Genomic DNA, 72,089 nt, shown 5'->3' on the forward strand with positions numbered 1-72,089 from the left:
ACACACACACACACACACACACACACACACACACACACACACACACACACACACACACACACACACACACACACACACACACACACACACACACACACACACACACACACACACACACACACACACACACACACACACACACACACACACACACACACACACACACACACACACACACACACACACACACACACACACACACACACACACACACACACACACACACACACACACACACACACACACACACACACACACTTTTAATATTTATGGTTTTCTTTTTCAGAGATATGGAGGTTTGTTTTAAAAGTTTTTTTTTGTTGAATTACTTTATTTCAGTTGTTTTAGTTTTGTTGATTAATTTTAAAGTGCACATAGGAATGGTTTCTCTGTCTGTGTCGCTCCTTATTTCATGATCTCATTTCAGCCAACAACCCGGAAGAGTCTCAGCGCTGATGTAGCACAGATCTGTCTGGATCCCGTCATGGACTGGGCGGAAACAATAGTTGACTGCATCTGTATGTCTCATATGTATATGTGAACTCTTATCACCATGCTTGACATGTTTCCTTCATTGTCCCTGAATGCAGTGGCATAGCCAAAATCTGGCAAGTGACATACAGTAAAGTGGAAGGTCCCCTTCCCCACTTCCGGCGCCTTTGCTTGCACCACACCCAACTTGGAACTATGCCTTCATTTTGATCTCAACTACACACCTGTAAAGTTTCATGACTGCATCTTACACAGTTGTGATGCCATCATGGTCACAAAATCGAAATACCAATATAAACACCTGGGAAACTACTCGAAACAGCTTCTGTGGTAGGTTGGTAAATATTCCAGAAGAAAATTTGAAGGACATCATATATAATTGTTAAAGACACTGATAGCATTTCAGGAAGTAAAAAAAAATGGCCAAATGCATACTGAATTGGCCAGAGATTTAGCAAATAATTTATTTAATTTAAATGCTGGTTAATGACATTAGTACTTCATAATTTAAGAGTCATGTGATCTGGGGCAGTTCAAAAAGTTGGTCAAAGACCAAAGTGCCAATATTAAGAAGCTCAGATTCAAGGAAAGGCTCTGTAGGACATCTGAACCTGAAATGTGTCTACCATTTTAGGTTGTCAGCCATCATAGTAAAAAGGCTCAAAGTGATATTAAGTTTTCTGAAAGTCAGGTTTTTTATGGAAAAAGCATGAACTAAAGCATTCCCACTTTTACTGGAAATATGTTAAAGGTCAAAATGTGTACACCAATTTAAGGTGTTGCCCATAGGAAGAAATTTCCCCAACTCCCAGTTATCCAAGAGAATGTCAAACATGGTGCTGTTTGTTTGCTCAGATAATCAAATGAAGAAGCACTTCCACCCCAACAGATATGTGTCTGAGGCTTTTGAGCTCTGAACAAACTGGAAAAGGAAAACACTACTTTGACATGACACTTTTTAAGTTGTTTTTAGTCAAAGCATGTTAAACTGAATCAAAACCTAGCATCTCTGCCAACTCCAACATCAAACAGAAGTGAGTGTCAGGAACAACCTTATATCCAGCTTTGCCAGATGCATACAAAGCATCCTATTGGATGATTGCAGCCTTCAGTAATCATGCTGACATCTGTGTCAGCTGTAGCTCCACCTGTCTTCACTTTGGAGGTAATCAGTTCCATCTTGTGATCCACCTCACTGTGGCTTTAACGCATTTTACACAGAATCCATGAGATTTGGTGAATACACATAAATCAATTTCATGTATTACACCAAAAAATAAATTAACTTACTTTTAAAGAAAACATCTGCGATGTAGAGTCCATGTGGCACTAATGTTTCACCACAATGCACCACAATTGTGGTTATACAGAGGAGACAACGAGGCCAGTGAAAATAAAATGTTTTGAACTCTGTCTAGAAACACGACTGTGTTCAATGATAACAAAATCCAATGATGAAATGTAACAACTTCCCTTCAACAGTTTTTGTTGTTAAAGTTTTGTGCAGGACATAGTGGAAATAAGTTGATAGCTTTTATTGTTTTCATCCTGTTTCATACTGTGTTCATGTTCTGCTTTTTCTCATTTTTACTTTGGTTCTGTGTTTTTTCCTCTGTGTATTGTGTGTATTTGTGTGTGGAAGTGTATATTTTAATGAAAGAATAAAACCACACCAAACTAACCATATTGTTGCTACTACGAGTTAGATAATAACTGAGTAAGTTAATATTCTTGCATTGAGCAATGTAGGGAATTTATATTCTTGGAGCTTTAAATGATTTATATATCCAAGAAGACCATATATGGAAGAAACAGGAAGTGTCTCAGGTGCCTCATCTGCTGATTGCTAATTGGGAAGCACACCTGTGGGAGGGGAAGTCAGGTTTATAAAGTGAAGTGCGTCAGTTGCGCTCTGTTTGCCCTGAGGGAGGTCAGTAGAGCTGACATGGCAGTCCCTTGACAAACAATTTTTCATGAACTGATGGAGGTAAACTGTCACTGGTTACCGCCATACTAATGCACAAAATAACAAAAACACCCCTCTGCACTGAAACATTGAGAGGAAATTTAGTTGGATGTAGATTAAGCTAAAAAATCATCACTGTTATTAATAACATAAAAATGATCAAAGAATAACTCGGGATCCATCAGTGACTGTCATTACGAACTGAATATTTTGACATTTTGAGGAATAATTTTCAAATGACTGACTGTATGAATGGATATTTTCATTCCTATTTACCTTTTTGTTCTACTGATTTTGACTTTGTCTTACCTTTTTCCACCACTTAATTTTAAATCATTATATAAAAAAAAAGAAAAGATTTTGACTCCTGTTTGTGCAGCTCTTTGCTCTCAACCACACAATTCAGTGTTGTTTTGTTTGAAAAGTGGGGAAAGAGATCTCTGGGGATTCACCTTGGAAGGAAAACAACAACCTGAGTTTGCTGTGGCGGTTTCATGCTCAGTTACGGTCCAGCTGAATACACACCCAACACAATAAAACCGCTTGTTACATCAACCTCCATCGCCATGCCTCCTTGTTTGACTATTGTTTTTTTTTGCTTCAGTCTCTGTAGTTTTGACAAGAGTTGGCACACCTCAACGCTACTCAGGGCTTTCACAGCTTGCACAGTTTGATTGGAGCAGAAAAATGACAGCAAGATCAGAAATGTTTGCTTAGAAAGTTCTGCATATGAGAATCATGGCGAATATGAACTTCTCAGGATAGAGAAACTCGGCCAGTATGAAAATCGACAGTCTCTTACACATACATTGCAGGATCGTAGCTTTCTTTAGAAACCGTGTCCTCTGAGCAGCCGGTCTGTTGATTGGCCTTAATTAAGTGGCAATAAAATTTGTTCAAACTGTCTCCCTGGTAGAAAAAATGTTAACTGACAGCTCAGAGGGTCATTTATAAGTTTCTTAACATGCAGACTCATCAGTATTTTTCATCCATGGCTTCATTTCTGCCTCCTCTGATCCATGAAAAACCAGAGAATCCACCAGAGCCGATGACACAGATCAGGCGCACATTATTTCATAATCACTTTCAGCAGGAATACCAGCCGTCTGACACCAAACCACTTTCTCTGGCCAGATGAAACAGTCATGTATTTAACACCAAGTTAGAATCTCCTCACGTCACACACAGCTAATTAAAGGGAATAAACTCATGCATGGCTGAAAGAAAACACCTGCAGTCATAATGACATCCATATTCATTAACATTATTTAAATTAAATTTATTCACATCTGCTGCAGTCAGAGATGGTGGCTCTTTTCATCACACGTCCTTCCATTACCTGTACATTAGATCTGGGCCGGCCTGCTTAACTGTGACACAAACTCTCTTGCTGACAGCAGACAGTGAATAGTTCCAACATTTAAGGAGTTAGCTGCTCCCTGGTTGAGGACTCATCACAATCTGCACAAGTTGAATACACGCGTGTATTTGCTTCTTCCCCTCAGCTGTCACCAGTAGCAATAATACGGCATTATTGCGCGTGCATGTGAAATGCGCTTGCACTCAAAGGAGTTTCTGTTTCAGCTGTTGTATCTTCTGTGTTGATGCAGTTGAAGATGTTTGAAGAGAAACTCTGCCGACACTGTCTTAGTTGTATAACAAATTTATTACAATAAGTTCAGTATCGTAAACAAGTAACACGTTACTTGGAGAGCCTCCAGCCGAATAATGAGAAAAACTCTCTCGAACGTATACAGACAGCTCCTTAAATACCGAGCTTGTTCTGGTCAAACACTTAGTTTCCTCATATGGTTTTAGGAGAGGGACAAATAAAAATAGAAACACCTCTTTTTTGCCACCATATGTCTCTTCAACTCTGACCCAGGCCTCCCAGGACCCTGCTGACTTAGCATTTGGTATATCTTTACCTTGACCAGATGTCTCTTCAACTCTGACCCAGCTCTAAATCAGGAAGGCCCAAACAACAACTAACATTCCAATATACTCTCCTAATACAAACCATCTATATAAATATGCTGCATCTAACAGCAGACACCTCATATTCCCCCCTTCGGGACTAGTTAAAGTCCCGATAAACCGAATATGAACAAACATGTGTACAATGGTGTCAAAAATGATAATTCCTCCAACATAATCTTAACAATACAGCAATATTTAATAGAGTGTGAAAGCGAAAAACCTGTCTGGCAGCTATCTTTCCTGAAGTGTCCCTCAAACAATCTAGACAGGAAAATTCTTTCACGGCCCCTCTGCCTAGGCGGCCACATATGGTACTCCAACCCAATTAAAAGAGGAATTTTACTCAGTCTTCATAATAATATAATGTTAAGCAAATACATATGGAAACCTCAGCAAATAAATTCAAAACAATGTCCACTTTTAGGCTGGTCGACCCATCGTACCTTCCAATGGACCTGTCCCTGCCTATCCCCAATGTCCCTAAGGACCGAAAAAGCAAGAAAAAAAAACTGAGGTCCCAACATATTAGCCCCATAATGCATTGAATCAAACATGATAAATTGCACAAATTATCATGCAAAAATAACATTTCGTACATACAATACATATATGTTATTTCATTTTTCCATCATCATTTTTCATTTTTTATTCATTTTATGTTTTCTAAACACCGGAACTTATCAGCTTGTAGTTCCTCTACAGCGTCGATTCCCAATGTAGTAGTGATGACATGTTTACTCTGAACATTTTCACAATGTCCTTGTTCAGAGTCTTTCATCCATTTTGATTGTCTTTATTATACTTTCTGAATCCCTTTAACAGCTTGGGATCCTTGAATCATCAACCGCCCTCATAGCGGTCCTCCCCCAATGTTGTTCTTAAGGGAAAAAGAAAACACCAACCAGTATCTTTTGTAGAAATAACATACAATTCAAATCATTGAATACACTTCTAAAATAAATGTTAAAACTATAAGTATGTTAAATGTGGTTAATATGGATATTTCTCCACCAGTTCACCTTTCATCATTACTTTCTCATCCTCGTCCGACTCAGTCCTTTCTAATAATGGCATCTGAACCTGATCTCCTGGCATCACTACACCAACCCATCTCAATATCATAGCCTTCGCAAAAGTCAACAGCAACGTGCAAAAACAAAACATCACACATAACGATAAATAACGACTGCTACCATAATTTGAACTGGCACTGCTCCTAGTGGCCCTAATTTCTCCTGCAACCAACTATTTGCAGACCAACCAGCTCCTTTCGATGGACCAAATGAATCTCTTATGTGCTTCAGTGCATCTATGACATTAGTTATATTATCTGAATTATCAGGAATCAAAGTGTAGCAGGCATCTCCCGTTAAATTTAAAGCAACACATAAGCCCCCTTGTTTGGCCAAAATATAATCAAGAGCCATGTCGTGTTTTAACAATGTCAATCTATGGCTCCTTTGGGTGTTTAACAACATTTCGAAACCTCTTATAGTTTCGTTTGCAAAGCCCTGTAAGGTGTATGTAATGTTATCAATATGATCTGCCAAAAATGTCACTCCATACCATGGAAACAATCCTATTCCCCACTTTTCTCCTATGCTTATTCTCCAATGGTAGGACTCCAGATTATGAAATTGCGCTAATTCTCTTTTATTCCTACTTCCAGAAGCAACATTAGATTGAGCCTCATCAGATGCTCCTCCCTTCTGTACAGAAAAAACTTCATATGGGAGTTTCAGTGTTGCCATATAGCAACATCCTGTCCACCCGTATGGTAGAAATAAATAAGCATTTTCACCACAAATCCACCAAATATCCCTGAAATTTCCTATAGTCACATTACCAGGCAAAACTTGATGTTCTACCATCAAAGTTCGACTCAGCTTACGCTTTGACACTTGAAAAATCACTTCATACAACTTATTCACATCCTCATCCTCACGCTTTCCTAAATCCATCATATAACCATCACACTCTGATATTCCCATAAACATTCCAGACCCCTTATTAGTTTCATTTGAGCAAAAACAGTACTTTGCCCTCACAGGTTTCACTTCCATCGGATCAGGTACCGCTGTCGTCACATTTTCATGTTGTTCAAGTAAATTCACATATGGTAATCCTGCCAACCAAGAACAATTCAATCTAGGCTTAAAAAGGTTCACTGATAAAGCCATCACTTTATCCACTGATGATTGCTGTTGATACAAGAGCCATGACAGTACAGAAGATTGACATGTAGTAGTTAATGGTTCCGGTATCGCCTCCAAAATTGAAGGCCATGTACCTGGTGTTGGTACTTTCAACATACATGGACCCTTCAATTTCTTGATTGATCTCACTGAGTGTGTTAACTGCTGAAACCATAAATTTCTACCTGCCCATGGGTCTACAATTCCCAACGCTGAAGCATCAAATCCATATGCTTTCCACTTAGCTTCTCTCTTCTGCAATACATGGTTCTGTTCAATCATCTCCTGTGATATCTGATCCAAGTCAACAAACTCCTTTCCCACATCTACAATATTCTTCTGAACAGTCTCAGATGAATTTACAACCTTCTCTTCCTCAATCTCCTTCCTACTATTCACACTAATCCCCATCTCTAACATAAACTTCCGGCTCTTATTTACCATCTCTTTCACTTTCAAGGATACTTTATCAAGTGTCTGTGTCACATTCTCCAATTTCCTAGGCGTTAATGTTGCCGCCAAGGTAGTGTTCTGATCGAAAGCATTATCATTATTTATTGATTTCAAATTTAAAATAGCAGCCTCTATCCGTGTGTTATTTACCTTTGCAGTAGTTGCTTCAACAGGTCTTAGGTTTGTTATCATAAGTCTCACCTTACGACTTATGTAACCTTCAATCCAAGAGTGACTAGATGGAACAAATTTAAACTCTGGCTCTCGATATGTACACATATATTCCCCTTCATCTTCCCATGCAAGGTTGCGCACAGCAAGTGAACAATCATCCACAACTTTCTTATACCTTATATCATTGTACAATAAGTACTTCCTTTGATTATAAGGCAGACCGTAGTTTCCAGGAGGCATCAACTCCACGACTATTTTTCCACTTGGGAAAATAGTTAATACGGCTATTCCCTATTCCACATTTACAAGGAAGAATAACCATTTTTCCAAGCTTGGATCTGACCACTATCTCCTCAGGTTTTGGCGTCGTAAAAATCTTATTAGGTACCTCTGTTGTTAGCTGTGACACATTCTCTACCATCCTAAGTTTCATATCGGAGAGGTTTGACCCTCTTCCGGACTGGCCTGGGACTCTTTTTTCCAACTGAACCTCCGAGTTCTCTTGCAACGGAGTCAGATCTCTTTGCATCCTCTGGTGTTTCACTCTCCACTGAAACATGCTCTGTTGTTTCTGGGACATATTGGAATTTGATGTCCCCAAATGCTTTTCCTTGTCCATCATCAACATTATCATTACTGACATCATCAAAAATATGCTCAGCATCATCAACATTTTCCACAATCTGGACAATCCCCCCTTCTTGATTTTGACTTTGGAGATCCTCATGCATCTGCCCTTCGGCTGCATGTTCTCCCCTATTTTGTTCCACAGAGTCATCTCGGCTCTGTGAGGGTTGTACCTCTTCTCTGGGTGCTTTAACACAGTGCGATAAATGATACCAAGTTGGAGATCCCTTAACCTGAACTGCAGTTCCCGTACTGCGAACAACCTCAAATGGTCCTTCCCGTCGTTCGTTATACCACTTTCTCCTGAAGACCTTCACAAATACCTTGTCTCCAGGCTGCACTGTACTCCTCTTTTGCTCATCAAGCCTCTCCTGCACCTCCTCTTTCCTTTGCCTGTCAGAAACATATGTAGATATTCTTTTGTGCAAACTAGCCATGTATGCAACATATGTTCTCATTTCATCTTCCAAAAGGGCCAAACTTGGTCCCTTTCCACTAGTGCGCAAACAAGGTGTTGGCATCCGTCTTCCTGTGGCCAACTCATGCGGTGTCATGTGCAAATCACGCAACTCACTTGAACGACATATCATCAAAGCCAATGGAAGTGCTGCTACCCAATTTAAGCCTGTGTGCTGGCAAATTTTAAGAATCCGATTTTTCAAAACTCCATTCATTTTTTCACATATTCCTTGACTTTGCGGATGATAGACTGCACCAAGGCGCTGTTTAATTCCTAATTTTTGCAAAATCAATTTCACTGTCTTGTCAACGAACTCTTTCCCATTGTCTGAGGATATCCGATCTGGAAGCCCCCACCTGCTTATGACCTCTCTACACAAAAACTTGGCAACTGACTGAGCGTCCTTCCGCTTGGTTGGACAAGCTTCAGGCCATCTTGAAAATCGATCTACCACAACCAACATGTACCTTTTCCCTTCAACTGGTTTGATCATATCAACATAGTCCACAACTAGCTCACGCATAGGACCCCTTGGAGTCGGAATGTGACCAGGTGGAACTATCACACCCCTCCGAACATTATTTTTCAGGCAGATTATACACCTGCCAATAACATAATCAATCTGCTCAAGCAGACACGGTGCCCAAAAACCATATTCCTTTGTAATCTTTCTCTTAACTTCCCCCCTTGCAACATGAGCTAACCCATGTGCCTCCTGAATCATTAGACCTAACAGGTCTGGAGGAGCTATTATCAGCCCCTCATGATTTCTCCAAAGACCTGTAGAGTCCTGGGTGGCACCTCTGTCTTTCCACAACTGTTTATCAATCTCAGATGCAGCATCATGCATTAAAATCACATCCCTAAGTGTGATTCTATCTTCCAAATCCACTTCATGAGTAACCAACAAAACTTTACCCACTCTATCTGCTACTGTAACTGCTTTTGCTGCTTCGTCAGCTGCTTTATTACCTTGTGTGACTCTTGACAAATCCGCTCTATGTGCTGCACACTTAGTTATCGCTATCTTCTTAGGCTTCATCATAGCATGTAGCAACTTCATTATTTGAGCATGATGTTGTATTGGAGAACCATCGGTTTTCTTAAACCCTCGGCCCTTCCACACTGATCCAAACAGATGACACACATTGTGAGCATAAGCAGAATCTGTATAAATTGTCACTCGCTTACCTTCTGCTAACAAACATGCTTCAGTTAGCCCCACAAGTTCTGCAAGCTGTGCAGATGCAGGCTGCGGTATTACTTCAGCCTTCTCTACAACAAAACCCTTTGCTTGAGCTTTTACAATAGCATATCCCGCACTCAACTTATCTCCCACACGATAACAAGATCCATCCGTCCAATACTCCAAATCTGCCTCACGCAATGGGAAGGCTTGCAAGTCTGATCTAAGCCTTGAATATTTTTCTGCTTCTTGAACACAATCATGCGGTTCACCATCCTCTGGAGTTGGCAAATTTTCAGCTGGATTCACTGTGGCACATCTTGCTAAGGTAACATCTTCTTGCTCTAGAAGCCTATGATAGTCTCTAAGCCTTGGCATGGTCAATGTATATTTACCATAGTTCAAAAGATTTCTGAGACTATGATGAGTAAGGATTGTCACCGGATACCCCATTGTGACAGATGATGCCTTATCATACATCAAAGAAACTCCTACCATTGCTCTATAGCACAGTGGCAACCCCATTTCTACTTCTGAATATGCAGTGGAATAATAAGAAACAGGCTGAGGACTTGTCCCCGTACCTGTTGGCTGACAAAGCACTGCACATGCATATTTACCTCCCATTGAAGTGGACACATACAACAGAAAGTTCTTCGAATAGTCTGGAGCTTCCTGTAACCTTTGCTTGACTGTTTCAAAAGCCAAAAGGCCTTCCTGTGTCCAAGAAAGATTACAATGAAGTTTAGCATTCCCCGTATCTTTAATCATAGCCCTCAAAGGCCCTGTTAAACTAGCATAATCCTCTATCCATGCTGAGGAATAGCCAGCAATGCCAAGAAATGTCATCATCTCCCTAACTGTTCTGGGCTTTGGAGCCTTACGAATAGCATCAATCTGATTATCTGAAATGCTCCTGTGTCCTTGTGTTATTGTTTGACCCAAATAAACTACTTTCTCCCGACAATACTGCAACTTCTTCTGAGAAGCCTTGTGTCCCTTCTCAGCCAATATCTGTAACAGTTTAATTGAGTCCTTATGACATGTTTCTTCATCTGGTGAACAAATGATAATGTCATCCACATATTGAATAACAGTGCTCATTAATATTTGATCCATTCCCGCCAAATCATCTTTCAACACTTTATTAAAAATGTGCGGGCTATGTTTGAACCCTTGTGGCAATCTCTCATACTCATAGGATTCTCCATTATACGTGAACCCAAACAAACTCTGACTTTCCGCGCTGAGCGGAACACTGAAAAATGCACCACATAAATCTAGCACCGTAAAAAATGTCGCATCAGTTGGAATTTGGGCTAACAAAGTGTGCGGATCTGGCACTTCTGCTGGATAATCCGCTACTACTTCATTCACTGCCCTCAAATCATGTACCAGGCGATAAGAGTCATCTGTCTTCTTCAGAGGTAATAGCGGTGTGTTACTCTGAGGATTTTGCGTTATCTTCAACACACCTGCTTTCAAAAGTCCTTCAATTTGTGGTTTGATCCCTCGAATTGCTTCTTCCTTTAGTGGATACTGATTCTTCCAAGGAGGTTTGACTCCTGGTGGTCTGAGATCAACTTTCACTGGCTGGGCTGCCTTCACCAGTCCAATATCAGCACTATGTTGAGACCACAAACATTCTGGAATCTGTCGCATCATCTCTTCTTTCTTAGAGTCTGAATCCATCTTAGCATTGCAAATTGACTCATGTGTCATCCTCACAGTTTGTGGCTGTCCTTCTCCTTGAGCAGAAATCATAATTTTAATGAACCGTTGGTCTTCACTTCTCCAGATGGCAAGATTCTTTTTTATTGGAGCAAAAATAGCTCCCTCCGCTTCTGCCATCATGTCTCCTATATGCTTCTGTTCATACTCCTCAGAAATCAACAGAGTTACATGTGGTACACTCTTCTCAATTTCAAATTCTTTATCCAAATATTCATTTCTGTTTATCTTCATAGCTGCTCCTTGCGGTCCCAAAGTTATGCAGCAAGAGCTAAGTTGAACTTGCTTTGGTTGACAACTCAACCATTTATGTGAGTTTGATTGGGCAGCATCTTTGAAGTATTTGAGTGTGCAATGATATGGATACTCCGGTGTTCTTGCATCAGGCATGTTTGCAACAATGAACTTCTCCCACAACTTAGCTGGCTCCAAAAGATCTGCACTGAGATTTCCAATCCAAAATACTGAAGAAACTTCAGTCTCCACTGCCACCAATGCTTGGTAACCCATATCACTTGGTACTTCCACCAGACAGCCGTCTGGCGTGCATTTTATCACACAATTTAATCTACACAAAGCATCTCTTCCCAAAAGCGCAATAGGTGTATGTTCTGATACCAATATGGGTATTGTAGTCTTTGAATTTTTATAGCAGAGCTCAATTGGTTTTGTGAGAGGAATCAGCTGTTTAATTCCCTCAAACCCGATTGTCCGAATCAATTGACCAGACATGGGGAGATGTATAGCATCTTCAGGCCGAATACAGGTGAAAGCAGCTCCACAATCCGCCATTACTTCCAATGGTCGGTCATTTACTTTCACCACTATTATTGGATCTCTCTCCGGCCCTGATACTACCAGCTGACACCCCCCTTTCGAGTTCTCCGGGCACCTCTAAAATCCTGGTTCCGGGCCCCTGTACGGGTTCACCGGTCCCCTGGGTGGTCTTGATTGGCCCCGAAATCCTCCTCTGACATTTCCTCTGAAATTTCCTCTGAAATTTCCTCCTGTTTTGTTGCATTCACGGGCAAAATGGCCAGGCTGTCCACAATTATAACATACTTCATAAGACTGTTGAAAGTATGGATCAAATCTTCCCCCTCTTCCTCTTCCAAAATTTCCTCGACCTCTTTCTCTCCAGATCTGCGGCTGACCAAAAACTGGTTGTGGGTATGAAGCTACAGGAACCACCGAAAGTGGCTGAGGCAATTGTGGCGGATCCTGGTTTGGTGGCAATGGTTGTTCTAACTGAGGCTGACTCTGTATAACTACAGCCTGTTTCTTGTCCTTCTTCTTATTGTCCACCAGTTGTATTTGATTGAGTTTTCTGAGGATTTCTTGGTCCTGTTCCTTCTGATCATGTTCCTTTTTCCTGTATAGCTCCACTTGATGGGCTATATGATCTGTATAAACACCTTTAGCCATACTTCCTAGACCAACTATTTCTGCCAACTTACTCCTCACTGGCAGAGGCAGTCCCTTCTGTATTTTGGCTCTTAGGATTGACTGCTCCATTTGGTTCAAGTCCGGGTCATTTCCTGTAACATTTCTCCATGTTTGATGAGCTCTTGACACATAAGCTCTCGGGTTCTCCTCCTGTCCTAGTGACTCAATAAAGATATTATCCGGATGTACATTCGTCGGAAATGTTTCTCTCAATGCTCTCCACATTTGACCTCTATGTGCGGCAAACAGTTCTGAATCATTCACTGCAGTCCCCGCATATCGATCGAGTCCTGCTTTCTGTAGAATTTCATCCATACCTGTGACCCCAAGAAGGCTAGCCAACAGTCTCTTGACGTCTCCCATGGCCAGATGTGTTCCTACTGTGATTTCTTCCAGCTTTGAAATCCAAGGATATGCTCCATCCTGCAGAGTAGGTAACTTCTCGAGTATATCAGACATATCTGTGCTCTGCCAGGGTTTATACTCCAAATTCTGTCCTCGAATAATGACTGGACAGATTTTTCCAGTCTCCTTCTTTTTTCTTGAGCGCAATGTATATCTCATAGCTGGTTTCGGGGAGCTCTTCTTCTGTAACTCTTTTTTCTGTATGTACAGTTCCTCCAATTGTTCTTCCAACGATCCTTGGCGATCAGGGCTGGGACTTCTATCCAAACATGAAAGGCATTCATCTATGCTTCTTTCGATTTCTCTCATAGTTCTCTGTCTGTCTTCACTCATGGTACTGGATGTCACCAGATGAGATCCTCTTGAAGCCGAAGCACCTCTACTCTCCCAGTCTTCATCACGGTCTCCATCCTCACTTTCATTGGAGCTATCGTTTCCTAAGTCCTTTTTCCTCAATGTCTTATCCCCTTTCTTTTCCGCTCTAGCCAGTATCCGCCTGACTGCAGGGTCATAGCCGCCCAAGTTTTCCTCCGAGTCACTCTGATCAACGTTGTCTCCAAAACTCTTCTTCCTGATCCTCAATCCTCCTTTTGTTTCCAGTCGTTTTGTTTTCTTCTTACTTTTTGAACTTGGATTCATCTTTATTGTAGTTTCAGCTTGTCCAAATTCAATTATCCGATCCTCCTCATCCATAATCTGATAGTTACCCTCTTGACTAATCACTGGGAGCTGAGGATAAAGTTCCTGGAATTCCACATTCTTCTCATAAGGTGGAGGTTTCCTCACTGGGTTTGTATGTGAGAAAGATGAATTAACTTCAGCCATTAGTTTCTGTTTCTTTGGCCATTTTTCCCATTCTTTCCATGCTTTCTTCTTTTTTCTCCTTCGCAGCCTTTGTCCACTTCTGTCCCTCATTTTCAAACAACTGGAGTATCGCAAGTTCTGTTTGTCTCTTTTCTTTACGTTTCTCTCCCTTTTTCCCTCTTTTTTGTTCCGCTTTATATGTAGATACAAGTACCTGCAGTTTTTTAATTACATCAGGATTAAAGGTCCCTTCCACTGGCCAGGGTTGATCTATCTCTGGCCAACGGCGGTACCATTTTGCTGAGATCCGTGGGATCTCTTTTTATTAATGGATTATTGTTTTGAACGACATCAAGAGGCGTGATTACTCTTGAAGTTTTATCGTCCTTTTTTGACATTTTAGCTACTTTATATTGCTTTTTATACATTCAACTAATTAATCAATCAATCAATCAAGTAATCAGTCAATATAAGTGAGGTTAATCACTTAAACCAAAATCACTTAAGATTATTAATTTATTTTATTTATTTATTCAACTTATTTGTGAATCACTATTTTTGCCACAGTCAACCGACCAAAGAAATTAATTTGCCAACTTTAAAGGACCCCAGAGGATCTATTAATATGATAAGAAATCACAATACCAAACCACACAATGTCAATCTAACCCCCAAAGGTCAATCAGATTACGATTACAATGTCCCAGAATGTCAGAAAATCCAACCAAATATGAATTCCCTAAAATCAAACACTTTCCCCAAGGACCAACTATCACTGGCTGCTATTATTTGCAACAAAACAAGCATCCAAACTCACAACTATTCACCTCAAATTCTCAAAACAATCTCAAATTGAATCCACAACATAGTTCAGCTCAAACTAAACCAATCCACAACAGAATTTTAAACCCACCAATTATACTCCATTAATTAATTAAATGTCTTAACTAGTCAGTCTGTTGCCAAGCTTCTTTTGAAATAGCACATATAGACAGAATGTGCTGTTTCCCACTTCAAATTGAAAATGTAAGCAATAGATATCAACTTCCAATGATCCTAAATGCTTATACAAACATATTTTCAAACAGCAGGTATAGAAAGAGTTCGTGAACAAAAACAGTACTGGCCTTGTGCAGAAGTTTGTCTGGGTAGGAGTCTGACGTCGCCGAATTGGTCCGCGTGACACACTGTTCAGGCTCCACCCGTCTCTCCGTGTCTCCCCCACAAATGCAAAGAACAAAGGAAAAAACAAAACCAGATCTTTCTCTTCACAATTTAGTTCAATAATATTTTGCAACCCTCTTTTTTTTTTCTTTTTTCTTCTGCCAGCACTTTGGGTTATTTATAACAAATATTTTGCACTTTTAAGCACCAAGCATTATTCCATATCATTCATCATCACCATAAAAACTCTCAATGCACTCCACACTTCTCAAATCCTTCACCATCATAACTCACTCAGCACTCTTCATTCCTCTCTATCATATTTATCTATTACACAGAGTTTATATACTAATCTCTCCACTTCTCCTTATTTATCTTAAATAAGTCTTTTTCGGAAGCTCATAGCAAATTATTTAAATCTTGTAGAAATGTCCTTAAAAAGGCTCATAAACTTTATTTATCAAATTAAATGTCTTCCGAAAAAGTTCATCAATCTTAAATCAAACTTAGGAAAAGATTAGAGAAGATTTTATATCTCCCTTTCCGGGGCTTATATTTTAACTCTTATTTTTAATATCCTCCAATGAGGCTTATAGAGTTTTAACAATTTAAAACGTCCCCGAAAAAGTTTATAAACCATAAACTTAATCCTAACGCATAATCTAAACACAACACTGGAATAGTAACGCTTAGTATTATGCGGTTGTTGCTGTATTCCATGTATTCGCCACCTCACTGAGCGCGTGATTATTTCTGCTGTGCAACGAAAGCATCCGGATGCACCTCCTTCTTATCAGATGGCCATGTTCCAAGCGGAGAGACAGGGTCTCCTGGAAATGGTGGGGGATAGTGAAGATGTTGATCCTGAAGAGGTTGTGTGATGATGCTTATAATTAATACATCTGTACGTAACATTATCTATGCTTATAATAAATATATCTGTATGTAACATTATCTGTAGGTGAACTTAGTTAAGTTCAAAAGAGGGTCTGTTGGATTTATTATGTACAAAAGTGCTTACAATGACCTACAATAACCTGATTGTTGGATTTGTTGTGTGTGAAGTGTTTGCGAGGACAGGGAGGATGGCATGCTCTGTTCTTTTTTCAAGGCCAAAGGGAGGAAGGAGTCAGAAAGAGATAACCAAGAAGAAGACATGCAGCAGAAACATCACGTGCCATAAGCTCATGAATATTAATATTGTGTAAACCATGAATAGGCTGGATCAGGGATAGCTCGGGGTTCAGACTTCACGAACTGACCCATGCACTGTATGTTGTCAGGGACATGTAGGTTGGATCCAGATATCTGTAAACTCTTTTATTTTACTTATGCAACATTAAGTGTTCGGAATAAATTGTATTATTATGCTTTAACCCGTCTGTTTGGAAATTCTCTTTGTCACACAAGATTAACCAGCACGTAACTGGGCCTTGACCTCTCGGAGGTAGAAGGCCAGTTCCTTCAATTGGTGACCCCGACGTGATCTTCGGCATTGAGAAGCGTGTCCAAAGGACGGACAGACCGGCGAGAGAGAGAAAGGGATCCCTGAAATCTTAAAGGTGAGCAGAACCTGTTTTATCGAACTCTGCATATTGGCTTACTCTAAATTATCTCTCTTGTTGTGCTGAATCTCCTTTGTAGTGATAAATGTTGCAGAAGTAAAGACTTTCTCAATTAAAGCTGCCCTTTTGGTAAATCCAAGAGGAGGAAAGCTGAATTAAAGCTGCCCTTTTGGTAAATCCAAGAGGAGGAAAGCTGAATTAAAGCTGCCCTTTTGGTAAATCCAAAAGGAGGAAAGCTGAATTAAAGCTGCCCTTTTAGTAAAGCTAAAAGGAGGAAAGCTGAATTAAAGCTGCCCTTTTAGTAAAGCTAAAAGGAGGAAAGCTGAATTAAAGCTGCCCTTTTAGTAAAGCTAAAAGGAGGAAAGCTGAATTAAAGCTGCCCTTTTAGTAGAACTAAAAGGAGGAAAGCTGAATTAATTTAGGGGAGCAAGCTGCCCTTTTGGTAAAGACTAAGAGGAGGAAAGCTGCCCGTTTAGTAATAAAAACTGTATGAGTGTACATTAATAACTAGTATTCAGAGGAAAATTAAAACTTACTGTTGATACTGGGCCAACATCGCTGGAACATCAAAGTGTCCAGTAGAAGCTTATGTTGGTAGGATCACAGCGAGGGGCATAGCGACCCATTTACTCTGAATCTAGTTACTGTCATAAACTGAATAAACCTGTGTGAAATAGTACTGGACAGAATGGACGGAGAATTTGACAAAGACTGTGAGGAACGGGGTGGCTGTGGGCCTCCCCGTTTATCATTTGGACAGCAATGGGCTAAAGTCAGGACCAATGTAATCTGTACATTTGATCCCAAGACTAGAAATAAAGAGACTGAAGACTGAAGGAATTCCCCTCAGGGAGTCGTCACCTTCATGCGTGTTGGTTTATCTTCTAAGCAGCTGCAAGCTCAGAGTAAATCATAAACAAATACAAGTAAGTTTAAAGCATAATCAGTATCAATTTATTCCGAAGATATACTCATCAAAGTTGCACAGAGTTATTACAGAAGTTCTGGATTCATCAATGTGTCCCTGATACCATGCAACACGGTTGTCAGTTCGCAGAGAATGAACCCCGATCTCTGCTATACATTTAACTTTATACACAGCAGGCTCACCCTGGGGGAGGGGTCAGGCTTTTAGCAGAACCAATACTTTTCCATCCTATGTCTGACTCCATCTTTTACAACCTTGGGTCTGCACGAACATCCTGTCCCTTCCCCCTTCCGGTTTTACCCCCAATGCCCTTTTGACCTTGCAACTGCTCTTTGTACAGGCCCACTCAACATTCCATCACGAGATAATCCAGGTGATCATTCTTGCCCCGTCTTACATTAGTCAATTATCTGTAGACAGTCTAAGCCTAGTATTTAACACCAAACTCGCTAAACTCACAACATAATTAAGTTTGTTACACAACAACAGTTTTATCATGATATATTTCCAACAATTCCTCTTTTGAACTTGTCCAAGTTCACTTCTGTCCTAGAAATATATTCTCATGAGGCATTCATCAGTATTATACTATATACAGTGTTACAGTTTTTTTTACACAGAGTTATCATCTACCACCTCGTCCTCTGAGTCATGATCATGGAACTCTATGTTGAGTAACCCCTGTACTTCTGTTGGTGAACACATATTCATTTGATAGACAGGTGGTTGATCAGGACGCCTTTTCTCTATGGCAGTTACTATAACCTTTTCCGTCAAATGGCGGATACAGGGAATGCAACAACAACCGCATAAAACCAGACATGCCATTACCACTAAAATGGACGAAAAAAGGGAAATTATCATAGACTTCCATTTCCCAAAAGTTCTGTCCAACCAGTCATTTATTGGACTGTCTATTCCGGAGTCCTCATGCATTTTGTTAGATAATGTCCTTAGTCCCTCTAATGCCTTGGTCACTGTCCCGTCAGGTGCAGTATTATTCGGGATGAAGATACAACATGAATCTTGAAACATGGAACATACCCCTCCCTTCTCTGCTAGTAACATGTCAAGTGCCATCCTGTTCTGAATCACCATAAGTGAGGTTGGTGCAATCTGTTCTGCCAGTCCAGCTATGGCATCACGAGTTAGGTTTGTCAGTCTGAGTATGTTGTAATGTATGTAATTAATCCTGTCTACATTTTTACTGGGTGTGACCGGGAACAATGCAGATATTATGGGAAGATTCTCAAATCCTGTCGCTATTTGGTCTACTAGTTTAAATTCATCGGGTACTCCCCGTGGTACACCAATGGCATCAATATACGTCGGATTATCCTGTGTGGTGTCAAAACTGCGTTTGGTCCTATCGTGCTGTGTTTTAGGATTAAGATTTATTAGAGTCATAGGGACAGCCAGTCTCACCAATGAACAAACCCCTGACCAGTTTGATGGAAGACTCACGCGTAATGTATATTGGCTACAGTACCAAAATAGATCACCTCTTGCCTGTGTCCAATTGCCAGGGTCCGTCAAGTTGGAGGATTCACAGTTTACCGTGTCTTGGCACCAACTTGGTTCGGTGAAAGTTACTGGCGTACTACCTGTGCGATTAAAACAGGTAAAGGCCCCTGGTTTTACTGAAAATACAGGTGGTACTGTAGTCTTTGGAATGATGGGATATACTTCCTCTAATTTTGTACAATTCAACGTTTTATTATACCCTGGTATGAACATCTCTTGTAAACACTGCCATCCATCCGTATCATTCATGTGTACCGGTCCCGGCACCATCAATAGGGAGGGTCGAGCAGTGGAACAAGCCAGACAGTTACCTTGACCCTGTTCTTTGGCTGTGTATGTCATCCAATCAAGCCATATGTTTTTATCCCCATATCCTGTGGCTAACTTGATTAGATCATTGTTGCCTAACTTTGAGAAATCTAATGCTAGCACTTTCTCTGAAGTGGTTTCGGGAGCAGCCGCCCTTTTAGTCGATAGGGCAGCTGTTGATGCTTCTTCGTGTTTTGGGTGTTCGAAATTAACCCGTACCTCAGCTAGAGTATCCTTGCCCTCATGATCCACCCCCAATGTCATGTGGCCTGTGGTATTTGACCCACAATCCCCAGCTGCAAATGGATTGGTGTGTAAGTTCTTAAACGTAAAGATTAGTGGATTAGTGGTATGTTCCGTTCGTCTGGATCCTCCATGCTGTACAGCGGTTTGGAGGGATCCCCTCATAACGCTTATTTTTCGTCTGGCTTCTTGGGCGAAGAACCCGGTTTGCGGTGGATTCCATCCCCATGTATATGCAAATACATGGTTCCATGTTTTACATTTTTTGTAGTTTTTGACATATCCACACAAATATACTTCATACTTCCGCCATGCTTGATCGCCCCCTGAGCAAGGTATTATTTCACATAAATCTACCTGAAAGCTAGTGTTACTTCCCACGGTGTAATTTAATTGTACCCTGGCAGGCGGACAGTGTGTTGATCGTTTTAGTCTATTATGGACCTGTTTCTGTGTGAAGCTGTTGAACGCTTGTGTGTAGTTGTCAGGTGTTGAGTTAGTCGGTGGACTGGTTGGACCTGGAGCATGTTTAGTTTTTTGTCGTGGTAAGAAATCTAAAAAGAGAAGGATAAGGCTCACCAGTAGCACTGATCCCAGTACCACTAGCGCCTTATTTATCCATCCCATGTTATCCCTAATATTTCTCCCTCTTCCTCTGGATACATGCACAAAAAGTAAAATATCGTTAAAGCAATGTATAAGGCAAGAAGTAAAATAACATAAAGCATATAAATCTTCCATTGAGTCACCTTTTTTTTACTTGTAAGCCGTGTTTTAACTGTAAAACCGGCAAGACCTTGAAACCTTCTTTCCCTGATTTGTGTCTCATACAGCTCTTTTTAAGCATACAGATATAGAATGTATAACATAAGATGAATCCTCACCAACGTTATTACCAAAATAGACAAAGAAAATACAGCTGACTTGCCCGTCTGGCGACATCGAGATTTAAAATCGGAAAAGAGAGTTTTATAGTCACGCTTTTACTGTTCCCGTGTCTTCTTCTGTGTTCTTCTCTGGTGTCCCTGCAGAGATGCTTGCATCTACCCCTGGTGCTGATCCTTTGTCCGGTTCTGGTGTCCCTGCAGAGATGCTTGCATCTACCCCTGGTGCTGATCCTTTGTCCGGTTCATCTGGTGGTGTAGTTGGCTCGTCCACTCCTCCGCTGATCAGATCTGCCTTTGGCGGTGGATTTTTTGTTGAGCTGCACTGGGTTAAGTGCCACCATACGCCACCTTTCCCTTTGAGTTGGACTGCTGTTGTTGTTCGTGCGGTCACTTGGTGTGGACCCGTCCACCGTGGCTCCGACCACTTCCTCTTTAACACCTTCAACCAAAGGTGTTCCGGTGGACCCGCTGGGGTGGTTTTCAACACGGGAGGATCAGGATGGGGGGCACCTGGACAAGAAAAAGCTGATACAATAGCATTAACCGACTGATAATACGGACGGTAACCAACAGCAGGAAGTACACAAAAAGGATGCGAAGGACCGGGAAATGGTCTGCCACAGGTTAGTTCAAAGGGAGTCAAACCTGTAGAGGTGTTTACAGAGGATCTGATGGCCAGGAGCACAATAGGCAAAGCATCTGGCCAGGACATCCCCGTGGTTTTACAGACTTTCAATAGTTTACCCTTTATAGTCCGATTAGCCCGTTCAACTTTGCCTTGCGATTCTGGGTGGTACACTGAGCCAAACTTATGTTGAAGACCTAAGACCGTTTCCACCGTCCTTAGGTCTTTGTTTTTGAAATGAGAACCATTATCGGATCTGATTAGTTTTGGAAAACCATGTTTTGGTATATAATCGTTAACCAGGCATTTTATGACTGATTTCGCGTCCTCTTTTCCAGTGGGATAGGCCTCAATCCACCTGGAAAAGGCATCTACAATTACCAAGAGAAACCTTTTCCCCCCAGCCCGGACACCCATGTCAGTGAAATCCATAATCACTTGTTCCCCCGGACCCTGTGGTTTCGGATATGTGCCCACTGGAGGCTTGTCCGTGGGTCTTATGTTACACGCCTGACAAACAGCACACTGTTGTACAAAATCCACCACAACTTTCCTCTTTTGAGGGAACCACCATGCATCCAATGCGAACATCATTATTGCTACTCCTGCGTGGCATAAACCATGAGTCTGTTTCAACATTGACGGGATCCATCCCTCGGGCATGACAGTTTTCCCATTCTTCTGCCATAAGCCAGTGAAACAATCAGAGGCACCTGCGTCTTCCCAGGATTTTTTCTCATGCTCGGGAGCGTCCTCCTGAGCTTTTTGTACATCATCTATAAAACTTCCTATGTTTTCAGCTAATAACATTATGCATTCAGCGACATACCCTGCAGCAGCCTTTGCTGCTTCATCGGCAGCGTTATTCCCAATGCTCTCTGGATCACTACCCTGTGAGTGTCCTTTTACCTTTACCACAGCCACCTTCTCCGGAAGGTGGACAGCAGCCAATAAGTCTTTCATGAGTCCTTCATGAGCCATAGATTTATTTCCGCTTGTTTTGAATCCTGCCTGGACCCAACCTGACATATCCCTGTGTATTGCATTACATACATAAGCTGAATCTGTAAAAATATTGACAGTTTTACCCTCGGCCAATCTAAGAGCACATATCATGGCAGTTAGCTCAGCAGCTTGAGCTGATTGTTTGCCCTCAAGTGGGGCAGATGACATGGTTACAGGATTTGCACCGTCGTCAGTACAGGATACAACAGCATATCCAGCTTTAAGTCCCTCTGTAGGGTGCCTGAAACAGCAGCCGTCAGTGAAAAGGCTAAGATCAGGATTGGTTAGCGGTAAAGCGTCGAGTCCTGGTCTCAATTTCACAAAAGGTTCGGATTTTTCAGCACAAATGTTTTTCTCCCCCCCCTTCAACCATATTGTCTGCCATGTTACAGCCTTCGTGTACAAAGGAAACATGTGGTTTTGATAATATCTGTAAGATCTTGGTTTGTCGCAATGGAGTGAGAGTGAAACACGCTGATGTAACGTAGGCTACAGTACTATGGGAAGTGAGAATTTGGAGTGGGTGGTGCATGACGATATGACCCACTTTCTCCACTATTTTAGCCAGTGCAGCTGCATATCTTACACAGGGACTAGCTCTCTGCTCTGGTGTGTCCAGTAAAATACTGCAGTAATAGAGTACTTTCCTGTCCCCTCTTTGCTTCTGAAATAGAACACCATGTGCTGTGGAGAGCTGTTCCGAAACGTCAAGATGAAAGGGCTGGGAGTAATCAGGGAGGGCTAAAGCAGCCGCCTCAGCCATCTCTTGTTTCAGTCTGATGAACCCCTCCTCCCCTTCTTGCGACCATTCCAGTTCTGCAGTAAGATTCCTCATCCCAGCCATAGTTACCATTTGTCTTAGTAACTGTGTGTCTCCTGCATAGTTAGGAATGTACTGTCTGGAATAACCAGTTAGACCTAGAAATGATAACATTTCCTTCACCGTTCGTGGTTTTGGGTGATGCAAAATCGACTCTCTGTGTGCAGGTGACATAGCAGTGCCTTTAGCTGTAATCATTCTTCCCAAGAATGATACCTGCGCTCTGCAACACTGGAGTTTTTCTTTAGAGACCTTATAGCCACAACTATGTAGTCTTAACAACAACGCATGCGTTAAGGATAGACACACCTCGGCCGAGGGTGCTGCCACAAGCAAGTCATCAACATACTGTACAATAAAACATCCTTCTGGGAGTTCCAACCCTTTTAAGTGTTGTCTCAATGTTTCATTAAAAATAGAGGGTGAGAGGATAAACCCCTGTGGTAAGACATTATAGGTTAATCTTTGTCCCTCATATGTAAATGAAAAAATATCCTGTAAATGTTCTGCTAATGGTAGACAGAAAAAAGCATTAGCCAGATCTATACACGTAAAGAAGGTGTGAGCCGGAGTGAGCATTGAGAGAGCAGAGTGGGGGTTGGGCACTGGTGTGACTTGAGTCAACACCTCCTTGTTTATGACTCTAAGGTCATGAGCCATTCGATACGATCCAGAGGGCTTTATTACCGGCAGGATGGGCGTATTCCACTGTGAATACGATTTTCTTAACACCCCTGCTTTTATTAGGCCCTTAATGGTAGGAGAGATCCCTTTTGCTGCTTCTACTTTATGTTTGTATTGTGGTTTCCAAATGGGACAGTATGAGTTCATTTCAAAGGTCACTGGTTCCATATTGCATCTCCCCACATCGAATGGTCCTGTAGACCACAAAGAGGAAGGGAGAGTAGCCAACATGGAAGTAGCTCCTTCCCCATCGGTCATTTCACATCCGTGATGACGCTGCAACGAGACATTCTCACATCTTCCCCTTACGGTCCCAAAATATGATATTTTGTAATGTCTTCCCTGGTCAGCCACCCATACTCCCTTTAATGTAGTTTCCTCCCATCCGGTGAGGTGCCCTGCTTCTTTACACATATTTCCTAAGTCTTTTGCTTGATGTTTTGGAGCTAATGCTAATGAGATATGGGGAACAGCATAATCTGAAAGACGGTACCATTCCGTTTGCTCTGGGGTTAGAGACACTACAGCGGCCACCCCTTGTGGTCCTATTATAATGTCTGTCACCTGTAAACACCATTCTTTATCAGCTAACTGCTGTTGAAACTCATCTTGATATTGTAAGTTACTTTCCCTGTCATAATTTAGTGTGCAGTGGGGAGGATCAGGAATGGGGAGATAGGGATGAAGGGCTCGAATCCATGGTTGCCACTGTAGATAAAAGACCAGTAGAGGGTTTGGGTCATCCAAGAGAACCCAATATATCTCAGCCATGGGTTCTATGTTCTGTGGGTCTGATAGTTCTTTTAACATCATTTGATGTGTTTTCCCTGCTGACCCGGAACAGTGTACTATTTGTCCATTCGGGAATTCCACTGATATTCCTTCTTTGGAACAATGTACTGAAGCTCCCAGTGCAGCCAGCACATCTCTTCCCAAAAGATCTCTAGGACATTCTGGTGCATATAAAAAAGAATGCATCAAACTCTGAGTTCCATTTTTAACAGTGAGGGGTACCGTAAAAGGTAACTGTTGTTCCTGGCCGGAAAACCCTAAAACAGACACATAGTGAGAGGATAGTTGGCACTGTGGTTCTGCCATGGTTGAATACCGGGCTCCGGTATCCACCATGAACCATCTTCTTTTTCCGTTCACTGTTAATTGTAAGCAAGGTTCGGCCAATCCCTGCTCTTTTCTGCTTTCTAGGCTTCCCTATAGTCCCCAGGGTGGGGGCTGTTGATAGAGGGAAGCCTGAACTGGTGCGTACTGCTGGTTGGGAGCCTGTGGGGGTGGGGGTGGGGGTGGCCCACCCTGACTCTGCTGCTGGTTGTTGCTGGGACATTCTCTTGCCCAATGATCCAGGCTTCCACATAGGAAGCAACCTCCTCCTCCATGGGGTCCTCCTCTTCCTCTTCCTCGTCCTCCCCCCCTTCCTCTTCCTCTATTCTGTCCCTGTCTGTTCTGATAAGGTGCATATTGAAACGGGGCAGGTGGTGGGGGGCCATACTGCTGGGGTGCGTAATATTGCGGATATGGTGAAACTGGAAGTGGGGCAGGTGCGGGAGGTGGGATAGGTGCAGGTGTTTGCACCATTTGTTTCTGTTTTTTGTTCTTCTTATCCTCTGTAGCACTGTCCCTAGCTGATGCTAACTGTAGTTTCGCTAATTGTGCCACTATTTCCCTCATTTCCCCCATCTCACTATCTTTCTTATCCTCATGTTTGCTCCAATGATGTAGGAAGTGTGTTTCCCATTTCCCCACATCAGCCCCATGCATATCGGGATTATTATCCATAGCGTCTTTCACTCCGTGGGGTGCATACTTTAGGACTGCAGCCCTGAATGGGTGTTGGTGATTTACTTTATCTGGATTATGTCCAGATGCATCTGCCCATTCTTTTCTACACCTATTTAGATATTGTCTTCCGGATTCGTCTGGCTTTATTTTGAAGACCAAGCTATGTAATTTTCCTGCAGGTATGGGATATTTTGCCCTTATACTGTCCCCTAAAGGAGTGGCATAGCTTGCCCAGGGTCTGTCATCATTCACTCGAGTGGTGTTTGCTTCTTCCTCTAATTCTCTTTGAACCCATGTTGACACTCCTCCCCCGCCCATAAGTGCTCTCACATCTCCCATAGAGAGTTCCACACCCCGAGTCTGCGCGTCCAATGCTCTTAACCATGCTCCTCCTCCTTCTGTTAGTTCGGGCATTAAAGCCAAAATAGCCCCTTTATCTCCAGCCCCAAATGGCTGATATCTAGGGCCACCTGTACCCTGGACTATTGGGAGCATATGTTGTGCGGATTTCTTCATTACTTTATTATCTGGTCCTCTTTTTCTCAATTCATACCCATGTAATGGCCCACCATCGGTGTCTAATTGGGCAGTAAATCGTCCAGACAGTATACCAGGTTCGTCATTACCATTATTTCCTCTCTCATACAGTTGTGGTTTTTCCCCAGACCTTTGCCAATGAAACTGTTCCTTACCATCTTCCCTTTCTCTGTCATCTTCCCTCCTTGACCTCTCTCTTTCATCCTGCCTCATCGATCTCTCCCTCTCCCTGCTGGACGTATACAGGGGTCTTGTCCTCATACACAGACTCATAGTGTCAGATGAGTCACCACCGTCACTATGCTCGTCTTTCCCGCATGCTTCTTCTAAGTCTTGTTGTAATTCTCTTTCTTCCGCTATCCTTCTTCTTCTTATTTCCTCCCACATTCTATCCTCCTCCTTCTCGTTACGTTTCTTTTCATCCTTCTCTTCCTTTCTTCTTCTTTTCCCCTGCTCAGTTTCTTCTTCATCTACCCGCCTACCCTTAGGGTCAGAGGATTTGCTTGGGGGGACGACCATCAGTGGTGATATGGGAGATGTTAAGTTCTGTTCTGAGATTGTCTCCCCCATTAGATCCACAACCCCAGGCTGATTTCCCACTCTGTTTAACCCTAGCAGGCCTATTTCTAGGAGCCGGGTCCTTCTTTCTAAATCTTCTCTACTTCTTGTATCTTGGGGGCAGACTATGGTTAGAAGAAGATCCCCGTTTACTTTGAACAGAGGCATTTGGATAGTCACGATAGGTTTTGGAGGGTCGGGTTCATCAGTCTCTGGGGGAGGGAGTGGGGGAGGGAAGTCTTTGTCAACATATGGGGGAGGTGTAGTTGGTGTTTCTCTCATTATCATTTGATGTTGTGGCATGGGGGGAGGATCGGGGAATGGGTCAGGATAATCACCTAGTTTAGGGTACAGAGTACTCTCTGTCTTAGGCTGTTGTTTTTCCTTTTTTGAAGACCACTGATGGCCTAATTCAGTCACTGAGGCCAGATACACACCATTAACCTTGGCCAGAGCTTTGGCCTTTTGTTCTACTAATTTTTTTGCTTTTGCTCGTGTGAACATGTTGCTGTTTTTCAATTGTTTTCTACTTTCAGCCAAATCGTCTTGCTGCTTTGATATGGTCTTTCGAACTGCCAGGGTAACAGCTGCCTTAGAGTCCTCTTTGGGAAACTCCTCTTTTTCTATCATTCCTTTGAACCAGTCATCCAAATCCTTAGTTCGTTCTGCCCTTTTCCTTGGGTCAAAGGTGCATATCACATTTGTCCTTACTTTCGCCCACTGTTGGCCGAAGGTTAACCCACTTTTGTTACAACCGCCTTTCTCCTCCCAATCTTTGTCAAATTCTCCGTCCATTCTGTCCAGTACTACTTCACACAGGTTTATTCAGTTTATGACAGTAACTAGATTCAGAGTAAATGGGTCGTTATGCCCCCACCACAGATCCCACCAACACAAGCTTCTACTAACGGTCTCCCGTCAGCGGTGCTGGCCCGGTATCTGAGGCAGTTTTAATTTTCCTCTGAATACTAGTTATTAATGTACACTCATACAGGCGCTCCAAGCGCTATTTTTACTAAACTCTAACGTCCCAGACGTTACTAAACTAGCGCTCCAAGCGCACTACTCTAGCGCTCCAAGCGCAGCGTTCCAAACGCTTTTCTAACGTCCCAGACGTTACTAAAAGGGCAACTTCCCTCCTTTTAGTTTTCAAACAGTAGTGATATCAGAGTAATTGGGTCGTTATGCCCCCACCACAGATCCCACCAACACAAGCTTCTACTAACGGTCTCCCGTCAGCGGTGCTGGCCCGGTATCTGAGGCAGTTTTAAATTTCCTCTGATGTACACTATCAATACAGTTTATTAGTGTTCCAAACACCACAGTACGGATCCCAGATCCTTTTTAACTAAGATCCCAGATCATTAGCGGATCCCAGATCCTTTTTAACTAAGATCCCAGATCATTAGCGGATCCCAGATCCTTATTAACTAAGATCCCAGATCATTAGCGGATCCCAGATCCTTTAGGATCCCAGATCCTTTTAACTATGCAACTTGATGTTTTTAAATAAACAGAGATGTGTCTTACTCAGCAAGAGAGATTAAATTTAGAGCCTATGCCAATATGCAGATTTGATTTAACAGGTTCTGCTTACCTTTTGCCTTGTAGTCAGGGATCCCTTATTCTCTCTCTCACTGAGTCGTCCAGTCTCTGGCTCGCGTCACTCTTTCTGAAGATCACGTCGGGGTCACCAATTTGAAGGAATTCCCCTCAGGGAGTCGTCACCTTCATGCGTGTTGGTTTATCTTCTAAGCAGCTGCAAGCTCAGAGTAAATCATAAACAAATACAAGTAAGTTTAAAGCATAATCAGTATCAATTTATTCCGAAGATATACTCATCAAAGTTGCACAGAGTTATTACAGAAGTTCTGGATTCATCAATGTGTCCCTGATACCATGCAACACGGTTGTCAGTTCGCAGAGAATGAACCCCGATCTCTGCTATACATTTAACTTTATACACAGCAGGCTCACCCTGGGGGAGGGGTCAGGCTTTTAGCAGAACCAATACTTTTCCATCCTATGTCTGACTCCATCTTTTACAACCTTGGGTCTGCACGAACATCCTGTCCCTTCCCCCTTCCGGTTTTACCCCCAATGCCCTTTTGACCTTGCAACTGCTCTTTGTACAGGCCCACTCAACATTCCATCACGAGATAATCCAGGTGATCATTCTTGCCCCGTCTTACATTAGTCAATTATCTGTAGACAGTCTAAGCCTAGTATTTAACACCAAACTCGCTAAACTCACAACATAATTAAGTTTGTTACACAACAACAGTTTTATCATGATATATTTCCAACAAGACCTAGATGAGTGGTATAACATGACAGTGAAGGAAGGGCATTTTCCAGCCACGGGAAGTGAAGCCAAATTTATGCCAGTAATGAGAGCATTAATACAGGTGGTTCATAGAAAGCTGCTGCAAGCAAGAGAAGACAAAGAAAAGGGAAATATGTTTGTAAGGAGGAAATTGAGGAAGGAAGAAGACAAGTTGGCAAGTATATTGGTAAAATATAATGTGATACAGATGGCTGCACTGTCAGCCTTAGGCAGCCAGACGAAAGCCACCCACGCAGAAACCGCTGAAGCAAAACCACTAGTGAAACCCTCACCCATTCCTAGCGCACCTCCCCCACCTCCAAACCCACATACTAGCCAGCCTCCACATTACATGTCACTCCATCAGCAGTACCCACCTGGCCCACATCCCAACCCCCCTCCTTATCCTCCTCCTATCCCTAGTCCGGTACCAACCCCACGGGACAGTAATCATACAAACAAAGTTATGGCACCATTGTTTCAAGTGTTAGGTGGTACTTTGGAATTAGAAGAGGAAATAGAAAGAGAACAAGGAGCAGGTTCAGCCTCAGAGGCGGGTAGTGGGTCTGATGTAGCCAGAGAAATAGACAGGCTAAGGGAAGAACTGAGAGATCAGGCTGAACAGTTCAGGTTAAGACAAGCCTTGTTACCACCAGACTTGCGTAATAGAGACGTAAAAAGGAGAGCTCAACCTACCCCTAAACCCCACACATAGAGTCCAGACATAAGTGATTGGATACAGAGAGACACAGAGATATCCCGTGCAGAGTATCAGGATGTTCCCACTAGTGGAGAGGTAGATGAGGACACTGATGACGAGGATGGTGGAGCAGTAGAGGAGAGTGATGAGGATGAAGATAAAAATATTCCTGTCACTATAGAGGGAACCATGAGAACGCACTCCAAAAGAGGGATACATTGGAGACGGGAGGGTGGGGACGAAGAGGCGACACCATATACACCCCCCAAAACTAGGTCACGTAAAGTTTATGGAAAGTACGAAGACAAAGGTGACAAACAGTTGAGTCAGTGCGTTGGCATGTTTCCCATTGTCGCCAAAAACAACGGTAGAGACGAGTATCAGCCATTCACTTTAAGTGACATTCAAACACTGAGTGAGCTCCTCCCAGGAATTCAAGAGGGAGGCGGAGTGTGGCTCACGAGCCTGTATAACAAGACCCGAGGGAAGACTTTAGCTATGGGTGATCTCAGGGCTATTTTGGGTTTCTCAGTTTCGGCCTGGGCACTGAAAGAATTAGAAACAGCGGCCGGAACAGTCCAGGTGTCAGATAGAAGCCCCCTTAACCCCTACGCTACCTCTTTTGGTAATGCTATTAGACAAAAGTATCCCATACCAGCGGGTAAGCTCCACAGCTTGGTGTTTAAGATTAAGAAAGGGGAGAGTGGACGCACGTTCATAGAAAGAGCAAAGACAGAGTGGGTGGGGGCTACGGGGGTGAACCCAGATAAAGACACACAGCAGTCTCTGTTCAGACTAGCTCTGTTAAAACATGCTCCGGAAGGAGTTAAGAGAAAGATGGAAGAGAATCCAGATATGGCAGGGGCAAAATCATCAAGATGGGAAACACATTTCTGTCATCATCAGGATGCAGAAACCAAGGAGGAGGAAGAGGAAAATGAGTCATTAAAAGAGATGGTAGCTCAGTTGACTAAATTACAGTTGGCAGATGCACGGACTCGTGCGACAGATAAAAAAAAAGGGAGGGAAAGAAAAAGATACCCAGATGGCTCAAAATGTAGCACCAGCTCCAGCCCCGCCACAGAATCCTGATCCACTGCAGGGCCAGCCACAGGCTACATATCCACCCCAGTATCATGTGCCTTTTCAGCAGCCCTCATATCAGCGGCCCCCTTATCATGAAGGACGGAATAGAAGCAGAGGGAGAGGAGGAGGAGGCAGGGGGAGGAGGTATGCCCAACCAAGAGGAGGCAGTTGTAACATCTGCGGAAACCCGGATCACTGGGCACGTGACTGTCCTCAGAAACAACAACAGCAGATGAGAGGGCCTCCACAGCAGTCATATCAGCCAGCAATACAGACTCCACCAAACCAACAGCTAGCTCCAATGCAGGCATACAGCGGGTACTCTGCGCAGGGACCTCCACCTGGTCCATATACACCAGGAATGTTCCCATAGGGGTGCCCGACGGAGATGGAGGGACAGGGGCTGGCAGAGCCCTGTCTCCAGTTGACAGTGAACGGAAAACGAAGATGGTTCATGGTGGATACGGGAGCACGTTATTCCACCTTAGCTGAACCTATGTGTTCCCTTTCCTCTCACTATGTTTCCGTTTTGGGATTTTCCGGCACTGAACAAAGACTGCCTTTTACTGTTCCCCTTCCTGTCCGGCTTGGGAGACAGGTGATGGAGCACCCTTTTTGTATGCACCTGATTGTCCATGTGATCTCCTGGGAAGAGATGTTTTGGCAGCACTGGGGGCTTCTGTACATTGTTCACCAGAAGCTGTGATAGTGAGTTTCCCCGGAGGAGAAGAAATGGTGTGCTCCTCGCCCTCCAGTGCTGATCGCATGTGCATGTTGAGTCCTGATACCTCACCTGATGCCCCACCACCCTGTGCGGACATATATTGGGCCCTGCTAGCCGACAGAAACCCTCTGATTGACTTTTACAACATGTGGCAACCATGGATTAGGGCTCTACACCCTTACCTCCCTGTTCCCGATCCTCCCCACTGCACTCTGAATTATGACAGAAATAATGATCTTATGTATCAAGATGAGTTCCAACAGAACCTGTTAGATACAACCTGGGGGATAGGGGTAAGAGATGTTTATATAGCACCAGCAGGAGTAGCAGCCGCAGTAAAACTAACCCCAGCACAAGAACAATGGTATCGCATGTCAGAAGAAGCTGTTCCCCATGTGTCCCTAGCCATAGCTCCAAAACATCAGGCTAAAGACTTAGGCCCCATGGTTAAAGCAGCAGTCGCTCTGACAGACTGGGTTCCCACTTCCCTTTTGGGGGTTTCAATCTCACCATCCTCTAACATATATAGACTCTCCTTTTACAATGCAGTGTCAGGTATTTGCAAACATGAGTTACTAACACGCCACCACGGTAGGGAGATGTTAGATGGCGAAGGAGCCACTTCCATGTTGGCAACTCTCCCTTCCTCACTGTGGTCTACGGGCCCCTTTGATGTTGGCAGGTGCAGCATGGAACCGGTAACTTTCGAGATGAAGACTTACTGCCCTATCTGGAGACCTCAGTATAAGCATAAAGTGGAAGCAGCCCAGGGTATCTCCCCTACGATTGAAGGACTGATAAAGGCGGGAGTATTAAGAAAATCTTACTCTCAGTGGAACACTCCCATTTTGCCAGTAATCAAACCCTCCGGCTCATACAGAATGGCTCATGATTTAAGAGCCATCAATGAGCTGGTTTTGACTCCTGTTCTCCAGTACCGAACCCCCACTCTGCTCTCTCGATGCTCACCCCAGCCCATACATCTTTCACATGTATAGATTTGGCTAACACCTTCTTTTGCCTGCCCTTAGCAGATCATTTACAGGACATTTTCTCATTTACATATGAAGGCCAAAGGCTGACATATAATGTGTTACCTCTTGATGGGAAACAATCTGCTCAGGCAGCAGAACTTACGGCTGTAGTTTGTGCTCTGCGGTTAGCGGAAGGGAAGGCAGTGAATATTTTCACAGACTCTGCGTATGTGTGCAATGCAATTCACAGAGATATGTCTGGCTGGGTGCAAGCGGGTTTTAAGACTAGTCAGAATAAACCTATGGCTCATGAGGAGTTGATGAAAGAGTTGTTGGAAGCAATCCAGTTACCACAGAGGGTAGCTGTGATCAAAGTGAAAGGACACAGTCAGGGCACTGACTTAGAGAGTATAGGAAACGAAGCAGCTGATGCAGCCGCTAAAAAGGCGGCAGGGTATTTACCTACTATGATGGTCATGACCACAGCAGATCTCGGTTCTGAGATAACTGATTTCTCCATTATACAAGCTCAAGAATCTGCCACAGCAGCAGAACGAACCATCTGGGAAGATAAGGGAGCTATAGAACAGTTTGATGGTATATGGTATAACGGAGATCAAATAGTTATGCCCCCCTGTTGGATGTCCTCAATATTGACTCAGACTCATGGACTTGACCATAAAAGCCACAAACAGATGTTACGAGATCTCCGCCACTGGTGGATTCCCCGGAAACATGCTACTATAACTGACTTCTTGACTAAGTGTGACGTATGTAGTACATGTAACATCAGACCTACCATCACTCCTAGGGCAGGACAACATCCTTCTCCCACTGCCCCGGGACAGGAAATCTTTATGGATTTTACAGATATGGGAGTAAGGGCTGGGGGGAAAAGATTCCTCCTAGTAATTATGGACGCATTTTCACGTTGGGTTGAGGCCTACCCTACGGGAAAAGAGGACGCAAAATCAGTCATTAAATGTCTGGTGAATGAGTACATTCCGAAACATGGGTTTCCTAAATTGATCAGGTCAGATAATGGTTCACATTTCAAAAATAAAGACCTGCAATCTGTTGAAAAGGCTCTGGGACTACAACACAAATTTGGCACTGTGTATGATCCACAATCACAGGACTCACACCATTTGAGCTTACGTGTGGCCGACCTTTCCCAGGGCCGTCCCAAAACCCCTCTCCCCTTCCTGACCTCGGTTACAGACCATACTATTTGAAGGCTAATGCTCTTGTGTCAGCTCTCTCCTATACAGGTGACAAACCTGTCACCCCTGTCACAGAGGACGTTCCAGGACCTGACCCCGGACCCCCGGAACACCTTTGGTTGAAGGTGTTAAAGAGGAAGTGGTCGGAGCCACGTTGGACAGGCCCACACAAGGTTCTGGCCAGAACTGCAACAGCTGTGCAGCTTGCAGGAAAAGGACTCAACTGGTGGCACCTAACACAGTGCTCCAGCAGCGGACAGGACCTGAAGCAGAGGAGGCAGCCCCACAAGGAGCCCAGGCTACGTGAAAAGAGGGTCACGTATAATTTTTTATTTTTCATATACTGTATAAACTGTGACTGTGATGAGATACACATAAGGGAAAGAAGGTTACAAGGTCTTGCCTGTATTTACAGTTAAATCAGGCTAACATGGTTGTTTAGGTGGACTCATCTAGGTGGTTTTTGAAAAACATTATATATCACATTGTATTAAAAATTGTTGCTTAGAATAAATGCTAAAATAGACAAAAATAGATAAAAATAGATAAAAAAGAGAAACCAGGGGTGGGGAGAATCCACCAGAGAGAAATTTCACTTCCTTTCCCAAACCAGTATAAAATAGGATCACCCAGATAAAAGTTTTTCAGTTGCGCGCAGGAAAACAAACTAGAAGCATCATGCAGTACGACAAACTGCTAGTAGCGTTTGCTGTAGCATTTGTGTTTACCTCTCTTGTCCTCGTTCATTTCATATTACTATCTTAATGCAATTCATGTATTTTCGTGTTTTCAGTTACCATTTTAGTTATTCATGATAAAAGGATAAAGAATAACCTGGGAAAGCACAGACTGTACTAGTTTAGATACATTACTTATCATCCTCGCCTCTGCACTCTGCTAAAACTGGCTAATCACAAGTAACTCTTTAACAATAGACAATGCTTTCACTCAGAAGCAGGGTGGAAGGTGTGGGCTACAAGGGGGGGAAGGCTAAACCAAGATTATAAAGAATGATGTAGTGAGGTAGCTCCCCTAATGAATATAAACTAGCTGACCAAATAGCTGCAGGTTTTGAAAACATACCTATAATAAGTGCTCTGATCCCTATCACTCCTAACAAAAATGTTGACCGCATTAACTACATCCACTATAATGTTCTCCGTTTGACTAATCTAACCCGTGATGCAATTGCCGGACTAGCTGAACAAATGGCTCCTACGTCACTGATGGTGATCCAAAATAGAATGGCATTAGATATGCTGCTGGCAGAGAAAGGCGGTGTATGCTCAATGTTCCAAGACTCATGTTGTATTTTCATCCCTAACAATACAGCGCCGGACGGGACTGTAACTAAGGCGCTAGAGGGGCTCCGGACGCTGTCTGAATCCATGCACGATGACTCAGGTATCAACAGCCCCATTAACGACTGGTTAGACCGTACCTTTGGGAAATGGAAGTCCATGGTGGTATCTCTATTCTCCTCAATCCTTGCTGTGTGTGCATGCTTAGTATTATGCGGTTGTTGCTGTATTCCATGTATTCGCCACCTCACTGAGCGCGTGATTATTTCTGCTGTGCAACGAAAGCATCCGGATGCACCTCCTTCTTATCAGATGGCCATGTTCCAAGCGGAGAGACAGGGTCTCCTGGAAATGGTGGGGGATAGTGAAGATGTTGATCCTGAAGAGGTTGTGTGATGATGCTTATAATTAATACATCTGTACGTAACATTATCTATGCTTATAATAAATATATCTGTATGTAACATTATCTGTAGGTGAACTTAGTTAAGTTCAAAAGAGGGTCTGTTGGATTTATTATGTACAAAAGTGCTTACAATGACCTACAATAACCTGATTGTTGGATTTGTTGTGTGTGAAGTGTTTGCGAGGACAGGGAGGATGGCATGCTCTGTTCTTTTTTCAAGGCCAAAGGGAGGAAGGAGTCAGAAAGAGATAACCAAGAAGAAGACATGCAGCAGAAACATCACGTGCCATAAGCTCATGAATATTAATATTGTGTAAACCATGAATAGGCTGGATCAGGGATAGCTCGGGGTTCAGACTTCACGAACTGACCCATGCACTGTATGTTGTCAGGGACATGTAGGTTGGATCCAGATATCTGTAAACTCTTTTATTTTACTTATGCAACATTAAGTGTTCGGAATAAATTGTATTATTATGCTTTAACCCGTCTGTTTGGAAATTCTCTTTGTCACACAAGATTAACCAGCACGTAACTGGGCCTTGACCTCTCGGAGGTAGAAGGCCAGTTCCTTCACCTGCCAATATACTTAACTTTAATTTCGAAAACACAAACTATAACAAAACCAAAACCAAAATCACAATCAACAATCTATTCTAAAGACGACTCATTCATACTGTCCTATTTAAGCATGCTTTTGCCGCTTCCTTATTCCTTTTTATTCCTTATATCTAAATTTTGCTACCTTTGAAGTGTAGAATATCTGACAAAACGGCATCAGTCGTGGCTCGTCAGCCCACGCCAGAGAGGGCGTCTATCTACAAATATTTTCCTCTACACTTCCAGTTATTCGCTTATAACCGACCTGAACTCACCTAATGTAATATTCAGGTTTTAGGCCCGTACTAAACCGCCTCCCAGAGGGCTTTTATCCAAATCTGCGGCTTCCTTTAATCCTTATTCCTGGTTATACACCTGGTACCAGGTTTTTCCTTAAATTCCACTTATTCAACTTTCAAGCAGCGGTTAATTTACACGTCTTATGGTTTAAGAAGTTTATGAGCGCTCTTCTTCATTAACCCCGCATAGTTTTTTAACTCACTTAACGTTACTCATTGTTAGGCTCCTTGCCTTTACCCTCTACACAACATTTCCCTTCTACTTTTTATTCTTAACTCTTACTCTACCATCACTCCCCCCTACTGCGTTGCCCGCAACGCAGTAAAACAATGGAGAATAAGACAAATTTAAACGGAACTTCACCCGCAAACATCAACACAGCATGACAAATATTCACCCACACAGAATCATGTCGGTGCGGCCAAAAACCAACACAGCCAGGGACAGCACTAGTCAGACCTCATCCCCCCCAAACAGCGTAACGGTGTAGGCTCACCTAGGACGAGAGGAGGAAAGCAGGGCTGCGTCCAGCTGCGCCGCAGCCACAAACACGTCCTGATAATTCGTGACGCCAAGTTCTGTTGTATCTTCTGTGTTGATGCAGTTGAAGATGTTTGAAGAGAAACTCCGCCGACACTGTCTTAGTTGTATAACAAATTTATTACAATAAGTTCAGTATCGTAAACAAGTAACACGTTACTTGGAGAGCCTCCAGCCGAATAATGAGAAAAACTCTCTCGAACGTATACAGACAGCTCCTTAAATACCGAGCTTGTTCTGGTCAAACACTTAGTTTCCTCATATGGTTTTAGGAGAGGGACAAATAAAAATAGAAACACCTCTTTTTTGCCACCATATGTCTCTTCAACTCTGACCCAGGCCTCCCAGGACCCTGCTGACTTAGCATTTGGTATATCTTTACCTTGACCAGATGTCTCTTCAACTCTGACCCAGCTCTAAATCAGGAAGGCCCAAACAACAACTAACATTCCAATATACTCTCCTAATACAAACCATCTATATAAATATGCTGCATCTAACAGCAGACACCTCACAGCAGCATGTCTAAGTGAGCTAGGTTAGGGTTTATTATGATATATTTGTCAATGCGTAAACACACATTAGTAATAACAGTTGTAAACAAAAGTTAACAATGTTGTGCATCTAAAGATGTGGAATAGACAGAGCATGTTTTTGTCTGTCTGTGTTATAGTGGATCGCTGTATCGTCTCTATGGCCCTATTCACACCTGGTATTAACATGCGTCCTCACTGATCAGATCACAAGTGGACAGCTTTAGGTACGTCTGTTCACACCTGGCATTAGAATGCGTCTTCAGTGGCCACTTGTGATCCGATCTCAGTTCCCCGCTATATATGCAAATAAACACGTAGTAAACATACGGCTGATACAGCAGACGTTGTGACGTAATATTACATGAATGTTAGTTGTAATATCCTACATATTCGTGAATTCTGGTACATCAAAATAAAAGGTTATTGTACGGCGGCCCCTGGAGACCTCTGCGCCGCTGGCACCGCTGCTTTTGCCAGACAACAGCGGGGTACAGCGCTCCAGAGAAGCGTGGGAGAACAGGCTGCCGGTTTGTCGGGCGTGGGTCAGCTCCGCGCAAAGCAGCGGAACAAAAACACCAACACATCTCCAACAGTATGATAATAATGCACTTTGCGTGCCTAGTCATATAGTCTGTAGATATATATTTTCATAAAATAAAGTTGTACCGACAGGATACAGTAGGGCACAGAGGCCGTTTCCATGCTGACAAGCGCCCGTGTCTGCCTGTTTATTCACATGAGGGGCGCGGTGATCCTGCGAATCTCAGCTGGACATCAGATGAGTAGGTGGACCTTCATGTGGCCCAGGACACATTCACTACACACTGCTAAAAGAATGTGGTCATATGTGGCCCAGACCATCTCTGAATGTGGTCTGAAAGATCCGTGCGTCTTGAGTGCGTTCACACCTGTACTAAAGCTGTCCACTTGTGATCGGATCACTGAGGACACATGTTAATACCAGGTCTGAACAGGGCATATGTTGTGACCATTCGTTTGTCTCCAGGGGGCAGGTGGTATGAGATGGTGCGTTGCAGATCAATCTGATTGTATGTCTGGTGAGTTTAGGGTGTGTGTGTGTGAGCTGACCAGTCGTTTGTCTGCTGGGGAGGGGAGGTGGTTTGTGTGAGATGATGCATTGCAGATCATTCTGATTGTATGTCTTTGGTGATTAAATAAAGGCGTATCTCCAAAATGACTGTGGGGTTGTAACTGTGAGATAAATGTTTTGGTAACTAACTACTAGACCGGGTGCTTTGTAAGTACACCTAATTACACAGTCCCTCTTAGCGCATTTTAATTTCTAAATCTTTTGTAATACTATTCATTTCACAGTGCGGTACAGCATCGTCATACTTACAGTATAGCGTTTCCTTGTACTGTGTACGTCTGCGCCTGCTGTACAGAGTTTAGGGCGTGAAGTGTGTGAGCTGTTGACCAAATGTGGGGATTTGGTAGGAACAGGTTTGGTTATTAGCAAATATTAATTACTAATATCAATAAAAATGATTGGTATTAATACAATTATTAATAACGGGGCACCACCCTGGAATCAGGGACCAATAACCAAATCGTTGATATAGTCTCAAAGGGTTGTTCATTCAAAATGCCAGTATTTAAACACTGCTTTACATTTATGATGTGAAGGGTGAATCTGAGCACTGACTTTCACAACCAGCTGTTATTACAACACATATGCACAAATAATCACAGATAACTGCTATTTAAATGTTAAACCCGTTTATTTAAATTTAGCATTATCAATCTATGCTATGGACCTTTGTCTGTTGTGTGGATTGCACAAATAATCACAGACAACTGCTATTTAAATGTTAAACCCGTTTATTTAAATTTAGCGGTATCAATCTATGCTATGGACCTTTGTCTGTTGTGTGGATTTCAGTCGTTCAATTTCAGAGAAATATCCACACCGTTTAGCAATAGTTTTTCTTGAAAAAACAAATCTGCATGTATTGGGGCAATTAATTTGCCGATGCGGCTGTCTGCTGTGTACTGTCCTCTTGACACCAACCCCTGATTGTCTCTTTCTAACGATGTATCATCCATGTGATTACCGGTGTCTTTACTAAACAGAGCTGTGCTAAACTGTGTATCCAGTGCATCTTTTCCATAGTTAATCAAACATTCAATTATTCCACGGTATAGATATATGTTGGACGATTGGGTTATAAGCCTGTCCCCCAACATTATATCCACCTTTGAGAAAAGGGTGCATCCTGGATAGGTTATAAAACCCACATTGGCGTCGTTAGCCAGGTTTGTACCATAAGCATTTGTAATCCTCACATGCGTAAACAGATAGGTGTCATTTAGGTCAAAGTAATCCTCCCCGCTGGCCGACATGTAAAACTCCAGAGGGACGATGTCTGTTACAGCCGATATCGGTGGGATTTCAACAAAGGTTGATTTTTCAATGGAAGTCTGAGTTTACGGCACGGTGAACAGATCCAGTTCTGTCTTCATGCACTCTTCCAACTGATTATGGATGAGCATATTTTTCACAGATTTTAACCTAAAAATGTTTTTGACAATAACCCAGGGCATTTGAGCGGTGCTCTAATCCAAGCTCTTCTACCTTTGGTGGCTGACTTCTTTTTGGCACCTCTGAGTTTTTTAGTTGCTGTTTCACGTGTTTTAGACAGTGGACGGTTACGCCCATATCCTGTGGGGGGTCTTTTCAGTGGTCTCCAGCTATACTGCCAGTCCATTTCCCTCCTGCTTTCCTGACAGGGTTTTTCTGGCTATATTGAACACAATGTCCCCCACGATGTTTGTGGCAGCTGTTTTTTTTAGATCGATCAATGCCAGGCTATGCTAACGTTGTAGCTGCTCCATGAACACTCAACATAACGTCATCTAGGCATAAGTACTGCAGCAATGTTGTTGTAAACGGATGAAAAGTGTGCCGAAATAACTACATAATGATGCTGATTAGTAAAAAGTCTGAATTCATGCTTTGTCGGGTCTGTCCGCAAGACGACAAGCAAACAACTTTTAAAATGCTTGTTTTCTGAATGGAGTTCGGATCGATCAGTGCTAGGCTATGCTAACATTGTAGCTGCTCCATTAACACTACATCTAGGAATAAATACAACAGCAACAACGTCAGCGATGACATGAACTTTAGCGAAGTATGTATATATTGTTATACACCACTTATATGATGAAGGCTTTTGATACACATACTTTAATAAAAAATTAAATACTTTTAACCTTGCATACTGTATGTCATACTAATACCTTTTCACCTTGTATAAAATGTATAATATACTGACTAGCAAATGTTACCATTTACTTCATTATAAGTTGTCTTTCAATCAAACGAAAAAACAAAACTGTTCACAAAACAGGGTAGACATGACCACTGTAGGGATTTGGTGTAGGGAACAGGTTTGGTTACTAGCGAATTAATTAATAATATTCATAGAATTATTATTAATACAAATTATCAATAAACATTAATAATGAACGGGGCACCACCCTGGAATTAGGGACCAATAACCAAAACGTTAATGCAGTCTCAAAAAGGGATTGTTCACTCCAAATGCCAGTATTTAAACACTACTTTACATTTAAGAGATGAACGGTGAAGGGTCAATCCGAGCACTGACTCTCACAACCAGTTGTTATTACAACACAAATGCACAATGATCACAGACAACTTCTATTTAAAGTAAAACCAATTTATTTAAATATAGCAATATCAATCAATAATCAACAAAACTCTAACACCATCAATCTATAATCAATAGTACTTAAGCAATAGTAATTAATAATCAACAATAATCAGAAAACAAATGGATATCCTACAAGGCAGCTCTAAGCACTAAACTAGAATCAAACAAACATAAAGGCGTGCGTGCGTGTCAAGAGGAAGCACGAGGTGGACGTGACAACGCAAGTGGTTACGTCACGTGAGGGGTTACTCCTAATGGCGGACGACGCCGCGAAAATTAAAGGCAACGCACAAACGGGAACGTGAGTCCCCACATTGCCAGTAAATTGTGTGTGTGTGGGTTAGCAAAAGAGGGAAAGAAAGGCGCGCTCAGAGCGCAGCAAAAGAGGTTCTAACTGCCACGGAAAAAGACTTAGCTGTATTATCACTCAGAAACCCGGCAGGCGAACTCACGTTCGTCGGCCGTGCACTGGTCTTTTAACTGATAGAGTACAGTTACAGATCTTAATCGTGGTGGCAGAAACTAGCACAAGAAAACCTACGGCACGGGGCGCACTGTAAACACAGTAAACGGAATTCTAACTGCCGCGAGAAAGATGTAATAGCTGTATTATTATCACTCAGAAGCTCGGCAGGCGAACTCAGGTTCGTTGGCCGTGCGCTGGTCTTTTAACTGATAAAATACAACTATGTTCTTTAACGTGGTGGCAGAAGCTAACAAGGAAATGCCCACGGCGTGGAGCCAACAGTAAACAAAGCAAAGCAAAGCAAGCGGACTCAGCGGTCCGTACATTCAACACAAATAAACAGTTATAAACTTATTGTAACACACAATTTAACTAGTCTCTGCCCAGACACAAGCCTCTTACTTGGGTCGCTTCTCCGAAGCGATTATGGTTTGTATCGTCCGTTAATTGGTCCGGCGGCGTTGCGCAAGCTTGGACAATAACGGGCCGTTATGATGCTTGTCAGCTGATGAACGGCAGGGCTGGTTCTCCGTGTGGCAGCGGAGGGAAAACAGCCAAGGTTAACTCGGTGAAGAAAAAGGCGGTCGTCTTTTTCTTGGTGAAGAACGAGGGTCCATTTCTTCCTTCTGCAGGGATGAGGATCTGAAAGTCTGAACACAACAATAGCTTAACTCGTCCAGCGAGGTCAGGAACTGTGGCTAGGTTTAAAGGGGAACGCTGCAGTGTTGGTACCTTCTGGAGCAAATGAAATCGCAATGGAAAGGGGCGTCCTTAAAGGTGCGCTCTGCTTATATCTCCGATGAGATTGTGGGCGTGTCACCGGAAAGACCCCACAGTTCCTGCTAGCCTCATCCAATGGGAGACCCCTGTTTGGATTCAAATGAAATCTCCCACCAAGGTGGGAGATTTCAAGGAGCTGGCGGTTAGTCTTTGTTCCTTTGATCAGGCTTTTGATCTTACATGTAGGCCTGTCTTAAGGCTCCTTGCCTTGTAGGCTGCTCTTTGTCCCCAAAGACCTGGTGAGGTCACTACAATACACTGTTTTCCTTAAATACAAATTTCCAGTTCCTTAATACTAGATAATATGGTTTTATGTTAGAGACAAAAAATATATATGTATATTTTTTCATGACCTTAAAAAAAATCAGGCAATGAGTATTTTTACTTTTTAATGCTTTCACTGGACTGATTTACTTATATTTTATAAAATGTGTAAGCTAAAACCTTACACGTCTATCTCCCAACACTGTTTTATGAAAAAAGAACGACTATAGTTTCTGGTGAAAATGTTTACAGCATTTTAAGATGTTGCAGTATTTTTAAAATAAGACATGCTTCTTCATGTTCTAATCTCCTGTATTTTAACCCCTCCAGTGGATGGATTGGAGTGGAGAGCACTTTTGTTACTTTCTTGATAAAAAGTAATACCATTTTTAAGTTCCTTTTTAGACAAACACCTGCATCAAAGAAGCACTTTCTTCTTAATTTAAATACCAAAGAGACACAGAGTTTGGGAAAGAGAAAGCGCTGGTTTCCTTACAACATTTCACACTTAGATTTGTCTGATCAACTAGTGTGAAGGAAAGGAATACTCCCCCCTGCCAAAGTAGAGAACTTTTCACATTAAAGATCTCCTGTAACCATTTGTCCTGACCATGCACATAAATTATTTGGACTTCCCTGCAGTTTCTAAAAACTCTAACACCTCCCCCAAGGAAGAGGAGGGTGTGAAACACCAAAAGGGTGCACATGCACACTAGCGCCCCTGGTGGATGTAATGTGTAAATCACTAGTGTACCTCATTTACTACTTACATAATCAAAGTTCACTTGATTATGAATTGTATACACCACTTTATAGAAACACCAAAGGGATTCTGTATAGTCATGGCATTTCTCAGATGCGGTGATCTCACCAAGACCGTCGACCCTATAAGTATGTGTACCAGTGCTATACTGGATGATGCAGCAGCAGTGGATGGGGCACCTCGTAAAAAGGGACATCAGGAGAGCGGCCTTACTACCGGGGCGCCGCCAGAATTAAAGATAGAATTCGAGGGGGTTAATAGGTATGTTTATACGGTTAGATATCATGATGGCAAAGTTACGGAGTCTATACGGACTCGTGCATGCGATGGTTATGCAGAGGGTGAAAAATGAAGTGGCTCTTTGTCTGTTAAAGATTAGAAACTGTTTTGTTCTGTCGTCTGCCGAGACCTTGATCAGCCTGGTTTTCCTGAGATACTTTGTGTCCAAGTGGAACAACGCTACGGGCCCGGAGATATATCGGGTTGAAGCAGATCGTTTCATCAGACCCTCAGACGAGTTCATTTTCCTCAGTGTTTGTGAAGATAGGGAGAGCGTAATAGCAGCCAGAGACCGTGAAGAATGAAGATTACACCCTTACCCTGTCACTCGTCAAGAATTTGACTCATGGTTTAAAAACTTCTTTATTCAGTGGTGCGACTGGAGGACGAATGGTATGTACTGGTTTTGATCGTCTTTTAATGAGATCTCTATATCATCAATTTCTGATTTGGAGAGCGATGTGTAGTGCGGCTTGTCATACGTTAGAGTGGGCTTACGACGAACATCATCCGACACATTTATACAGCGGAGAAGCGGTACATAACTATCACCCACCAGCTGATAACCTACAATGTCACTATAAACAAATATATTATAACATCCGCCATGAATGTCGGCAGGGTGTGGTGCAGTATAGTGTTTCCTAGAATTTGGGGTTACTGGTATTGTAAATGGCACCCCCGGTTTGAAACCCAATATTTCAGCCAATTTCCCTTTTAATATTAAGTAGTTCCCTCTGCCCCCGAAAAATAAACAAGATGATTTGTAATGTTATACAGTAGAGTTATGCGGGAAATGGCCGGATAAATGAGGCACAATCCATAAAGGAAACATGCATAAAATAGAATACAATATACTGTAGATGTAATGGAATTGAACAACTCATAAAGGAAACATAATAGAGAAATAGAATGGAATACAATTTAAAAATTATAAATATCAACAAAAACCACCACAAAATATTTTAAACTACACATTGTAAAGTTTTTTGGCTGCATTTTGCACAGTTGGGAGACTTGCAGATAGTAAACAGTTAAACCTACAGCTGTTACAAGTCTGAAGTTATTATGCTATGTCATCATTAGTAGCTGTACTTTTAAAAGAACATACAATTCCCTCATGGTCACTGAAATATGTTGGCACCACTACTGATTCTACTTTATACTGTGTTGTTTTTACATACACATGGTCATTCAACGTGCCTTTCTCTGTTGTGGGCTTTGTGACAATTTGAACATAACCTTTGTGTGTTGTAAATTTGGAGACTATTGAGGATTTCAAGATGTCGTCATCATTGAAATCTCTGACAGCAATTGTGTTACTTATTGGATCCGGCCAATCTAGTTACTTGCCTAAATGTTCTTTAAATAGAAACATGGGACGAGATGGTGGTCTGTAAATGACTGCTATAACTATGTTGTACGTCACACAGTTGTACACTAAACATTCTAAAATTACGTCTGGCACTTTAAGAATGTTATATGTCAAACGTCTGCACTGTACATGCCAACATCACCATGTTGTTGGCATTTCAAAGCAACCAATTTGGTGTTGTTGGTACTGTATGATTCACTTTGAGAACAACTATCAAATGTATATGCATTGATGTGTACAGGGTGTTTGGAATAATTAGTAGGTAGCCATGTCTCTAACAGCAATACAGTCAAGCTGCAAATGCTTTGTACACATGGTCAAATCTTCCACGTGTTTCAACAAACTTTGGACATTCATCATAAACACAGTAAAACTGTGTGTGTGCAAATTGTGTCCTGTTCAATTTTCAAATAAAAATTGTGGCATGTGTGTTGGCAGTTTCTGTTAAAACAAGATACAAACCAAGGTCACAACTTCTCTTTCAAGTAAATTTAATAAAAAAAGCATATATTAATAAGAAAAGCATCTACAGATGGACTCATGAACACAGCCACCTGAGTGGGCTGTGGCAAGTGAGCCCTTAACACGAGTAGTCAGCATTTATACATACTAAAGCATAACACACAGATAAGTGCACAGAACAGACATCAGTGAATCATTACGTCGGCACAGAACAGACAACAGAGCATCACAAGACATAACAAGTACTTCAGCTCTTTGTTGTTTACAGTTACAGAAGATAAAACTGTCGGGTCACTGTTTTAATGCTTATGGTGACGAGGTCTACTAGCTGTGAGGCCCTGAGATTCTCTAAAGGTACATGGTTAACTTTGGCCTACTCAGATATGAAAATTCCCATTACACATGCACTGAATTGCTTGGTGAACATTTTTACAATAGATGGCCTTATCTTCAAAGTCCTGAATAATTAATCCTGATAAATTTCTGAGACAACTTAATGCTACATATGCCTGTCCTGCAGAAAATATCTTATGTGACACCACAGCTTTATCAACAGAAATTCCCTGTACCTTATGTACCTGTTCAAGCCTCTTCTTCTGGAACAATAAGTGTAGAGGTATTTGCACATTGTTTTCTCCTCAGCACCAACTTGATTATCGTCAAATTGAACATACACTGTTTTAGGAAAGGTACCACCTTCTGCAACAACTATATGTGCAGAAGGTGGTACCTGTGGTACTGTGCCACTTACCCCGTTAACAAGTCCATCCTTCACATCCACATTTTTAGTTAACATTACACGTGCATTTTCCCCAAGAACAATCTTTTCAGCTAAACATGTATTATACACCTTGGTATGATGTCCATCCATTAACTCAAGTTTGCCTGTTTTTCTTATTATGTCCAAAATCTTGAGCATCTACTTCAACATATTCTGGACATGTTTGACATAATTGCTCAATATTATGAATATCAACTTGAGCATTCGTGGGGAAAATGTGTAAAGATGAACTCTCTTCACCAGTTTCACACCTATTCAACAACTCTGTCACTTGCTAACAATGGCGTTTCTTTTGAACGTGTCCTCAATCTATCTAGGTTAATGCCTACATCTTCAACATACAATGGCTTCCCCTCTACTGGAGGTAGCTGGAAAAAGTCTCCAACAGCAACCACACTTACATTACCAAATGGGGAAAAATCACCACTTTGTTTGATCTGCCTTAATCTTCCATGAATATATGCCATCAGTTTATGATCAACCATGGATATTTCATCAATTATTAAAATTTGCAAATTACTGTATTTGGCTCGCAAATTATTGATCTTTTCCTCACCCAAAGGTGTGTAAGGTAATTCCACGTTTGTGCCAATGTTATATGTATTATGAATCGTTGAAGCATGTAAATTGTTTGCAGCAATGCCAGTCGGAGCAGTTAACGATACACAAATGTCATCAGGATGGTGACACATTGTAGACAATAACCTCATTGCCTCATACTGTAGCGCATCTGTGTTTCATTCAGGGAACAAATTAATTTCAACCCTTCTGCACATGATGTTATTAGATTTATCCAAATGTGCAACTTGTTGATTGCTAACTGCGAGATCAGGAATACTTTCTATGTGCTCCACGTCTACCTTTTCATTTTCTTTGCGCTCTTGTTCACATTCTAGGCGCTCCATTTCCTGTTCTGGGCACAGCTAACACCACACCACGCGTCTTCTAAAACACCATTATTATCAATATACTCTTGTACACTATCCAATACCTCTGCATCAACTTCAAACAAACTTCTATTCTTGTCAACAACCCGTTTCAACATCTGTCTAGATCCATCATTAAGTCTAACATGACCACTCATGTAAAACTGTTCAAATGTTTCAGATGTTGGTGGTTTCAACTCTGTATCAACACAATACGGCATGAACTGCAAAAAAATATGGTAATATTTTTCTGGACATTTAGTGACAGAAAAGCGTGCATAACACACAACTGCAGGTTGTGTTCTGGTTCTTTTAAGAATAAAACCTACATTATTGTTCAGTTTAATATCATTATTTTGACTGTTCACTTTTTGACAAAAGGCGATATTGTGATAGAAATGTTGCCAAACATATGTCACTGAAAACAGCATCTTTTGGCCTATTCTTGTAATGGTCCACCAAAGTAGTCATCCACATGTCATCTGTGGTAAGACTTTGAGAGTTTGCCTTTCTTTTTAACGCACTTAATGGCAAACTTATTTTCACAGTACTATCCCCTGTTGGTACAAACTGAACTTTAGGTGACCATTCCTTCAGAGGCACATTTGTCAATCTGTACACTTCTTCTTGTGCACAAACATCTCTATTGTGTAAATAAACACTCCCTAATGTTTTCAATGCATCCTTAGCATTGACATTGCCCTGTTTGATTGCTTCTCTATTTTCATTCCCCAATAATAATCCCATCTCGCTTTCTGCTTTTGAAATGTATGAGATGATATGCATATGCATCAGCCACATACTGCATGTCCATGTTTGCATTCCAGCATTTTAACAATGGCTTACTGTATTGATTAATCCATACTTCATCTGTCCTTTTTAATACATCATGTGTTTCTTCCAATACATTTGTATGTAGCATCAAAAATGTCTTGATTTATCCCTAAACTATCAAACAATTGCTCCACACTACCATCACTTGCATTCTCATTTGACGGCTTTCATAATCTTTACTGCCTGTTCCCTTGTCTTCTTTTTATCATCTAAAGTCTGTGATAGACTTACACATTCACATGGTGTCAAATTACATGTACATTTCTTTTCACAATCTTCTTCAATAGTGCAACATATAAATGTATGAGCAGATGCAGGCTGCAAAAAATTAAACCGACAAACTGTGTTTTTCATGTCTTTTAGAATGCTGTTGCACAGATGTCACAATGTCCTTTTAATGGCTCATGTTGTGAGGTTAATTCACATGTCACATATTTGTCAATAAATTGACATACCTCGTCATCTGCATTTTTATCAAGCTGTGGTGCATTCTCAATCCAAAACAAGCAATGCACATGAGGAGAACCACACTGTTGAAACTTTACACGATAAAAATAATCCATTATCTTTCCAATTGATTGAGATGGAGACATCAGTACCTCTTTTAAAAAACAATACCATCTAAAGTTAAAAATTATTGCTGCAGTAACAGGATTACAACGCAAGAGTTCACACTTCTCTGCCCATTCTAAATCTTCTACTGTTTGTGTTCTACCCTGTTTTTTCAATATACTATGCAGAAGATTTTTCCATCGCATATCTGCAGATGAAAATGAACAAAACCAAGTCGGGATACCTAGTTGTCGAACGCAAGCCACTAAATCACGTTGTGCTCCCTGCCAAAAAGCTGGAGTACCACGAATAGGTCGAAGAAATCGATACCCATCATCACACTGTAATACTTTTTTAAAGAGTCTTCATCTTTTAAGAAATCATCAAATACTTTTGAGGCACCACCTCCTTTGCCCTTCTGTAAAGCTATGGATACATTGATATAACTTGTTGAATTTCTGACATGTACTGTGCATAAAAGATGTAGCCTATATTTTGGGCAAACCTACCACCTGCATGTAAAATTCTGGCATTTAAATACCGTGACAATGTCAGTTGTGTTTCTCTGTGTTTGTGATATGTATTGTTTCCTTGTGGAAACAAAACTGGGAAGCATTTGGCTTCATTTGACTGATCTGTAAGCAGTTTTACAGGGTTATTCCCTTCTGCTGGAGCCAGATTTAATGTCATATCAAAATATTGATCCAGCACTTCCTGACCAATATCAACAGGCACAAGACATGTATCATGAAACATACCGTGCTGTTGTCTATCATGTAGCAACTCATCATCATTAGTGTCTGCAGAGGCTGTATTTGTTTCTATATTTGAATCACTCTCCTGGTCTTTTATGTCATTATCTTGTTATTGACAAAACTCAATTAACCAAACTTCGTTAAATTTTACATCTTTATAGTGAATGTTTGTTTGTTGCAAATAGTTTAAGGCTCGCCTTACATGCATAGTATCAACACATTTGTACTCATAATGCCCTTCATATGTTAGTTTGCGTTTTAATTTTATAGGCAATAGAGATTCTTCCATATTTGATCGAGGCAGTAATTTAGTGGTTTGCACTGTTTGCTGGAACACATTTTACTGGTCCATGTACACCATTTTATCCACCTTCGGTAAAGCCAACATTTTCATAAATGGTATATGTAATGCTATTAGATGTTCTAAATTATTTAAACATCTTAATTCTGTTAAAATGGGATCTAATGTCAAATTGTTAACTATACATTGAGCTGGTACTTCACCTTTTTGAAGTTTAAAATGACAAGTGAAGCATATCCATATTTGACCTTGTAGGGACCTCACAGACAAAGAGCGGCCTAGAGCAGAGTTTAGGAATAGGCCTAAGAGACCGGCCTACATGGGTGATATGAAGCCTGATAACAGAACAAAGACTAAACCGCCAGCTCTTGAAATCTCGCGTCTTCACGCGAGATCTCAGTTGAATCCAAACGGGAGCTGCCCATTGGATGAGGCTAACAGGAAATGTGGGGTCTTTCCGGTGACACGCCCACAATCTCACAGGAGATAAAAGCACGCCGACCTGAGAACTCGTCCCTTTTCAACCGCGAACAACGTTTGCTCCAGGAGGTACCCAACGCTGCAGCGTTCCCTTCAAGACCGAGCCACAGTTCCTGACCTCGCCGGACGAGTTAAGCCATTGTCGTGTTCATCAGACGTCCAGACCACCAGACCTATAGAAGGAAGACCCGGATCCTCGTCCTTCACCAAGGAAGAGACGACCGCCCCCGCCGTCTTCACATCAGCTGCTTCCCATCCGCTGCCACACGGAGAGCCAGCCCTGCCATTTTCCAGTTATTGCAATATTCATGTACAATAATCCAGAATAGTCACTTTTGATTTATTAATTTTTCAAAAATTGATTTTTGAAAATTAATTTTCTTTTCAGTATTTGTCAAGCATAGTCAGTTGTGGATTGCTTAAGTGTGTAGTAGTGGTTAGTTTTGTCTTGTTTGTTTGGAATAGCAATTTTGGTTGCTATTTGGTTTTTGTGGAACCCCTAACACATTAACATAAGCTGTTACTGACTAAAGGTGCTAAAGTTAACTCATTAACATCCAAAGGATAAGAGTAACACTTTGGCCTGATAGCTTTAATAAATCTAACACAGTTTTGTAATCCACAGGTTAAATCCTCTTACCTGTGCATTTGTTTTTTTTAACAGCATTGTATCAATTCTATTGTATATCTCAGGGGTATCATTTACTAGCTCAGCAAAATGAGTAGTAACGACACCCGTGAGTCAGGAGCCGAGGCTCACCGGGAGCCCACCAACCCAGGCCTGCAGGATGCGGTCGCTGGTCTCCTCAAGCTCTCCCTTGAGGAGAAAGAATGCCTTAATAGCTACAGTGCTAGCACTGTAGAAAGTAAGCTAGCAGAGCTGGTTGACTTTATCAACCAGCCGTCCGGGAAGCCACAGCGCACCGTCCCGGAGGTGCTCGGCAAGTTAGTCTTGCTGTACGACCGCAAAGCGCAGCTTCAAGCTGCCGAGCAAGAGGCGCAGCTCCAGGCTGCAGAGCGTGAGAAATTCAACCTGCAGAGGGAGATTCGGGAATACCGGTTCGAAGTCTCCCAAACACAGGATGAGCGGGATCGCCTGCATCAGGAGACTGACTCTGCGTATGCGTAGCTTCAGGCTGTCACGCAGGAAGCAGAGGCCAGAGTTAGGAAGGCACAGGCCGGACAGGTAAGTACCGCTGCCGACCTGTTCGCCTTAGTATCATCTGACTCAGATACGGAGAACGTTTCTGCTCCTGATCCATCCAGCCAAACCCCTGGCCGGACCCCATCCAGCCTCATCACTCTTGATGGTCACTGTGCCCCAGTAGCGGCAGGCCCGATGGACACAGGTTCACTGCCCCCCAGGAGTGTACCCAGATTCATCCAGAGCCTTGATGGTCACCATGTCCCAGTAGCGGCCCGCATGATGGACACAGGTTCACTGCCATCCAGGAGTGTACCCCAATCCATCCAGAGCCGTGCTACCTTGCGGTTTGACCTATCTTCACCTCCACCTCCATCCAGGAATACAGGGGTAAGTTACTCAAGAGAAGCGAGTGGTTTTAGACCCGCATACGCTGACGATCACTCAACGTCGCGTAGCTCGCGACCTAACCCCAGCCGGACTCCGTCCCCTGCACGCAGGGGACTCAACCGTCCTCCTCGCCTTAATGATCCGAGCGACTGCGGGCTCTCGGATGACTCGGACCGTGTTTACCCACCCCGAGATCATGGTCTGCGTACCCGTCAGCTTGAGTCCCTGGCAAAGGACATTGAGCGCTTTGATCCAAACAATCGAGAATCCAACATCGACGACTACCTCAGGGAGATCGAGCGCTGTCTTCTTGACCTACCTCACACTTCGTCACGTGAGGAACTAAAACTTGTGTGGAAGACTACGGCTAGAAGCGTTCATGTCTTCATGGAATCCTTGGCACCACAAATCAGAGACCGCTATTCAGCCCTCTGCAATGCCCTACGAGAGGAGTATTCCCCATGCACGGCTCAAGCTTCTGCTACTCTCGGCGCCTTCGCAGTGATGCACAAAAAGCAAGAGTCCCCGAGAGACTATTACAGGCGCCTGAGAGCCGCGTACTTTCAGGGACATAACGCACCGGGTCTGGAGGAGGAACAAACGTTCAAGTCCCTGTTCCTGCACAACCTCCATGAAAATGTACGCTATGACGTAACTATGCACAGCAGATCAGGCAACCTCACCATGCAGGAGATCAGAAAGTACACACAGATGGCATGGGAGACACAGACACGCCCTGCTAAGAGGTACGACGACAACGCCAGAGTCCTGGGAATTCAAACCTTTGAGCGCAACGACCTGGCACTCGAAGGAAACAAAATGCCTCGTGCGAGGGCGAATGCCAGGGTAACGTCCCAGGATCGGTGACCACCTCGCCAGTATGGTAGCCAACCACCTCTCCAGCATGGTAACCAACAGAACCAGGGGGGGTGGTCGCCAAGGCCACTTTCAGAATCAGCCCAGGCCAAGACAACAAGGTACCTTCCCGCCAAGAAGGGGTCACTTCGACCAGAACCCCAAGCAGACAGGTAAGTACAGCGGGAAGGTCCCAAACCCCCCCAGAGGGGAGGGTTTGCAGGAAATGGAGGGCATGATCAGAAGATGCTTGCAGGAAGCGGTAAGGCAGTTTGGAACGGCCAGTCAACCACCCGCGCTGCCAGATGGTCCAAAGAAGCCCGACGGCAGCCCCCCACCAGTATGACTAGACCAGGTCCCGTTCTCTTCCACCGCCAGGGTTTACGTTGTAAGCTGGGGAAGGGAACTAAAAGAGCCCGCTTCGCTCCCTGGGACCGCCACACCGACTGTACCGCAGCCGCCATTCTTGACTTTCTTAGGTGACCTTGTCTGCAAGGGCAATGCCAGACGCATATACACCTCAGTAGTCATGGGGGGGTGTATCAGCACCCTTGCCCTGCTTGATTCTGGCTCTGAGATAAGCCTGATGTGTCACCACACTTTTACGGAAATAGCGAGAGCAATGTTCTCCCTCGGTAAGCCGTTGCAGATTGAAAACTGCAACATAAGTATTACCAGCTACACACAGGACAGCTCACCCATCACCAAACGTGCTTGGGTTGACATCACTCTGCAGGAGATGACTCTAGTGCATCCCATTTACATATGCACCCTTGATACAGAACCCTTACTCATCGGTCAGGACCTCTTGGATCGCCTGGCCCCTCTCATCGACTGCCACAGTGGACACATTTGGGCTCAGGTAGACGTCCCAAAGCCCCTTGTCCAGCAAGCAGTTGGCCAACCCCAGACGGACAAGTCGCCGTCATCCAGGAATCCAGGGGACCCCTGCCGATGCTCATGCCTCTTCCAGAACCCACTCTGGGTTCTGATCTGTCCATGCCACCCACGAGTCCACAACCGCCGTGGGTGGATAGTCTAAACCCGTTCTATGAACACAGGTCTTTCCTTTGCTCACTGAAGAACACAAATTCAGCGCTGTACAGCCCCCGCGTGGTGGGAGGTGTACAGCTCAATGATGTGACAACTTTGGACGCACTCCTAGAACTCTGGTCCGAGAGGTCCGCGGTCAGCCAAGACCTGTATCATGAACTGTGCCAACAAAGTCCTTCTCCAGCCTTCATACAGCAAAGCCATCGTCTTCTTTCTGCGGAATCACCACAGACCCTTCTTAAGGCAGTTGGAGTCTGTGCCCTTTTCGTACAGATCGGGAAGAAACGGGTCATGCACTTTGTGAGTGTGGTTCCTCAACTCCAACCCCCATTCTTCCTGGGGGCGGACCTTCTTGTCAGACTCGGCGCCCAACTGGACACAATCAATCAGGTTTTGTGGTCCCAGGCTAGCGCCGAAAATCATTCCCTTACCTCTGAACCAGAACAGATGTTATCAGGGCAGACCATTCCCCAGGCATGTCAGGTTACTAGCGAGGTGGCTTTGACCATCCCAGCGCGGACAGCAGGTGTCCCTATCTTTCTCGCAATCCGTAAGGGACAGAAGATGCTTGGCTCACAGGTGTTCTTCCAACCCCTACCCCGCTTTCAGGAGCTCAACCTGACAGTCTGTGGAATGCCCCTGCTTGAGCTGAACAATCGTTCAACATACCTACTGGTTCAGAATCTGACGCACGTCCCGATTCAGGTAACGATGCGACAACCACTTGGGATGCTGGTCGACAGCTCATTCCATGACTTTGAACTGATGGTGCCTGTCATAGGAGAGCTGCCACCATCCTTAATCCAAGACGGCGACTTGGACAATGTCCTTTTCACTTTTCCTACAAAGATGATCACTGTTGCCCGCCACGAAATGCTACAGAACGAAGCAATCTGCGGCACCTCTCTGGACACTGAAGGTGACATGGTCGTGTATGCCCTCGTGACCGAAGGGGGCGATGGAGCTCATTCCCCACCAGAAGAACCATACCCCGGCTTTGAGTCTGAAATTGAGCAGCAACTCGCAAAAGCAGATGCTCTGACAACAGAAGACCAGCGGGACGCACTTCGGAAGTTATTCCGAGATTTCCAGGAAGTTTTCTCAAGGGACTCTCATGACTGTGGAGTCACCGATCTCCACACAGTTCGCATTCCCACCGATCCTACGGCACCACCAACCTTCGTACGCCAGTACAGAATCCCGTTGGCTGCCTACGAGTCCATCCAGGAGATCCTTGACAAATTGCTGCAGAAACAAATTATCAGGGAATGCAACTCTACCTATAATTCGCCAATCTGGCCGGTGTTAAAACCGACAGGCAAATGGCGTTTGACCATTGACTATCGCCCGTTGAATAAACAGGTCCCACTTTCCCGCTGGCCTATGATCCACTTGGATCAAGAGTTGGCCAAGGTAAAAGAGGCCCGCTTCTTCTCAACGGTGGATGTGGCCAATGGTTTCTGGACCATGAGAGTCGACCCAAGTGACCAATACAAGCTGGCTTTCTCTTTTGGCAATCGCCAATACACCTGGAACCGATGTCCGTTTGGGTACTCGAACTCCCCATCTGAGTTCAACATTTTCCTCCACAAAGCAATGAGTGATGGCGCGGCACGCGGAAACCTCGTGAGGATGTCGTCCACATAGATGAGAAGTCCAAACTTTGATACACACCTAATGGAGATTCGCCACGTGCTCAATCAGCTCACCGCGGCCGGAGCAAAACTAGCAATTGCTAAGGGCCAGTGGTGTCGCACAAAGGTTAAGTATGTGGGCCTGACGGTTGGAGCCCAAGGCATCGAACCCCAGGCAAGGAGAATTCGAGCCATTCAAGACATCAAAGCTCCAACAGGTGTGTCCGAACTCAGGAGTTTCCTGGGGGTCTGTCACTACTCCCGACAATTTATTGAGGACTATGCAGAGATAACCAGACCCCTGACGGAGCTCGTTCATAAAGATAAGTCCTTTGAGTGGGTAGGACTCCAAGAACAGTCTTTCCGCCAGATGAAGGAGAAACTCTGCTCTGCACCCTGTCTGGCTTACCCAGACAAAGACAAAGAGTTTCACCTTGAGGCGAGCTTCTCCTCCCACTGCCCCAGTGCCGCCCTGGCACAGAAGTATGATACGAACAAGCGGGTCGTCGCCTACACAAGCTGACCTCTGAGCAGTGTCGAGATTAAGTTCTCGGACTGCGAGAAAGCCCTTCTTGCCACGGTCTGGGCTGTGGAACACTTTCGCAGCTACATTGGGGGCCAGAAAGTGATCATTGAGACTTGTCACCAACCTGTCACCTTCCTGAACAGCCAGCGGCTGAGGGAGGGGCGGGTATCCAATAGCCACATTGCCTCCTGGATGATGGCATTGCAAGGCTATGACATCGAGGTCAAGTACGCCCAGAACCATAAGATGGCTTTGGGCCAGGGCCTGGCCGAATGTCAACACTGTAATTGTGAGGAGCAACCAGACTCCCACTTTCTACTTGTCACCACTCCATCACTTCCTTCCAATCATTATTATTATGATGAAAATGTTTGCAAGGAACTCCCAATGGTCTATGTGGATGGTTGTTCGTTCCACCACGAAAGCCAAGTCCGGGCCGGAGCTGAAATCCTGTGGGTCAACCCCCATGTCGACGAACCAAACCACTACCAAGACGAGCCAGTATGCGGCGATTGCGGCAATACTCATCACGCTTCAACAGGCCGACGAGCTGGCTAAGATGCAGCTGGTGATTTGCTCCGACTCCAATTACGCTCGACACAGCTTTGTTTCTCACTTCCCCAAGTGGAAGGGAAATGGCATGAAAAACGCCCGGAACAAAGAAGTCAAACACGCTGAACTCTTCCTGGCTTGTGACCAACTTGTGACTGACAAGGGAATGACCGTGTACTGGAAGAAAGTCAAGGGTCATTCCCAGGTCGTCGGTCCCGACAAGGATGGTAACGACGAAGCCGACCGCCTAGCTAAGCTAGGTGCAGAACAGGGTACGCCCTGGGAGTTCCAGAGTGAGTGGCTTCCCATTGCCAAAAGTTTTGTGGTAAATGCCATTACCCTTCGCCAGGCAAGGGAGAAACAACAAAATCCTAAGACCTGCACACAGACTCTACATCTGGGTCGCAAACCCGACGACACAGATTTGGTCACCATGCAAGAACAGGATCCGGATATTCAAGCCATCCGGCAACTCATGCTGAACCCTCCGTCAGATGGGACCTCACAAACTCTGCCGGCTGAATCAGAGGAGCTAAAAGCTCTCCGCGCCAACCAGGTGCACTTTAAGATGGAAAAAGGTTTGTTGGTCTACACCCACAAGGGCCATGGGCCCATGCGATGGGTTGTCCCAACCGATCACAGGGGAGTGATGCTAGCCTACACGCACGACTCACCCGTCGGGGGCCATCGAGGCTACAAAGCTACCCTCAAAACCTTCCAGCAGTTTGCTTTCTGGTCATCAGTGGCACGCGACATAAAGTCTTATGTCCAGGGATGTCTCGTCTGTTGCCAGTTTCAGCCATCCCGACCACTGGGTCGAGCCCCACTCCAGGGGAGGGGAATCACGTTCCCTTGGTCCCACCTCCAAGTCGACTGGATCGGACCAGTCCCCAAGTCATCACGTGGTAACAAGTACCTTCTCACCGTCACGTGCGCTTTCACCAAGTGGGTTGAATGCCTTCCAGCAGCCAACGACACAGCCCTGACAACTGCAGTCCTGCTGTTGAACCATGTGTTTAGCCGCTGGGGGCTACCCCTCTCCGTTGATTCGGATCGAGGCACCCATTTCACGTCCAGTGTCATGACCACCCTGTATGACATCTTGGGAGTGGATGTAAGATTCCACATCCCGTATCATCCCCAGTCATCCGGCCAAGTAGAACGTGCCAATCGCACTATTGTCAGCATGCTCAAGAAGTAGTGGCAAAGATTGGGATGTGAAACTTCCATTGGTGCTGATGGCCATCAGGTCCACTCCGCACCGCTCTACAGGAGTCACACCCTTTGAAATGATGACTGGAAGAGAAATGACCCTCCCACTACACCTCCTGTACCGTCCCGAGGACGTCAGTGTTGCTACCGCCTATACGGCACACCAGTACGTGACAGACTTGCGCGACCATCTACGGGCCACATACGGGCCATGGGCTCAGGAAAACTTGGAGGCTAGCGCCAAGGGAAACAAAGCCTACTACGACAGGAAAGCGTCTCATCGCGAGTACCAGGTAGGTGATAAGGTCCTTTATTTCAGGTTTGCTAAACCACTAGGAATCTCCAAAAAGTTCCTACCAAGCTGGTCAGGCCCCTTCGAGATCGTTGGAAAGCTCTCCCCAGTACCTTACCGGATCAGGGTCACGAGACCCAGGCAACCACTAGCGTACAAGTGGGTCCACGCAAACCAGATAAAACTTTACACGCCATTTGCACTTCCAGGAGACCGCCTCCACACCCGAAAGAGGGGAGCAGCCCCCACTCTCAGAGGAAGAGTACAGTAGTGCGTAACCATAACACCGTAGAAATAGCTGCATGCCCCAACTCACCCCGTCGGCATGCACTAACTTCTAACCTACCCTCCTTTCCCTTCAATGATCACATTCTGTTTTGTTGTAGGATGAACATCACTTGGATCTTTGGCATTCTCCTCACTTTACAAGTCACCCTGGCTTTTGAGGTGGTCGAACCAGGTCCACCAACCGGCACAGTCCTACAGGAACTCGATAAAGAGATGCCAGAGATCCAACAAAGACTTCTCCTCCAGCAAGAGCAGTTACAGGACATGGGTAAAACCCTCAAGGGTACCATAGTGGCTGTAAACCTGCATTCAGCTCTCCTCAATAACACTTTGCATGCTCTAGAGACTTTGTCAGAAGTGGTCAGAGAGGACATCACTTATGTGCGAGTAGTCAGGGATTTAATGCAGGACCTCATTAGAGAAGTAAGCTCCTCAGTCAACAGCTTGAGCGGTGGACAGATTTCACCCTACCTGGTATCTCTGGACCTGGTAGAGCGAATACTTACCTCCACTACTACCACTGTGGTGCAGCCTGCTCAGGTACAGCTGGCATATAGTCTCGGCAGCGCAATTCCTATTTCAGTAAACCCACAGAAATTAGAAATAGGATTCATTCTAAACCTACCCATCATCGAAAGGCAGAATATATACAGACTAAAGTCAGTACTAAATGTTGGCTTTTGGCAAGACAACACCCATGTACACCTTAGAACACCACCAACCATTGCCTACCACGATGATGACCCGTCTTTCTACCTCATTCCCAACCTGAACATGTGTGCCAAAACAAAGGACATACACTGGGTGTGCCCAAGCAACCCCTTCGTTCGAGATGTGACCAACCAACTCTGCGGCCTGAGATCGGACACTCCCGAACAAAAGTGCCAAGGTAGTATGACCATCAGGGATGAGACCACGGAGACACGGGTGGAACGGGCGGGCAACCGCTGGCTTGTTAGTACACCGGCCACCGAAGCCCTATTGTGTCATGACCGCCATGATACAGCCACTAAGCTAACGCTACTCAACCAGACAGTGTTTTTAACAATTCCAGTGGGAACTACAATACATATCGATGACATTGTCCTCCATCATCTCAACCCCGACTGAATGCGTCCATGATCTCAATCTCCATGTCATGTCTGAGGTCACAACCTCACGATAGGCGACACCCTTCAACAGCAGCTTCTGGCTTCAGGGACTAAATTGGTTCAGTTCAGTCTCAAACCGATTGGATTTACCACCACATTTTCATCACATATGAATGGGTTATCGGCCTATCAAGATCATCCTATGAATTGGATAGCCCTGGTGCTTTTGCTTGGTGTATGCAGCGATGGCGGTGATGATCCAACCACTATTTACAAGTACATTCAGACACTACAGGCCAAACTAGATTAATTTCTGTTTGTGTCACCACGCTTCATACATCAGCCCTCAACCACACCTCTAACTGGCTCCACCCCTTTCAAGGAGTAAGCTGGTTAACCCTAACTATCTTTCCTCCCTCTCCGCAGCAAAGAATGTAATAAGATTGGTGTTTTCCCTCAGGTTGAATGATGTATGAATGTAAAACAATGCAACTAGCTGTAGATAAGTCATCTGCCCAGATACTAGAGCCTCTGTAAAACGTCATGCGCTGAACGGTATGGACTACTCAAATTCTTTCCCACTCAGGAATATGGACTGTGTAACCCTCAGGTTATAATCACCTACATGGACTGTTCGGCCCTTTCATGCTCTAAAGACCGGGACCTGCGTCCCTCTCTTCAGAACAAAGGGGGACTGTAGGGACCTCACAGACAAAGAGCGGCCTAGAGCAGAGTTTAGGAATAGGCCTAAGAGACCGGCCTACATGGGTGATATGAAGCCTGATAACAGAACAAAGACTAAACCGCCAGCTCTTGAAATCTCGCGTCTTCACGCGAGATTTCAGTTGAATCCAAACGGGAGCTGCCCATTGGATGAGGCTAACAGGAAATGTGGGGTCTTTCCGGTGACACGCCCACAATCTCACAGGAGATAAAAGCACGCCGACCTGAGAACTCGTCCCTTTTCAACCGCGAACAACGTTTGCTCCAGGAGGTACCCAACGCTGCAGCGTTCCCTTTAAGACCGAGCCACAGTTCCTGACCTCGCCGGACGAGTTAAGCCATTGTCGTGTTCATCAGACGTCCAGACCACCATACCTATAGAAGGAAGACCCGGATCCTCGTCCTTCACCAAGGAAGAGACGACCGCCCCTGCCGTCTTCACATCAGCTGCTTCCCATCCGCTGCCACACGGAGAGCCAGCCCTGCCGTTTTCCCCCGCTGACGAGCATCATAATGGCCCGTTATTGTCCGAGCCTGCGCGACGCCGCCAGACCAACTAACGACGATCTACACCACTATCGCTTCGGAGAAGCGGTTCAAGTAAGAGGCTTGTGTCTGGGCAGAGACTAGTGAAAGTGTATTACAATAAATTAATAATTATTGTGCTTTATAGTGAACGTACGGACCGCCGAGTCCGCTTGTTTGCTTTGTTTACTTTGCTTGTTGTTGTTTGTGTTGCTTTGCTGTGTTATTTTGCTGTGTTTTACTGTGTTGATTGTTGACCACTGCGTGCTCCCCGCCGTGGGTTTTTCTTGAGAATCTCTTTGTGCTGCACCAGAGCGTCTCTTTTTCTCCACTCCTACACACTCATTCTCATTTACCGACTGCGTGGGACTCACCTCCCGTTCGTGCGTAGTTGGTAATTTTCGTGGCGCTTCCGCCACCAGAGCAACTCCCACTCCTACACACTCATTCTCATTTACCGACCGCGTGGGACTCACCTCCCGTTCGTGCGTAGTCGGTAATTTCCGTGGCGCTTCCGCCACCAGAGCAACTCCTCCCTCACGTAACGTAACCACTTACGTGGTGACGCCGCCTCGGGGTTTCTCTTGCTCCTCCCACACACACACGCCTCCTCACATAGGCTCACACACGTTCCCACCTTACTGATCACGTGGGACTTCACATCCCGTTTGTGCGTGATCTGTAACGTTCGAGCAACTCCTCCCTCACGTGACGTAACCACTTACGTGGTGACGCCACCTCGAGCTTCCCCTTTTGCTCCTCTCTCACACACACACACCTCCTCTCTCTCACACACACAACTCCTCTCTCGCTTTTGTGTTTTGTTTAATTCTAGTTTAGTGCTTAGAGCTGCATTGTAGAACATCCATTTGTTTATTAAAAGTGTTGTTAATTAGTAATTACTGCTGTAATAACTATTGATTTAGATTGATGTTGTTAGAGTGTTGTTTATTGTTGATTGAGATCACTATATTTAAATAAATGGTCTTATTTTAAATAGCAGTTGTCTGTGTTTATTGTGCATTTATATTGTAGTAACAGCTGGTTATGAGAGTTAGATCTCGGATTCACCCTTCACCGTTCACCTCCTAAGTGTAAAGTAGTGTTAAAATACTGGCATTTGGAGGGAACAATTCCCTTTTGAGACTGAATTAAGGTTTTGGTTATTGGTCCCTGATTCCAGGGTGGTGCCCCGTTCATTATTAATTCTTACTAATAATAATTCTATGAATATTATTTATTAATTAGCTAATAACAGACCTGTCCCATTTGTAAATCCCCTACAACCTCTAGCTGTATCCACAATTTGGCAGGGTAACACACAGTCATTGTTACATGTGTGTACATAATCATTATTAATGCATTTCTCTGCAATAAGTGCTATTTGTCTTTTCTTTTTATAAGCATCTTTTTTACAATGTACAACTTAATGTTCAAACATTAATCTATGGCAGACACAGCAAACAATTCGGGACATTTTGTACTTTGGACAAAATCTGTTTCATAACAAAATCAAAGACCTTAGCGTTTTTTTTCTTGTTTTGCCTTTAACTTATTAGCTGCTATTACACATACCTTGTGTTCGGGATTTTCATGGTATTTCCTTTGACTCATGGTTTTAACATTGTGACGGTGCAACTGATTTTGTTTGTATTTGTTTTTTACTACTGTCTTATCTTTTCATTATGTGCTAGATTTTGTTTATTTATTTTTAAAAAAATCTTTTAGTTTTATCATTTGCATAATATAATTTTTCCTAGATGCATTTTTAATCACTTGTTGGAAAATGTCATTTTTCTCAATGCATTTTTGTTCGGGATTTCATTTTCTCTTTAAAATACCTTGAATAAGACCATCTACTATCTTTGCCCTTTTTTTCATTGTTTATCATATTTAAAACTGCACATGTAATTTTACTCATGTACTGTGTCAGATAAACCATTTATTTTGCACACATTAAAGCAAATCTGCTCATTAATCGGCTGTACACAAACCACTGGTTCAAAGTGGTTATCATACAATCTCAGATATAATGCTTAATTTGACAGTCTTGAAGTCATTGTACTGTATTTGAGCCATTTCTCACCTGTGTTTATAAATATGTCCAGTCAAAATGCCGTTGCTTGTATTTCTATTTCTGTTGCCCTATTGTTAAAAGTTAATTTTAGACTTGCCAATATAGTCTGATATTGAAGCATATTCTTTCCCTACAAGTTTCATATGTTCATCACTGTGATGTGATGAACATCAAGTGTTTTATTGTAAATTGTCAGGTCTGCAAATAAAAAAAACTACTTTTTTGAATCAATTGGTTGTGATTTCTATTTATTTGTAAAAATTTAGCAAATGTTCTAAAAATGTATGAGATGTATTTGAAAGATACATGTTAATCAACTGGGGTAGAACTATTTGAATGTGCAGTAATGCATTAGGAGAGGTCAGATAAGATCCTTCCACATTTGGCGAGCAGTTGTAATTCAGCTGTAGAGGTGAATCCTGTAGGCAGACTGCGCAGCCACCCAATGATCCCAACTTTGTTGAAGTGTAGAATATTGTTGGTTCATTATGAAAGTGTGGCAGGCATAATTAACAGGAAACACTGTAGCCTGATTCATATCCCTACAGTAGATAAGTGAGATGACGTTTCCTTTAGAGAATTAACCCATACACAAATTCAGATGACCTAAATCAGAAACATAAATATGAAGTTATGGAACATACTTCTGTATATGAGTAAGTATGATGATGATAGTGAAAATGAAGACAAGGCTGAGAGAAGTAGAGGAGATTAACTAGAATCACATTGTCTGAGTCACGCTATTGATGTTTTGTTATTTCTGAGTTCTTGTGCTATAGGTTTATTTTATAATAATTTATTTAAAAATCAAAACATAGACCAAATAAGATCAGGGACCATTAAAGTATCTGTGCTTAATTATATTGAAATAGAAAGCCTTCATACAGACACCAGCATTGAGGCATGTCTTGATAAACCACAGTGAATATCACATGAAAGTTGTTGATCTGGTTTCAGTCTGACGGAGCCCACACACTTTACCGTACACAGTGATGTGTTGAGATCGCGCGACTGATTAGATCTCTTTAAGGTTGGATTGTTGCATTTGGGACTACCCATCTACAAGTTGGTATACTGCTGTACACATCCAAGCATTGTAGAACTTTAAGTTGTTGCAAATAAGTTTTTGAGTTCATCTATACATAACATTACGAGTGCCATTTCAATCACAAAAAATATCAAGTGTGCATTATGTAAATTACATATTTTGTTTTACAGATCATTTCACGATGCCACACAAAAAGGGAAACAACATGAGGCGTTTCCCCCGGGAAAAGACAGCCAAGCAGACACGTGCCCATTAGAATGCAGTTGTGTCAGGTAAGAAGCGTACAACGCATGATGTGGCTGATGTGGTTCAATGTATCTGCGCTGACAGAATTGTGAAGCCACTGATAGTTGGTAGCACTCATTTCCGAGAGGTCGGAAATGGAGATCAAGGGACAAAATGGTGTACTGTTGCAGCTGTGATGTGACAGGAAGTTACCAGTTGTTGTACTTGGGATTCTTCTGTTTTGGATTCCATATGTGAGCAAGGAAAGAAGTTGATGTTGGAGAAAGTAGAGGCGAGTGTTGATGGACAGTATCACGCTTTTGACAGATTATGCAGCTTGTCTGTAGGGACAGAAATAGGAGGTGCATGTGTTTTCTCTGCAATGTCTGAAGCTTTGCAAATTGCTCTGCTAGAGTACAAATCTTGCCTATTGGATTTGAGTGGACATTACTGTGCAATTGTACATCACAAGAACTACTTTGTAGTTTTGGATTTCAATGCTTGCAATGCCTCTGGAATGCCTGTTGATTTTGGAACAAGCTTTCACAGCTGTTGGTGTGAAGGTAGTCCTGGCAGACCCAAGTCACTTGCCTAGTGCTTTGCCAGTTGGTGTTTAGCCAAAAATGACAAATCCTGCATCTTCTGATGCAAAACGTGGTGTTTCAAAAGGTGTTGAAGTGAGAAATTGCTTCATCCCTTTAACTCGCTTAAAGATTCAACTTGCTGGTGAAAATAATGTAGTACCATATGTGGCAGGTGTTGAAAACACAAGAGCAGATCATTATCGTTGTGTTCAAGGGTCTTTTCATCAAGGAGATGTTCACTTTGGTGACAATGCAGGAAGGCAATATGTAGCAATGTCTTTGGCAGCTATGATCATGCATGAAGAGAAAAATGTTGTGACATGGACTTCTCAACAACTGGACAAAGTTGTGGTTTCAGGGAACCATTTGTACTCTTTCTTGGACACACGAAAGATGATATCTCATGATAACTGACTTGCCAGAAAAATGCACATTCAGAAAACGTCCATATGGCTTGCAATACAGTGAACCTGTAGCTGGAGATTTGCATGTTCAGGAAGGAAGTCTTCTCACCCAGGGATTTGCTTATAGCTTAAGTGACGGCCTGAAGAAAGTATGTGCATCACACGATCGCCGTTTCTTTACAGCACATGGGAAGACTTGTGCTATTTTGTTAAGATGGACAGTATATTGTTTTTGACTCACATGCACAACATGACCATCGATTCTGGCAAAAGTAGTGTTTTCTTCCGCCCCACAGTGGATGCGGAGTGTGCCCTTATCTGCAGTTGGACTCCTTGCAAACAAGCAGTCAGACATGAGGCCAATTGAAATTACAGGACTTTTTGTGTATCCCATGGTGGACATCATTTCTCCCACTGAGTTTGAATCTGATGCTGGTGTAGTTGATGTCAGTTTATTTTTTTATTTAGCGAATGCAAAGTCCTTGAGCCATGCAGTTGCCTCCTGGTCTGCTGTATGGAGGGTGACTAACCCTCCTTTTAGACTGTGGAGCGGGCAAGCTTCAATGATGTGTTCCATTGTTTGCACCTCTCCACAGCCTTCACAATGGGCTTGGGCTGCTGCCCCATTTGTGAAGGCTGGCCAAGCAGGGGCCATGTCCGGACCTAAATCTATTAAGAGTTGACCACTGTATGCTTGGCAGGTTAGTGCCAGGGACCTGTTGGGTGGAGTCTGACACCAGATGTTTGTTTGGGACATCCTTGGGCTCCCATTCCTTTTCCCAAGCTGATTGGGTGGTGAAGTCGGCTGGTGGGGTATTCTTCCATATCGGTCGTCTAGATGGAAGACGGGCAGTGGGTGGGTTGAAGATGTCTGCATGGATTGGTAAATGGGGAGAGTCTTCGACCTTTTGAAGCATCCTTTGAGTAGATGCTACTCGCCGGATATGTGGGGGGGTTATATTGGATAGGACAGGGAGGAAAATAGGGTTAAACTACCTAATGACCTCATTGAAGTGGTAGGTGACAGCTGTTATGTTGACAGTTCTGTTATTGGATTCCCAATGACAGGCTTTCAATTTAATGTGTTATCCAAAGAAGTTTCTCAGACAATGTGCAATCAGATAAATGTTGAGTTTGAGAAACATAGTGAAGTGCCCTCTGGATCATACGGTGCTTTGGGTGAGCCATGCACTACAGACAAAATTGTTAGTGATGGAAATTGTTTTTTTAGGGCTCTGTCACAAGTGGTGTGTGGCAACCAGAAACCCCATCGCAGGTTTAGGCTTGCTATCGTGAAGCACATGGAGGAAAACAAATTGTTGTTTGGTAGTTTGATAAGAAAGGACTACAGCTCGTCGACAGATTATATCAACAAGTCCAGAATTAATTTTGTTGGTAGCTGGGCAACTGAGGTGGAAATCCAGGCTGCAGCAAACCTTCTGGGTGTAGATATCTACACACACTCTAGTGGCAAGTGGTTGAAATACAGATGTATGGGCAAGCAAGTTTATGAGCAGGGAATTTATTTACTGCATCATAATCAGAATCATTATGAATCAGTTGTGTGTGTAAAACACCATTCAGGTTGCTATAATCTGTGTACGATTCAAGAACAGCTCAATACAAAGCAAATGCAAACCAGGAGTGATAGAAGCAGTTGTACTGAAATGAGTGAATCTGAAGATTCAGTTGCTGTTCAGGGCAGTGGAATGTCATCAAAACGGAATCATGTTGCTGATTCAGATGAATGCGATGACACACATATAAAGAAAAGGAGACATTTGGACTCTTGTTGCAGCTTTAGCAGTATGTCTGACTTAGGGACCACAGACAGAAAGAGTTTTCATTCAGAAAAAAAGACATCTACTTATGACCAGGATTCACAGTATATTATTACAAAGAAACGTTTGACTATAAAGACGCAATATAAACGTGATGCATCTAACAAAGAGAAGCAACAATGTGCATTAGGTAAAAGATATGATGATGAAGCATACGGTTTGAAATTGAGGGAGAACAGTAAGCAGAAATATGCTGTAAATGAGAAGCATAAATTGGCTAAATGTAAAGCAAGCGTCCACAAATATGCTATTAATGAGGAGCACAGGTTGTCTCTTCATAAAGCCAGCATTAACAAATATGCTCCAGATGAGAAACACAGGTTGTCTCTTCGTAAAGCCAGCATTAATAAATATGCTGTGGATGAGAAACACAGGTTGTCTCTTCGTAAAGCAAGCATTAATAAATATGCTGTAAATGAGCAACACAAATTGTCACTGAAAACAGCTAATAGGCGGAAATTGATTGAAATCAAAGAGAGAAAGAAAAGCTTTGACTTTGTGTTGAGACAGTTTCAGGAAAAGGTAAGAAGTGGTCCGGACTATGTATGTTGCGTTTGTCATAAGTTTTTCTTTCAAGCACCAAGTACAAATTTGTATCAAGAATAGTTACTTGCAGCAGAAGGAGAGTTCTTCGGTAGCCAAGAAGTGTATTACAGAAGATTATTTGCACAAGTGTACTAATTGTGAGGTACCTTGCAAGTGGTTAGAATCATCAGGAGGTCAGTTATGGATTTGTCATTGTTGCAATGTTAAGGTGCGTCGAGGTGAAATGCCAGCAGAGAGCATTGTTAATAACTTGCATTTGTATCCTATTCCTCCAGAGCTGAGTTGTCTTAAAAGTTTAGAACAGCATTTGATTGCATTACACATTCCTTTTATGAAGATGTTGGCCTTGCCTAAAGGTGCACAAAACGGCGTTCATGGACCAGTCACTTGTGTTCCATCCAATATTGTTAGCACAACGGAGGTTTTACCAAGAACTGACGCAGATGTATCTGTCTTGCGTGTGAAGTTGAAACGCAAATTGACATAAAGGACGCTACAAATGTCAATATAGATCATGTTAGACAAGCTTTGCTGTACTTACAGAAAACCAATCCATATTATGCAGATATAGCATTCAATAATGATTGGCTAAATGATTTTGAACAAGACAACAATGAAGCTATGCATGTGGATGCTGAAGGGGAGGCAAGTGCTGAAGCAGACAATTTACATGATCGGCAATCACATGGCATGTTCATGGATACATGCCTTCAGCCAATAGACTTAGGGCTGGAGATATTAGATCACTTTGACAACAATTTAAATGTTGCACCTGCTGAGGGTAACAACCCTGTTCAAGTCCTCCAAGATAAAACTAATGAGGCAAAAAGTTTCCCAACTTTATTCCCAGTGGGAAGTCCAACATATCATGACTTCCGTAACAATAGATTGACTTTGTCACGCTATGTTAATAATCGCATCTTGAATGCTGATGGCAGGTTTGCTAGAAATTTGGAATATATATTTTCTACGCCCAATACATGAGTGAAGTGGATCAGGTTTCATCCAACATTTCAATAGCTTTACGCAAGGGGCATAATTTGAATAATACATCTAAAATCTCAGCTGACATGCTGAATAACAACCAGTTTTTGCAACGATTCTTTCAGAATGATGAGGGATATAGGTTTATGAAGCCAATTCGAGGCACCCCTGCTTTTTGGTCTGGGATTCAAAAGGATTTGTTTGCAATGGTAAGACAGATTGGTCTGCCTACTTTCTTCTGTTCTTTCTCATCAGCTGACATGAGATGGGGGAATTTGTTAAGTTGTATGTTGCATCAAGAGGGTAGAAGTGAGAATCCTGAAGATTTAGACTGGGCAGCCAAATGTGATCTTTAGCGACGCAACCCTGTTACTGCTGCTCACATGTTTGACTATAGATGGCATACCTTTTTGAAGGATGTCATATTTTCACCTAGTCAACCAATAGGGAAAGTGGTAGATTATTTCTATCGTGTTAAGTTTCAGCAGAGAGGGAGTCCTCACATTCACGCAATTTTCTGGATAGAAAACAGCCCTCAAGTTGATAGACAGAGTGATGAGGATGTAGTTACATTTGTGGACAAATATATCACATGTGAACTACCACATGATGATGAGGAACTTCTTGAAATAGTCTCAACTGTACAAATGCATAGCAGGAGACATTCAAAGACATGCAGGAAGAAGAATACGGTATGCCGATTCAATTTCCCAAGACCACCTAGTGAGCGCACATTTATTCCCAGAGTCAGTAATGCAGATGTTGCAGGGAAAACTTGTGATTGTACTGACAATACATGTTCTTGTTCTTTAAAACATGAGAAATTGACAGATAAATTGACCAAAGAACAGGTTAGTAAAATTATGGTCTTCAGTTAAATGGGCATTAACAGATGAAAAATCTGCCTTTACTTCAGTGTCAGTTGTTTGACAGTCTAGGTATTGACCAACACAAGTTTGAATCAGCATATGAATGTGTAGTTAAGAAATCTGAAGGTGTGTTGAAATGTCAAGTTAACGATGTGTGGGTAAATCCATACAACAAAGATCTGCTTAAGGCTTGGAATGCAAACATGGACATACAATATATTGTAGATGCATATGCCTGCATTGTGTACATTATTTCGTACATATCCAAAGCTGAACGTCAGATGGGATTATTGTTAAGTAATGCTCAGAATGAGGCTAAGCAAGGTAATACAGATGCCAAAGCCACTTTGAAAAAGTTGGGCAGTGTGTATTTACAAACCGCGATGTGTGTGCACAAGAGTCAGTATATAGGGTAACAAATATGCATCTCAAGGAATGTTCTCATAAGGTTATGTCTATACCTACAGGAGAACATCCTACGCGTTTGAGTTTGTCTGTGCTTTCTGCTGAAGTACCTTCAGAGGCAAAGGACCTCAGTGAGCAGGATATGTGGATGACCAGTCATGTTGATCATTATAAAGCCAGGCCAGAGGAGAACATCTTTTATGAGATGTGTTTAGCTACATTTGTGTCAGAATATAGAGTTTTAGCCAAGACAGAGAAGGCGACAGCAAAAATAAAATTGGGAAAGATTTGGGTTTTGTTAGGAAGAGAATGAGGACACAGCCAGCAGTTGTGCGATATGCACGCTTCAAACCAGACTCCGACTCTCAGAAATATTTCCAAAGCATTTTGCAACTTTTCCTACTTTATTGTTTGGATGTTGACTTGAAACCAACAGCCTATCAAACTTTTGAACAATATTATCATAATGGTCAGTGTACATTTAATGGCATTGTTCAAAATGTTAAGGCTGTAGTTGATGTCAACAGGCAAAAGTATGAAAAGGAAGGCGAAGACATTGTTCATGCTGAGAATGTATTCAATGGAACAGGTGGTCTTGAAGATGCATGGTGTGAAATGTGCCCTGAGCAACAGCTAGAGCAGTTGGAATGTGAACAGGAAATACGAGAGCAACCGAAGTGGATAATGAACATGTTGATGTTATTCCAGACTTGGCCGTGAGTAGTGATAAGTTCAATCAGTATGAGGCACATGTTAATGTTATGCCCAGATCTGATGCACTAAATCTACTCCGATCTCTCAATGACAAGCAAAGGGATGTTTTTTTATCAAGTTAGACAGTGGTGCCTTCAAAAAGTCAGTGGCCAGAAGCCAGAACCCTTCTGTGTATTTATTACAGGAGGTGCTGGGACAGGCAAGACACATCTGATTAAGGCTATTCACTATGAAGCAACTAGGTTGCTGTCACAAGTAGCAAGTGCACCAGACAGAGTCACTATGCTGTTGACTGCTCCAACTGGGATTGCTGCATTCAATTTAGGAGCTGGCACAATCCACAGTACTTTCTCTATAGGAATAGATGTCAAACTACCATACACACCTTTAGGGGAGGAAAAAGTCAATACCATACGTGCTTCTTTATCTGATTTGCAGATATTGGTAATTGACGAGATTTCCATGGTAGACCATAACTTGCTGGCTTATGTTCATGGTAGACTTAGACAGATTAAGCAGACTGATGACCATTCACCTTTTGGTAAGGTATGCATAATAGCAGTAGGAGACTTCTTCCAACTGAGCCCAGTAAGGGGAAAGCCATTGTATTTGGAGAATACTCCAATTGATTTTTGGAATGGCAATTTTGCGGTTGTTGAATTGACAACTACTGTTCGTCAGCAAAATTCTACCTTCGCAGAACTTCTCAACAGGTTGCGTACATATGCTAAGGGCACACCGCTTCAAGCTAGTGATGTTGACTTGCTGAAAAAATGTGAAACTGGGGAAGGCTCTTCTGCATTGCATATTTTTCCCACAAATGCACAAGTGGATGAGCACAATGTTAAACAGTTGAATGTGTGCTGCCCAGACTTCATTTGTCTAGAGACTCAGGACTTTGAGAAAAATAAATCAACAGGACGCCTAGAGCTGAAACGGGGGCACTTCTCAAAGGTGTACAATTCTTGTTTACCCCAAAAATTGATGTTAGGAAAGGGTGCACGTGTGATGTTGGTGAAGAACATCGATGTGTCTGATGGATTGGTTAATGGAGTTTGTGGGGTTGTAGTTGACCTTGTCAAAAATGTTAATAATACCGTTGCCAGCACTGTGTTAGTGCACTTTAATGAGGAAAATGTATGGAAGAAAAAGAAGGCACAGTAGACAATTGCCTAGTGGAAATAGGTTTGCTACTCCAGTTTATATGGAGACAGACAGGGTTAGCAGTAAGGGAGGATCACGTAGGCAATTCCCATTAAAATTAGCATGGGCTTGCACAGTACACAAAGTGCAGGGTTTAACTGTTGAGGAAGCTGTAGTTTCGCTTAAGAAGATTTTTGCTGCAGGTCAGGCATATGTTGCTTTAAGCTGTGTCAAAAGACTAACTGGGTTAACCATCCAAGATTTTGCAAAGACAACATCCACAGTTCTATTATACAAATGCCAACATTTGTATCCTCTGCTAATACGCTAGCAAACAACAGTCAATTATTCACAGCATTCCTAGTCAATGTGCAGAGTTTACGTGGACATTTGCCTGACTTAAGAGTTTCAGTCCAGCCATATAGTGTCAGTTGTATAGCAGTCACAGAAACTTGGCTACCTGCAAGTGTACCAAATAACCAAACTGTTATTGAAAATTATAATTTCCATAGCGCTCCACGTTGCTATGCATACAACACAGACAACACTACTTTGAAATCATTCAAAGACATGCAACATGGAGGTGTTGGCATTTATTGTCAGAAACATTTGGAGTACCAAATCATGGATACACCAAATGTTGATCTAGAATGCATATGCTGTCATTTCATTAGAAAAGACATGATTGTAGCGGTACTTTATCGGCCACCCACATATCCACTATCTTTATTCAAAAAGAATGTGAAACAGCTGAGCAACATTCTTGCTTCAACATCAGACAATGTTGTAATTTTAGGAGACTTCAACCACAACGAGCTGAAGTCAATGTCAACTTTCATGGCAAGTTTAGGATACATGCAGACAGTAACAGAACCCACTACAGAAAGTGGAACAATGATTGATCATGTCTACATAAAACACCCAAGCCAATATAATAGTGACACACAGGTTGTGCCTGTTTATTTCAGTA

The 72,089-nt window shown here is 43.0% G+C and overlaps 2 long non-coding RNA genes across 2 annotated transcripts; one reads left to right on the top strand and one right to left on the bottom strand.

Annotated features, from left to right (window-relative positions):
• Window positions 1–22,603: 22,603 nt before the first annotated feature.
• On the bottom strand, window positions 22,604–36,617 carry LOC119499412. Its single transcript, XR_005209395.1, has 3 exons — window positions 36,604–36,617; window positions 35,439–35,448; window positions 22,604–22,795 (listed from the first exon to the last, which is right to left on the bottom strand). It is a non-coding gene; the product is annotated as an uncharacterized LOC119499412 (long non-coding RNA).
• LOC119499411 lies at window positions 27,728–49,435 on the top strand. The gene is made up of 3 exons (XR_005209394.1): window positions 27,728–27,869; window positions 32,625–32,628; window positions 49,424–49,435. It is a non-coding gene; the product is annotated as an uncharacterized LOC119499411 (long non-coding RNA).
• The last annotated feature ends 22,654 nt before the right edge of the window (window positions 49,436–72,089 follow it).

This window comes from Sebastes umbrosus, chromosome 12 (genome assembly GCF_015220745.1).
Source record: "Sebastes umbrosus isolate fSebUmb1 chromosome 12, fSebUmb1.pri, whole genome shotgun sequence".
Classification (NCBI taxonomy): Eukaryota; Metazoa; Chordata; class Actinopteri; order Perciformes; family Sebastidae; genus Sebastes; species Sebastes umbrosus.